This window comes from Lytechinus variegatus, chromosome 8 (genome assembly GCF_018143015.1).
Source record: "Lytechinus variegatus isolate NC3 chromosome 8, Lvar_3.0, whole genome shotgun sequence".
NCBI lineage: Eukaryota > Metazoa > Echinodermata > Echinoidea > Temnopleuroida > Toxopneustidae > Lytechinus > Lytechinus variegatus.
In genome coordinates this window covers 14,714,789-14,786,877 of record NC_054747.1, presented here as the reverse complement: position 1 = coordinate 14,786,877, position 72,089 = coordinate 14,714,789, and the positions used below count along the sequence as shown (strand labels likewise).

Below are 72,089 nucleotides of genomic sequence, written 5' to 3'. Positions count from 1 at the left end.
AAAGGAGGACGAACAACGAAGAATAAAAAGAAGAAGAAGAAGAGGAGGAAGAAGAGGAGGAAGAAAAAGACCTCCTAAAAATTCTTTATCCACCAACAGCGGAATATGTTTGGAGACCACGCCAAGGTCATCCTACCAGGCCTGCAGCCCACCGCAGACCCGCCCATGGTAGGCTGACCACGCGGGTATAGAAGTATAAACACCACTCAATTAAGACGCATGAACGCATATATCTGTGGTAAGCGAATGGATGAAAGACAGATCGCCGCAGAATGGCGTCTAAAATAACAATTCATATGATATGGGATTGTTTTAAGCATTATGACTTTACAATTTGGCCAACCCACTCAACACCGTCACATCAGCGCAGCTCAAACCATTGCAGCAAATTTGCAAGCACACACTTTTTTTTCATACTGTTTTATTCTGATTCCATGAACAAAAATATAACATTTCAATTTAACATTTCAAAACACATAAAATAATATTTTACATTTCATATTTTGACTTTTTTCACTAACTTAATACAAGCATCATGAGCATAAATCATATATAACTTAAAGGAGAAACAATGAAATCAGTTATAAAAATGGTTGAAACACCACTCCCCCCCGCCCCAAACAAAAAGTCTTCCCTTGCACATTTGTGGAGGGCGATTTATACATGGAATACAAAGAAAGAACAAACAAAGGAGACCCAAATCCAAAACAAACCAATAAACAAATAGATATACTGACACTAGGATCCCCTTAAAAAATACATATAATATGCCTAACACTTTTCCTTTCATGTATCAAATATTCAACAATGATTTAAAACTATATGAAATTACTTGGCTTGCACTCATCAAAAACAAAGCAAATAAAAAAAATAGACGAGTAAAAAAAAAAAAAAAAAAAAAAAAAAAAAAACATCCCAAAGAATCACCCATCCCAAAGGAAAAATTCATTTTCCTTTCCCCCAAATACACACATACACACGCATTTTTTTTTTCATATTGTTTTATTCTGATTCCATGAACAAAAATATATAACATTTCAATTTAACATTTCAAAACACATAATATTTTACATTTCATACTTGGACTTTTTTTTCACTAACTTAATACAAGCATAAATCATATATAACTTAAAGGAGAAACAATGAAATCACTTATAAAAATGGTTGAAACACCACTCCTCCCCCCCGCCCCAATCAAAAAGTCTTCCCTTGCACATTTGTGGAGGGCTATTTATACATGGAATACAAAGAAAGAACAAAACAAAGTAGACCCAAATCCAAAACAAACCAATTAACAAATAGATATACTGACACTAGGATCCCCTTAAAAATACATATAATATACCTAACACTTTTCCTTTCATGTATCAAAAATTCAACAATGATTTAAAACTATATGAGATTACTTGGCTTGCACTTATCAAAAACAAAGCAAATCAAAAAAAGAAATCGACAAGTAAAAAAAAAAACATCCCAAAGAATCACCCATCCCAAAGGAAAACTTCATTATCTATCCCCCCCAAAAAACACATACACACACCCTCACATACACATATACACCCTCACACACACCTACACAGTCACTTTCTCCCAAATCACACCTGGATATCGCCCTCAGTCCTGCCATTTCGGTACATTCTCTCCCATTTTAATAAATGCTTGTCTAACTTGTTCCTTTTAATAGCTATTGCTTTTTCTTCATTTCGATATTCTACGACTCTCTGAATACTCTCTTCTTGAGTAGGAACTCTACCTTCTGACCTTGATCTAAAAATGATATATTTCATTAAAAAGATTACCGTGTTACAAAATTTCACTTCAAGATCGGATCCATTAATTCCCACATGTATATCTTTCCACTCTGCATTTTGAAGCTTTATCAAACTAAGTTTTTCAATGACCCTCTGCCATAAAGCTTTAACATCATTACAAAGCCAGAATAAATGTTCATAAGATTCCGGGTTATGTTTACAGAATGAACAGATATTAGTATCTTTAAAACCAAATTTGAACAAATGTTCGTTGGTGTATATTGCACCATGAAGTAATTTATATTGAAATTCTCTTACTTTTGGTAAGATTATTGTGATTCTAGGTCTTATAAATATTCCTGAGATTTCTTTTTTTGAGACATCAAAATTATTTTGGCCACCCCATATTTGTAAAGTATAGAGATGTTGTAAATTTATTACCAAACTTTCATAAACCTTTCTAGAAGGTACATCTTTCAGTAAAATTATCTTTCCAAACATCTTCAAAGAGATATTGTACTTGTGTACGTCATTCGAGCATAAATGGTGGAAATTCCCATTATATTTTCCGCTTTTCAAAATTACATCAGTTAACTTCCAAATTTCCATGATATTTTCAGCACTCAAACCTAAATTATGAAAATAATCGATTGTTCTCACCTGCTCTTCCTCGAGAATGTGACCTACTAGATAAATATTTTTCTTAAACAAGTCTTCATCAAAAATCATTTTACCTCTCAAAATATAATCTTTATTATTGAAAAAAATTGGATTAGCTTTTCCTGCACTAAAATTCCGATTTTCCTCCATATCTTGCCAAGCCCTTAACATATCAAAATAAAACACTGGTGCTTTTAAATTTAATAATTTAACATCGTAATTACAGAGTGAAATAAACCTACCTCCCACTTTTCTAAAGCTATAGTCAAAATAACGCTTCCAGCCCATATTTCTTTCCCCATAAAGCAACCGTTTTAACCACATTACTCTTTGAGTTTTCACAAATAAATCAAAATCTATCATCCTTAAGCCGCCATTTCCGTAGTCCTGGTAACAAATGTCTCTTTTAATTCTGTCTTTTCCGTTCCATACAAATTCAAAACAAATTTTCTTGATCTCTGTTACTACCCACTTTGGAACAACTAATGATGACGAAACATAATTCAGTTTTGACAAGGCATATGTCTTAAGCAAATGTACTTTGCTAAAACGCGCGCGCGCACACACACACACACACATACACATTTTAAGCACCAGCATTTTATTCACACTGTAACTTGTTCGCCCCATCGCACCTGCACATTACACACCCACGCCAAAGCACACGTACTCCCTTGTAAGAGCCTAAACTATTCATCACACATCCCAAACAAGTTAAAGCTCACGCACACACGCACACACACACATACACACGCACCCACCATACGCACACACACATTTGTAAGGGCTCAACACAAACTATCACACATACAATCATATACGCAGGCCTACACGCATACTAAATGCACCATATATAGATCGTTATTGGGTTTGGTAAGAATGTTAATTAACACAAAACACACACACCCACACATACTGAATTTCTGCTGGTAAATAAATGTCCATTCAATAAACTTGACAATATCAACAAGCATTCTGTTAGAATCTGACCAATAATTCGATTGACTTGATCATTTATAGAGGCCGTACACGTTAGAGTAACGCATTGGCAACTTTTTTTTTAAACTGTTTAAACTCCGTTAAGAATGTACTCTTTTAATTACCACTCATAATTTAGATAATTAATCTAATAGACAATGTCTCGTGATTTTTAAGTAACCCTGGATATATTTAATATTGATATGGAGAAATTCTAAACTACAAAAATGCCAAAACGAATTTTAACACCTGATAAACATGATAGAATAGCACACAAAGGGTAATCTCAATTGGTATAAAACCAAGTTTGGAGAAAATGGTTAGCTTTGTGAAATTTCGGTGATGGAGGGAAGAAAATAATGTTAAGCGGTCAAATTCAGCTTATGAGTTTCACAAAACGATAATAAAGTCTTGACACTTGCTGTGCGTAATTTAGAATAAATGGTTTGACACATATAGATGCATGAAACATGTTTTATGACATTAGTTGAATGAATGGGTCTGCGTAATATATTTAATGCTGTTGCATGATTATTTTTAATTTTTATTAGGAGCAATTAAGGGACATAAGATAACTAGATTTGGAATGACTGAAGACAAGATGCCTTTTGGATTGCTTGTGTGTGTGTTGGGGGGGGGGGGGTGAAGCAGCAAAGAATGTTTTGCCACCAACGTGGGCCTACTTTTCGTTCTGGATTCTTTTAATTTGTTCGAGATATCAAACAAACATTATTGATAAATTCAACCCCTTTTTCATTGCTTGAAAACTAGTCTAACTAGACCAAAAAAAGAAAAAAAATATATTATAGTGACTCGACATCGATTTAGTCCTCATAAAACATTAATAAACGGGCGGTGAAAGCAAAATTAGAATCCGTGTGTGGATCATGGATGCATGGTGATTTCCACTGGTGCAGATAATGATTTTCACATTGTAACAAAATACCCTTCTTCATCCAATTCTTTTTCCGCCGACCAGGCATGTTCCGAAAATTTTCCAACTGAATCATTCTCTTTTCAATTAAGTCTTTTATGGAGTAGAATGTAATTATTCTTCTTCCCCTCATCTGATTTCATACATATTTTGATATTCGCTTTTTGCATGGTTACTGGTCACGCTTATACTGAATTCAAATGAATTAGCACTAATTAACTTGACTGATTGTTTCGTTATAATTAAATGTGACCCAGAACATGAACATAACAGTTTAATTGGCTTTGTACTACGAATCATAAGCTGATCTACCTCCCACATATAATCACAGGTTCATCATCTCCTTTTTAAAGTTTTTCAGCGGACACTTAATTCTCATTATCGTGAATAAAAACGGAATGTAAATAGAAAGAGAAAAATGTACTAAAAATGAAAATCCTAAAAGAATAATCATTACACACATTTATTTGGCAACGCAATCAAAACAGCAAAATCACTGATTAAAATCCATGTTGGTAACCTTTCATTCCTTTTTTTTTACAATTTAGCCTAATGCATCCCACAAAAAAGAAACCCGATTTTAGAGATAGATTTCAAAATCATTAACTATCACGATGAATTTGATACTTATGGTAACAATGGAATCTTTAATTCTAGACCAACAGCTTAGCAAATCATTCACGCATGACAGATAACAAACAATAAATATGAAGGCCTGATTCCACTGTCATTTCAGGGCTCAGTGGGAGAAACGTTACGAAGAATACAGACACGACAGAAGAAATGTTAATGAGCAAATCGTCGAATAAGCACGGTTATCGTATCACGAACCAATTACATTTCATTTATTTTATTTTATTTCAACACGGTAAACGAACTTCAGCCAATGGCTGTTCTTCTGAACGTCCCTGCGTACATATTAAAATCACATTACATGTATATACAATTAAGATACCTAATACGAAATAAATATAAAATAAAAATATCATCAATATTACAAAGAAAAACAAACTAACAGAACAAATAAGTTTACATCACTCTGGCATCCAATCTAAATATGTTGAAACTAGGTACTTTTAAGTCATTAGGTAGTGCGTTCCAGCTTCTGACTGGCTCCCTGTACTGTAAACTTGTTTTCTCATAATTGCTTTTAACTAAGGGTAAATTGATTTTTAGAGACGATGATCTTAGCATGAAGTTACAATCACTTAAAATAAATTGTTTACGAATACTTTCTGGTAGCATGCCATGCATGAATTATCTTGTACATTGTTTGTAAGGTGCGTAATTTCTTCTTTCTCACAATATTTTAATTTCTAATTCTTGAAATATATGTTCGGATGGGTACATCCGATCCACGTCTAATACACAACCAATCTTGTTCCATTTTCTGCTCAACATGATTTTGACATTCAAATTTCAAACCCATCTTGCTCATTAATGCGTGAAGTGTTCGTCACATATAAGGTATCGAAGGTAGAGAAATAAATGAATTGTATGATAATGTAAATGGAATATCATAATTAATTTTCCTTTGCAGAAAAAAAGATGTAGGAATCCCGTTTTCCCTTTTTCTGGAACGCACTGTTTATCTAAATTTATAAGAGTCTGTACAACGAGAGTTTCTTAGCAATAAAGCAGAGACCACTCGAGCAAAGAAAAGTTCACCTTATTTTTTGTTGGAAAAAGATCGGAGGCAAATAAACGGTTGAGATGCCGGTTTGGCTTAAAAGTTAAGCGTTTTGTTCGAATTCAGTAGAGTTCTAATTCAGGTGACAAACGAGGTAAATCATTATGCATTATTAAGCACGTATCCTTCTTAGCTTTTTTTTGCCTCATCTGTAATGAAAGGGAAACCAAAAATATTCATTCTCCAAAATTTCATCACCAAATATCAATTTCAGGATTATCTAAAATCGTTTTACGTCATAATAAATACGGAGATTCACTCTCCTAATTTTCATCACCAAATATGTATTTCAGGATTATCTAAAACCGATTTACGTCATAATATAAATCTCCTTAACCAAGATTTTTCTGTCATCTCGGCTTGATCTCTGCCTCTATTTTGGAAAACCCCAAAAAGTTAATGGCTTTTCCAGTCATTTGACAGCGACCATAGTTGATGTCACGCCTAAACGTGTTCGCAACATAATGCCAGCGTACGTAGGCTTATGGACAGCCGTTACCATAATCACATTTCTTATTCTTGTTTCTCTTTGTGTATGTATAGAAATTATACTGCTGTTCAATGCTGCTGTTATTAAAAAAAAAAATATGTGTCATTGTTTTTATGGTAATTCATTATGTTTAATTTATCGTATTCTATCTTTTGGATTAATAAATTGCTTTTGTTATCACTATTTTGTATTTCCAACTTTAATAGGCTGTTTTACCTAATTTGTAATATGATAAGTACATAGTACACATCCTTTCTTGTTTGTTAAATGTTCAATTATGTCAATGTATGTAACTTAATCGTTTTGTAAAGTGCTTAAAAACACCATGCATTAAGCGCTACATAAATACAATATATAATTATTATCATTGTTATTATCAAGATTTGAAGTTCGTTAACAACACATATGATTCCTTCATTATAAATAATTTGAATTATGTATTGTGTGTTGCTAACAAAATTTAATTCTTGATTTTACGACTTGAATCCTAGATATCAGGGTATTGGAATAAAAAGAGAAAATGAATAGTCACACCTCTGGTACTATGACATACACTTGCTTACACGGTCAGGCGTGACCCCCTCCCCCCCTAATTCCTTTTTGCAATCTATTGCGTGTGTGTGTGTGTGTATTTGAGCTTTGTCAGACGTTTATCAATCAGATATGATTATTTACATCTGGGACCGACCTTTAACGTCACCATCCGAAAGACGTGACCATTGCATGAAATTGATTGATAGTCTCACATACAGACTTAAATAAATTCGCAGCCGAATAACATTGATGATAAAAGCAGGACCCGGAAGGAGAACAGTTTTCGGAACTGAAGTGGCTACCAATTAAGGGCTATTATTATTAGTATTATCTTAAGTATTATTATTATCATTATTATTATAATCATCATCATTATATCATTATCGAAACTGCTGATTCTTTGTAACTATGAGATTTCTTTCAGAATAAATAATAAAACAATATCTTGATCAAGTTCAATATTTTTAAATTGAAATATCGGATTATGTAATAAGCTTTACACTACCCAAGACTTTGAAAGGTTGGCTCCCAAAAATATTATTTAAGAAGGTACTAAATTTATTAGAAAAAAAGGGATAACAATGAACAATTTTATAATCACCTTAAAAATCAATTGAAGGTTTAATAAGAAATAAGTTTAAAATATACTGTTATTGTTATTAAGGTTAAACAAATGAGTAAATATATTGGTTAATGTTAAAAAGGGAATCGAAATGATAATACAAAAAAATGAATAAATTTGATTCCCTGTTGGTTTTTCATCAAATACATCGCTGTGGTCGTAATATGAATAATTTCAATTGCTGATTTGCATTTAACTTCGGAGAAAAACAGCTTGCAAATCTACAAACTGAAGAAACTGCAATTGATTTCAATACGTGCAGAAAAAAAGTGAAGCGCACTGCCTGCCGATGACATCGCTGTTTTTCCATATTTTCACTACAACAAAAATAAAATATATTCTTTATTTTGTATCTCATATAGGATATTCATATCTTTATGTAGCGTCAATCATAATTGACAATATTGTGTCTTCTATGTTCTTTATGTCACTCTCCTCTTCTTCACCACTTTCTGTTTTTCTCTCTACCTCACTCAATTTTCTCTTTCTATTTGGAGGTCATACCCCCTCTCTCTCTCTTTCTTTCCATTACTCTTATTATTGTTCTCTCTCTCTTCCCCTTTGCGTATTTCTCTCTACCTCAATCTTCTATATATGAGACACACCTTTTAATTTTATCTAAGGTTTGATATAATACTGTAATTTCGTTTTTGTTCATTTGCTTTAATTGTACTTGAATGAATTTTTGTAAATTGACCCTATTCAGCATGTGCTGCTGGCCAATTTTTATGTGCTTAAATATACCAATAAATAAATGAAATAAATACAAAATATTGATTACAAAGAGAAAAACACTTAAACGGGTCTGAATCAATATGGAATGATAGACTACTTATCCGGCCATTGATGGATGACTGAAGTGGAAACGGAAAGGGCTGATGGTATTAGTCTAAATGATTTTATGACAAAGGAAACAATATCTCGCACATGTTACGTTGATTTTGTTTAAAGGTTAAGGTATTAAGCCCACACAGTTGCAAATAAAGTGATTATCTGAATCCTAATCTTAAGGAAAAAGAAATCAAAGAAACTAAAGGAAAAACTCTCTGCTATTTCAAAAAACCAGTTGCATTTGACTTACACGTAATTGTTTCAAACAAACTCATTTTTCTTTTGTTTTCACAAAGAAAATGCTTGAATGAACGAATTACGCATGCTCGGATGGCATGTACATATATATTTGTCGGTAGGTCTCACACGCAAATTTATGGCGCATGATGGCGGAAAGCTGGTGCCAAAAATCTCCCAAACTCAACCCTCAAACCTTTAATGAGAATGTAAAAATGAATTTAAAAAAAAGGCAGAAACGGTGCTACTCTCCGACATTTTCTTTAAAGTTTGCATAGTTTTAGAAAATCAGTGCACATAGAAGCAGTAAGGGGTTCATGTAGTTTGAGCTATCGCCGCTCTCAGTAAAACAAATCAGTCAAATTGACTAGACCAGTAGTCAGCTGGGTACAACTGACATGACAATCACTGATAATCACATTTTCGACATATATTCTAGTCTGAAATAACTCCGTTCTAGTAAAAATACTAGAATAACAGTTGCACACAGCTGACCGTATTCACTAGTCATTTTTGACTGATTTGTTTTTAGAGTGTACATGTATTACGAATTGTCTTGAACTCATTAGTATAGGGATGAGTTCAAAATTATCAAAAATAAATGCCATATCCATCCAAACTCAGAAAGGATTAAGGAAAAAGGTATTCCAAAGCGGATTTACATATTTTAGAAAGATTATACTCGTATGCAATGGTCGGTTTCAGTCAGATATGCATTAAAAATACAGTACGCAGGTCAATTCACCTTATATAGCCTGAACCTTTTAACTTCTCCTTTCTTTAAGTCTCCTAATGCCTTTATTGCATTTTTGTATCCACCCTTAATACTGTATTATCATGCTTCTTTTGTATTCTTGACTCACTGCACTTGGGTGTGTTCAGCATTACCTTTATTTATTTTCTAGTTAGTTGCTGATGAGCCTATTGGAGGAACAGTGGCAACCATGTTCCAACTCATTTAAGCTGAATGGGCCCCCTCCAGTCAATTGAATTTTCAAGTTCTACATCAGCTCCTGTAAAACCGACCTGGGTCCCGTTTCATAAAGGAATTGCAACTGTTGTAGCTCTGCCATAATGGCAACTACCATGGTAACAGTGCTCAGCAACCAATCAGAATCAAGGTTGCCATGGTAGCTGCCATAATGGCATAGTTACATCAGTTGCAAGTCCTTATATGAAACGGGCCCCTTGGCTACTACAGCATCAGCAGTTTCTTTCCAATTCGTCTCATGCCAGTTCGTCCAGTTGTCAATTCGACTACTCACCATTTCGTCTAATAACGAGTCAGTCCATATAGAATGTGATCTAATTGGATTAAGTAATAGTTGTGCAAAATGAATTAAAATTAAAAGGGTTATTAGGCAAACTGGTCAAGACGAAATGGTCAGAGACAAAATGGTGATTAGGCGAAGTGATGGTTGGACCAAATGGTTGTAAGACGAAATGATGATGGATGGAATGGCATTAGACTACATGAAAGTAGACCTTGTGGTGAGTGGACGAGTTGGCAGTAGACGAATTGGCAATTTACCCTCTCAGCAATGGCTCTCTTCACCAAACATTGCTTATAATATATCGCTCGGTCCTCTCTTGCATCTCTTTCTCCAATATAGTCACATGATTAAATGGGAAGAATTCAAATTATTCGACAGACTTCGACACACACGTACGCACAAGCTAGACTAGAACTATCGAGCGACTCAAGCAGGTATTTATATTTATCTTACAGTTAAATTCATTTAAATTACTTAACGTTCATTACTTTGAATGATTTATTTGATATCTTTTATTTGTATTTTTCACATTTTGTATGCTCCTATAGGGTTAAAGGGATGGTCCAGGCTGGACATATTTCTATCTCAATAAATAGAGTAAAATTCACAAAGCAAAATGCTAAAAATTTGCACAAAAAATCGGATTACAACGAAGTTATTGAATTTCAAAGATTTGAATTATTCCGGTGAAATAATTATAGGCATGTCTTTATGAATATTCATTAGGGGGGGGTGATTATGTCATATCCCCACTTGTTATTTTGTATTTCATTATGTGAATTAAGGTTTATCAAAAAACTTTTTACCAAGAACTAAAACAATTGGATTGACAACCAATTAAGTGCATTAGTTATTTATTGCCGCAAATTATTTCATCATAATATTATCCGAATTTAGATGAAATTTTCAGCATTTTCCTCTATTTATCTAGATATAAATATTTTCAGCCCGGACCATCCCTTTAAGTTATGATCATGAGGATTGCCATTTCTTTAATTTCTTACTGTGTTCAGTGGTATTGTAGTTTCGTTGATGAGGTCGCTTTAGAAAGCTTTGCCTGACAGAGCCAGTGCGGGTGTGTGTGGGTCTATCTCTTTTTCTAACTCTCAATCACAACTTCCACTCCGAAAATCAACTTTAGAATTTGACCTCTTTGATGGAGAGTTTGTGCGTTCACTACGCGGCCGCTTTCTATAACGCACCAATTTCTTTAAAAATTTAAGTCAAATCACAATGGATAGCCGAGAGGCTTTTGTCCAAATAATTGGTGGACTGAGAAAGCAGCGTCGTCTCGTGGCTCTGATGGACAAGAACATATTTGCAATTATTCGTCCGGTGAAAATCTTCGCGTGATCTGCTGTCCCGGTCCATCAACTTTCGACAAAAGCCTCTCAGCTATGCATTGTGATTTGACTTGCATTTTCAAAGGAATTGGTACGTTGGAGAGAGTGGCTACGTCATGATCGACTCTCTAACCAGATTACCGCAGAAACATATTTTCTGCGCTTGCGCACAAGAAGAACTTCTTTAATACTTGTGCATGCGCATACTAGTAATATTGGCCATTTAATATGTTTGTCTCAGAATATACGTCGTGAATCTAAAAGCCTTTTCGTTACTTCAGTACAACTCTCCTTCCTTCACTTTATGTAAACTATCCTTCAACAACTCTCCTCGCCTTTCTTAGTCCCACCCTTCACTTTTCTTGTCTACTTGTTCATTCCTCTTTCACACTCTTCTCAAATTTTCACCAACCCAATGAACATTATATACAACACCGACGTTGGGCTTTACGAGATAAACATTTTAGTAAACGGCATCACCAGAGAAGTGATAATTTTATTACTTTTTATTCTAAAACACATGACACATAAAATACTTGACATTCAATTTAAATTACAATCATTAGAATACAGATGCAGTTCTTGCAGATTAAGTGCACCGTTGATACTTTTTTTTTGTTAAAAAATTCTCTTAAACTGAAATGTTCAAATGAAGTTGTTTTTTTTTCGTGAACTATATTATATGACTTGTACGAGGTGACAACTTTTCTCAAATTTAAACAAGCAGAAAAAACGACAAAACAAATAAACACAGATAACAAACTCACAACACCCAGTAACGGGCGTCAACACATAATTACAAGAACGGTAAGCATGTATATACAAAAATATGTATTAAAGAAAATTTAATACGATCAGCTTTTAAGGTACAATAGATATCCATGAATTATTATTTTTTAATCATACAATACTTCGTATCAATAGAAAATGTAATTAAAATTAAGTCATAAACCTGCTAAAACAGACATAAAGGGCTGTTTAGATATCCTCCTTTTACAGAGGATCAGTTTAGATTAATTTCATTTTCACTTTTTATGTTTAGGTTATTACCCGAATAAATTGAGTATATATATATATATATATATATATATATATATATATATATATACATATATATTTATATAAAATATGTAATCCAAGCTGTGGGGAATTCAAATTAATGCAGTGGCTCGAGTCCTGGTCACGTCTTCCGGATGGTGACGTTAAAGGTCGGTCCCAGACGTAAATAATCATATCTGATTGATACACGTCTGACAAAAACTCAAATACACACACATATATATATGTATATATATATATACGAATGATGTCAGTTGATAGTGAACTCTTTTCTGAGTTTAAAATGACTAATTATGCCCAGTGATTGTTTGACCAGGAATAGAGTGATTTCAGCTGATGTCTCACCATTTAAATTTGACAATATGAATCAGCAGAAAATAAGTATAGTCGTTATCTCTTTATATCAAAATCACATAGATAATGATCGGGAATAGAATTGTCATTGATTGTCTCATAATATTTGATTTTGTATTAAGACTGAATAGCCATCTTAATTCATTTAATTTATTCACACTATATTTTCTATTTTAAGATCAAAGGGCCTGTGTATACCTGCTGAGTAACTGTTCTCACCCGGAAACCACCTTTTTTTAAAACTCAATATTACATTTTCTATTTTCTTTCTAATTACATAACAATGAATAAGAACAGTTTGTCACTCTTGATATCTAATGATAATGACATAAACAAGATTGTCCCGTAGATATTCTTTTGCATTTCAATTCTTAACATGATTATTTGTAAGAAAATTCAATAAACCTTTCCTTGTCGTAACAAGATACAGAACAGTTGTCACGAAGCTGACCTACTTTTCTGATCGCAGTTTCAACTGATATACATGAATATTACTCACTACCTTGATTGATCAAAGGAAACGGTTGACAGAGATTTTTTTATTCACATTGCATGGGTAAAATATATATGATACTCAGATTTCTTTCGATGCTATACCAACATCATAAAATTCATTCTTCAAAGGGCAAAAGTTTGTTTTCTTGTGTCTCGGGTTGAATGTTGTCTTAATTACCGAACCATTAACAGTACTTTATCATAAGGTATGTAAGGAGTGTGAAACATGCATTTCGGGGATGGTTACTTATTCATCCATACAACTATTGTTGAAACAGTTCATGTATCTGAAGAGAAATGGCGATAAATCATACCCCTGAGGGACCATGCGGCTACATGGTTCAGATGTGAATCCGGCGGAGAACCTGTGGGATGACACTGAAAAGCCTTTAGAGCCTACGTACATGTAAGACCAATTAATCACTAGATATTCTCTTTTTGCTCTAATCTCCCGTGCAGTGAAAGATCAAACCCTGCAACTGAGATGAATTTTGGATCATCTCCCATCGAAAAATGCGCGTATATTGAGTGGACACATTATAAAACACTCCATAAATTGATTGATTATTTATGAAATGAACTGTTCTCCCTTTTTCTAAAAAAAAGTAGTATGATGAATATACGCGCATTGTCAGATTTTGTCTAACAAATACATCGTTATTAACCCGATTAGATTACGTGACTCAACCCTCCTTTGCGTAGGTGGGATATATAACTTAACATAAACCTTTTATTAATCAATCTGTTGAGAATTTCTGTGAAAACACAAGTTAGGACTTCATCAATATTTTTGCTTTTTACACATCTTTACGCATGTAGTGACAAATTCATTCCTTGAAATGTGTGTGCGCTGTAATCTTAGTAATTACGGCTGCCAAGCTACAGCTGGGGTAATGATATCCAAGTCCTTTGGAAGCGCATAGAGACATTATTCATAATGTGATATACGCTATACAAGAACTTTATATATATTATTATTAAACAAAAAATGCTCGCATGTCACATAGTAAACTTCTTTTCTCATAAGATTTTATCTTTGCATCGCAATGCGTTCACACTAAATGTAAAGAGATACGTACATGGTATAGTAGATGACATGATATTCCGTCTATGTAGTAATTTATATATTGAATGGAATGTCTAATTCGTCATTCTGATTACAGGCCTAACATGCCTAATAACACTGAATTCTAGCAGTCATGGCCGACACATTGATATCCGGTTTCATAATTTGTTCTGAGGTTAATCTATGATTCTTGAACATATCTTTTAGCGGAATGGCTGCGTCTCATGACTGCGCTCCGAAAATATGATAGAATAATATTTTAAATGTTGTTTTAATGCAATAATATGGAAACTTTAAAGTTCAATTATGCTTTAAGAGAAATCGAGGTATCTAATCTGCCATATCGACTTATGATTATTTGCTTAGAAGACCGAGATGGCCATATAAAGGTATCCTCCAAAGTTTAGCACTAAAGGGCAAACATGTAATGATGGCGTATCAGAGTGTGCACTGCAAAAATTGCGGTGTTAATGTTACACTAGTCCGGAATCAATATATGACCACATCAGAGAAGTGTTAAAACAACACCGCTTTGGTTTTGGACTAATTCCAGATATGCGTTTGTACAGCACCAATTAGTATTAAAATTTTTAGATTTAATTTCAAACCGGTGTTGTTTCAACACTTCTCTTGAGTGGTCAAATATAAATTCCGGACTGGTGTTAAATTAACACCGCAGCTTTTGCGATGTATAGGCGTATCTTCAGGTCACCATGCTAACATGTGAGCTTTGGGTGGCGACCCGGTGAGCTAAAATATAATTGCACGACCATATCGACTCATAAAGCCAAGAAGTCGTTATGATTTGACACGATAATTATCATGTCCTCAAGCACAATAGTGTAACAATACTTGTCTATGTGCAAAACATGACTATGTTAGCGTTTGATGCGTGAAGAATATGGTTGCTAAGTAATTTCTGATGGCAAAGTACCAAAACAAAAAAAAATTTCCGAAATAATCATAGACCCATCAGGAAACAGAAATGTTAATGATTCACGGAACTCATCACACCCTTTGTTTGGTGGAATATCCGCCATACACAATCCATGGAATATCTTAAGTAGCAAAGCAAGAAGCTGCAAAAATGATGATCGAAAAAATCAAAGACGAGGAAATCAAAGACTTTACTCAGACAGGACGAAGCATCCCATGGCGTCTGGTACCTGTATTCGGAGGTAAATAAAAGAAAAACCGGTATTAGATAAATGGTAATAGAATAATGTATGTGTGTATATATAAACCCCTCAAAAAAGTTTGGAAATCTGTGCTCACTCATCACCACGAAAAAAAGAACAGTGATTTCAATATTGTGTCATTTTGCAACTTTTGATTTTTGACCTTGCCCCACATTTCAAGGCACTGCACCTCCAAGTAAACCATATTCATATCATGTCGGGTATCATTTTAAAGAGAAAAGTTCTATTCATTGCTATTAATTAAACATTTGTATCTACTAAAACCAAGGAGGAATTTTCGATCAAAATCTGATTTCCAAACTTTTTTGAGGAGTTTATATATATATATATTTATTCATTTTTTGAAATTAATATATATGAATGTATTTGTATATATATTTCTTTAAATTTCTTTCGTTACGGAGTTTTTATTTCATCTTGAGTTTATTGTATTTGACTGACTCTGATATCAACTTTGTATATTTGTGTGTATATATATATATATATATATATATATATGTGTGTGTGTATATATATATATATATATGTGTGTGTGTGTGTGTGAGGGTGTGTTTGTATCAGGGTGTGTGTGTTTAGACACACTTAAATACATACGATAACGTGATACGTCCTATTCTTAGTGTGTGACACATTTGAATACATACGCTAACGTGATATGTCCTAATCTAATAACAAATACATTAACCATATCAACACTTAAGCCATGCAAAATAGATTCTCAGATTATTGAAAATCAACCTCTGACATTTTGAGGAAAATTCTTTAAACTTACAAAATAACAAATTATAACAACATTTACTATACTAATATTTGCATATGGATTTTAAAGAATACTTGATATACACTCTGTACGAGGATTGCTTATTACAATAACTACTACTAGTGTGATCATATAAATAAAAATAATTACACTGCAAACACGCCGGTGTTAATTCAACACCAGAAAAACACCAGCAAATTTTGACCAATACCAGTCATGATTTGGTCAAACACCAGACACGTGTTTATACAACACCAATTAGCATCAAAACAGCATTGGTTTGAATCCTATCTGGTGTTGTTTCAATACTTCTCTGGTGTAAACATAGATTCTGGGCTGGTGTTAAATTAACACTGGAATTTTCACACTGTACAAGGAATGGGAATAATGAAACAAAGACCGATAAGTATAGGGCAATACAACATTTCAAATAAAATTTTATGCAAAGGAACCGAATAAAAAGGTAATCAACTTTACAAAAAACAAACAAAAAATGCAAAGAAAAAAAGACATCGAGCTTAATCATTTTTAAAATTCAGCCTTCTAACCCTCACAATAATGCCATTTTTTTGGTAAAGAATTCCAAATTGCATGGCTAAGAAAATAGAAAAGGTAAGAAGATAAAAAAAAAGAGGAAGAAATGAAAAAGGGAAAAAGATGAAACGGTAATGTGCAACTGTTTCAAAACAATCATGACAACTGAAGAATGCTTTTTTTCATTTGTGTTGCGCTTCTCCGATCTCCTGTCCGTCAGTCCATCTAAAACTTTGTTTTTGTGCGATTTTTGTATATTGCGGGCATAGTTTTTTGTTATTTTTAGATGGTATAGGATATTCTAATACTGGCCAATTTTCAATGTGTCTCAATCGACGAGACTTATTATGGGTACATATTAGAATAACATACTAGAATTGTAAACATTATCCAAACAAAAATAGACAACACAAACCATGTGAACGTAATTGTGAATAACGGCTCTGTGCATTTCCGCTGAAAAGGACCTTAGCCAAAAAAAATAGCAAAAACAAAAAGAACACGACGTTTACATATATCAGATCGTAGAACTGATCAGTTCCCCATAAAATTGATTCTTACTTTAGATCAAAATTAATACTCGATGCAATCAACTGTAAAAAACGCCCCTTACGATTAGTCGCCAAACTTTGTTTTATTGGGTCCAGTTGCACTTGTTCCACTTCATAATCTTGGGTTTGTTTAAAAACCAGTTAATTGTCATCATATCATGATCATAGATCTAGATCTGGTACATTGTGAAATTATGAAATCTAAGCTGAAAGATAAAAAAAAACACCACCAAACATTGTTTACAAAACAGAAAAAACAAACATATAAATTGATAGTAGCGTACAATGCCTGGTTTGCATAAAACCACTTAGCCTTTACGAGGAATCAACAAGTCCCTGCTTTATGAACTGGGTTCTAAAAGAGACTGATCAAACCTTACACCCCTTTCACAAATCCAATTACGCGGCTAAAAGCAGCATAATTTCGGTCGTAAAATCGGAGGAGGACCAGAGTTATCCGCATTATTTTGATGCTGCAATTATCCGCATAATAACGGCATCGGGACCAGATTTTACTTTATGAACGCATTTCAAAAGTAATGCGGATAATTGCCATGGTGCGGTCACAAGGTCACCCTTTTCCAACGCAACCCTATCGGAGGGTGCGTGTGCAGTTGCCATGACGATTATCCGCCTTTTTCAGGACGGGCGCTCGTAAAAATAGTGCGGATTATTTTCGGAGTTTGTGAACGCAATTTGTATTGAATTATCCGCATTACTCTTAGGCGGCTAATTGGAGGATGGGTTTATGAAAGGGGTATATTACAAGGGCACTGCACAAATCCACTCAGTCAAAATGAACGATATTTTTACAGGCTAGCTTCGATAATCTTTTACTAAGCACGTGTCTATAATGAAAAGATTGGTCCAATCACAGAGAGGTTCTGGCCCATCACATCAATTGGTTTCTGAATCCACAAAATGGCAAGAGAAACAACGAGGAAAATGAGATGCGATTAAACAATTTTCCCTGATTATTACACACGTCCTTCACGGGCACGTTTACGTGAATGGCTCAATTAAAATGAAGGTACAGGAAGTTCCTAAAAATTCTAAATGATTCGAGCAATCACACAGATGCCCCTGAGGATGTCATGGTAAGCGAGGAGGGGGGGGGGGGGGTGATCAAAGTTGCCCGTATTCTGAACTCGGGTTGAAATTAAACCCGGTTTAAAGTTTGTGGTTTAGCTATGGAGAGCTAGTTGGAGCACAAATCCCTAGAAGTACACATTCAAATTGTCTGTGAATGATAAACGGAGAATTCTAAGTATTTTCCTCTTCATTATGAAAGCATCAATAAACAAAATAGTAAACATAAGCGATATACAATATAAGCGGATTTTTTTTTTACTTTTGGCTCCCCATAATTTTGGCACAGAGTTATACTGTGGTCTAAGTTAAACCTGACTTAAGAATAAGCCGGTGTGTATAGACATGAGTGGGTGCTTGAAATAAACATCGATATGTGCCTAGTAAAGATTATCGAAGCTAGCCTGTGTCAAAATATTGTTTTATAATGACGGAGTGGAATTTTTGTGCAGTGACCTTGTAAAATTTGAGTAGTTTCGTTTGGAACCCAGTTGATATTATGATGTTCACTCTTCTTACATTCCACATCACCGTTTTCGTCGATAGTATGTCCATTTTAAATAATGATCCTCTACGTCACTGGCGACTTCTCATGCAAGAAATAGGGAAAAGGGCATGCGATATAGAGAAAAAGAGGGGGATGAAAGGTAAAAATATATTACATCATAATACACAGCAAAAACGTTGTTAAAGATTTTATACAACGCTGTTTACTATATGAACCTTACAGTATTTGTTTAACCGTTTAAACAATCATGTTTAATTTATTGAAAATTAGATATTGAAAATTAAACTTTGTTGCTTAAGATTTAAACAGTTGTTTAAACTGTGTAAACAATTGATGTAAGGTTCATGTAGTAAACAGCGTTGCATATTTTTTTTTACTGTGTATAGAAAGTATAGAATAGATCATGCTTTCATGATTAAGCATCGAGGTATGAAGATATTAACAGCTCATCCTTTTAAAGATTTGTCCTTCTCGAGGATTATCTTTGAGCGACGTATTCATGTTTTATTGTAATATTCGCGTATTCAAAGAATTATATAAATATCCTAGTCATTGATTATTGTTTTAATGGAATAACGGATATAGGAAAGGGTTGAGAATGAAACATAAATAAATATTGTAAAGGACACTTTACAAAACATTCTAACGGATGTCAGCAAAGCTAACATGAAATATAAGAATTATATAGCTTTTTAAAAGTAATGACAGAAAGAATGAGTCTACTTTGAATGATGAGCATTGGATGACGAAGTTACTCTTATAATTCACTAAACATAATCTTTTCTTCTCTTAAGCTTAACAATCAATTCATCAAACACGTAATGTTCTGCGGTTGGTACCTGTCAATATTAATGTACAGAGATGTTTATTTTTTCGTTGTATTTCTCTTATTCATTTTGTTACTTATCATTTTGTACTACAAGCAAAAATAAATCATTGTGATATTTCATGGAATTAGAAATCAGTTGTCCTGTTCCGCCTTGCGTAATTTGATGAGGAAGACATTTACGTGTTCTCAATGATTAATCCACAGTAAAGGGAGATAAAAATAATAACGGAATAGTTTCCCATAGTCTTTAATATTTTTCCTGAATGATAACAAATGATGTATATCGGTACTTTGCCTATAATATTCAATAAGTCAACCGTGACATTATCAAGTCTTATATCTCATTTCGAAAATATTCTTCCGATCCGGAGGATTAGTTTATCATGATTAATGGGATGATACTAAATCATTCGCCACATGCATCAACCCTTTTATTTTCAAGAATATAACTGTATCATAGAATGACTATGAGATTAAAACAAGTGGGAGGCAAGAATTACACAAATACATTCTCCGATCATTTATTATTTTGTTTTGCCTGATACAAAGGATTAGATCGAAATATCAAGGAAATTGGAGAAATAATCAATCCAAGTTTGAAATTAAGAGATGGATTGGTAAAAATACCCATGTAAAGCCTAAGAAAGAGAAAAAAAATCTAAATGATTTTCATGATGGCAGAATCCCTTACTGTCAACGTGTAATGTCAAGGGAATATAGAAAACAGAAACATGGGAATAGAGACAATGATCATAGGCGGCGGAAGCGAGGGGGGGGGGGGGGGGCGGGGTCCTGTTCACCCTTAATATTTTGTTGATAGCCCCTTTTTTTTTATTTGCCAAATTTTGTTTCCTGCGTCCCCCTAGATTAATGTGGATCCCCCTAAAGATTTTTTGTTCCCTCCTAAAATTATGGTTGATAACCTTCTTTTGGGGGGGCTTGTCAATTTTTTTTTACCTGTGTCCATCCCAAACTTTAAGGTGGACCCCCAACCTAATTTTGTTTTTTGCTTCCGCCGCCAATGACAATGATATCAGAGAGAACATCAGGAAACCATTCCTGTCATTACCAGGGGGGGGGGGGGATTTCACAAAGAGTTAAGTATTGCACTTAAGAGTCGTACTTAAAAGCCTATAGTTATAAAATGCATGGCCACATTGATCTGGGTCCTGTCTTAAAAAAGAGTTACTATTGATCCGATCAATCACAGCTATGGAAAGCAAGTCACGTCAAAATCGACAATGCATGTTTGCTTGAAATATTTTCTACACATAATGCTAAGTCATGCATTCATCGATTTCTCGAAAATTCAGTGCGCCTTATGCCATGGTCACATTTGCTCTACGGCGGCCGTACGGCGAGTCGAAAACAGCCGTTTCAACATTTTTTGTCCAACTACGTATAGGTAGTTTGAATCAAAATTGACAAAACGGCTGTTTTCGACTCGCCGTACGGCCGCCGTAGAACAAATGTGACCACGGTATAACTTTGCTTTCAGAGGACATTGTGCATATTTCTTGGAGAAGAGAAATTATGACATTGTCGGATTTTTCCATATAGTTTCGATCCGATCAATCGGAAATCAAGTTTTGCATTATTATGCTGAAACAGTTCTATGTATCTAAGTCTTTATGGATATATATTGAGCAACCGTGATGTCATATCCCCACCTTTAAAAAAAATTAATTGTAGGGAATTGTGTTTATTCAAATCCTGTCCTCCTATGAAAAAAATGATTGGCAACCGATGAACTGCATAGAATATCAATTTCTGCAACTTATAAGGGAGACATATCATACTTGTATAAACATATGAAATAATTATGATTTCAAGTATTAACATAACAAAAAGGAAAGCGGGGATGTGACATTATCAGCCCACCTAATAAATATTCACGACGATGTGCATAAAACTGCTTTCACAAAATATTGATAAACTTTGAAATTCAACAATTTTGCTATTTGTAATCATATTTTGATGAAATTTTTAAAATTTTGCTTTGTGAATGCAATTATTTTCGGCCTGGACGACCAATTTAACAGTGTGGATCATATATTCGCGTAGTCAACCATACTGCGAATACTTCTATTGTGGTAATGTCCACAGTGTAGAGTTATACAGATAAATGTGAGGATTCCGTGTGGTCACTTCTTCACACAGTCCACTATGAGAATGTCCAAGACTATATTGGTGTTGATTCAGCTGACTCATAGCCGTTCGATAAGATCTAAGTCTGTTATGGAGGCTTCAAATGGGACTACAAATCTTGGACTTGTAATTTTTCAGAGTATTGCCACAATTTTTTCTTCTATGTTTTTTTTATTAATAAAAAAGAGAACTTTGAAAAAATCGCTCAAAACGCGATTCGAAACTGCGTCAGTGACCTCGACTACAGCGAACTCATAATCACTGGCGTAAATTCTTGCATCATACCTATTGTTCAGCGGAGAATGATCCCCTGAACAATAGGTGTGACACAAGAATTTACGCCAGTGCTCATAATAGCGCATCGTTTTATCTATATCGCGCCACACCAGGCGAGCTTTTCGAGTCGGTGTAAAGTACGCTGTATTCTGCCATGAATATTCACGAGGCGTCGTCTGACTAAATAAAACCTATTTGGTACTAAGTCTGCCGAATCTACGCCAATAAAGTCTTTACACTGTGAAAACATTGTGTGACGCTGTGTTCTCTTCGGCAGTGTAATGCAAGTTCAGTCTGAACTTTCGCTATTTGTCAAAATGAAGCCCGTAAAAAAGTGGGTATTGTTCTCATTCATTTACACACAATATCCATACTCACCTCTACAGTAATAGAAATAGTGCTTGCTGTATTTTGGTTTCGTTCTATCGCAAAAACATTTCGTCCGTAGGCCAGGGTGAAAACAAGCTACACAGGAAGAAAGAAAGAAACAACAACATGGCATAATATCAAAGATGGTGGAAATATGTAATTGCTAGTTAGCGCCCTCTACGCATTATTTTGATGACAGGCTAAACATTAATGGAACCCATTGCATGAGGACGTAAGAGCAACTAAACCACACCTTGACGTACTTCCCGCAGTATTTTTCTCTTTCTATTCTAGCCGTAATGTTTACTTGGTACGTATAATTTTGTCAAACAATACTGCCATTGATAATAACCATCGTAAAAAAGTAACAACCAATTTAAAAACGTATTGGCCAATCAGATTCGTTGTTGTATTTATAAACTGTGTACCCGGGGGGCCACTTACTTTGACGAGTGGATACCATGCGAGACCAAGAAAAAAACACGTAAAAAGGATGTCCTTTTCACGATAGGGCGCGTTGCGTACGTAACGTGATAAGGGTGTCAAAAACACAAAAATAATGAAAAAAGGGTATCTATTTTGCTAGGAAAATTACGTGTTTAGGGTCGAATTTGCGGGGATGATAAAACAAAATTAAAATGTTTGATAAAGGATGTCATTTTTGCCCCAACACCACGTTTTAGCGCGAGGTGTATATAGGTGGGGTTGCACTAAATCAAATAAAGTAAACCCGACGACCGAAGGACCCGTAACTAAACATTCCTGTACTTGTTTAGGGGTTCATTTCAGGGAATATTTGCCAAGAGTATCGTTTTGTTTCCAATACTTGTTAAGGGTAGAGCTTCACACACTAATACTTGTTAAGGGGTGCATTTTCAGGAAATTACGTGTTTAGGGTGCTTTTCGAGACCCCATGGTCGCGCATGGTATCCACTCGTGAATGGATGTGGCCCCGGGACTGTGTACCATTGTTGCACCGGCGAAACAGTCTCCATTGGACCGACGGTACATGTATGTCATAGAAAATCATGTAAAAGCTTTGGCCGGTCTGGAATCGGTTACGTTGGCGTGACTACGTACCGACCTCACTTACCAATGAACTTTTGGGTGCCGACCCCTCTTTTGAAAGGGAGATCCTCCCACTCTCCGTCGAATTCTTGGTCCAGGTCTGTGCCGTCTCGTTTAAAATACTGGTCTTCCGCGTCAAGGCCTAGTAATCTCTGGAGGTCATAGGTCGCTTCCGCTACGATCGATAACGTCACAATGGCCAACGCGCAGATGCAAAGTCCGCTCTGTACTTTCATGGTGTATGTCTTGTGTGTGCAGATCTGAGAGAAATAGAAATGAAAAGAAGCAACGAAAACAAAAAACTTTGAAGTTTCATCGACTTGACATGATTGCTAGACATTTTTTTTTCTTGCCATGTCGATATGACTTTGAAGTTGACATTGCGAGATACATGTATGTTTATCTTGCCAAGATGACGCGTAAAATTTTATATCACGCCATAATAATATGTCGTCATGGCGTATATTATGTAAGGGTAACATATCTCGCTATGACAACATATGAACTTGTGCAAGTCAAGTTGGCAAGATTATTCTCCAAATGTCAACATATAGCTTCTTATGAATCGACTTGGCAAGATCAATGGCCGACGGACACAAAACGTATACATATCGGATACAGCGGACAAGCAAAAATTTGGGGGCGGCTCCATCCATTTTCATCCGCTCCAGACAATGGACAAAATAGGCGAACAATGAAATCACAGTGGACGGATGCTCGATGGATATAGAGCGTATGAACCACGTATGTAAAGAGTACCCAACGGATACATAACATTTTCCAACAGTTCTCATTGAAATAGATATATGGCACTAGAAGTTTTAGTCTTAAATGCAGTAATTGAATACACTTATTGCGTAACTGGGCGTTGTGGCGTGCGCCTGTAATCCAAGCTGTGGGAAGTTACAAATTAATGCAGAGGTTCGAGGTTCAAGCCCTGGTCACGTCTTTTCGGTGGTGACGTTAAAGGTCGGTCCCAGACATAAATAGTCATATCTGATTGATACACGTCTGACAAAACTCAAATACATACACACACTTATTGTGCGTTTTTGTTATGATTTCTGACTCATTACTCAAAATAAATCAAAAGGATCGCGTATGCTCAATGTCTAAACTGGAAATAAATGTGAAACTTTGGTAAGTTGATGTAAAAACTGATTTTGCTTCGGCCCCCCCCCCAAAAAAAGTGAGTTCGTTCTAAACGGACAGAATTTATGATTCTATACAATAAACAAATAATGATTTCGTATTGGGGAAATCATTAAAAAAGTGTAGTTGCAATTTTCAAGATCATTGACCTTTTGTAGGATTTTGGTGACGCTTTCCATGGAGTTCCATGAGGCTGTGACTCTCGCCTGTTCATCAGATGGTCGTGGGTTCGAATCATTTTTGCAAATTCGATTGTCGCCTTTTAAAAGTGATCCATATCACGCGAGTCGGGTTCATATCTTGGAAATTTTCCAGTGATTCTGTCAATTTCCGTTGTCATAATGCTTCTATCTTAGCCAAAATTATACTTTTTAATGGCGTAATGATCCAAATATTTTGAGGATGCACAAATGGCGTTTGGGGGAAAAAAATTATTAGAAAATTACTTTCTTTTCTTCCCGTCTTTTCACTTTGTCCTTCTTTGTTTAGGGTCATATATATATCGGAATAAAAGCTGAAAAGCGCTGCTAGAATCATGTCTGTTTCAACTTTTTTTTTTGTTTTTTTTACTTCCGGTTTAAAGTCTGGTATCTTCATTACAGCCTCCTTTCGTTGTTTCTATTTTCAATCCTATAGTCCTTTTCGCTTCACGGGCTGCTGGTCGCTTCAAGCGAGCATGATGAGGGGGAAAGCAGGCAGGCAGGACCCCGTGAAATAATTATTCACGATGTTGTTATGATATTTCGACGGGGTATACTATCTTTTCCATTTGTAACGTAGAAGAGCCGGAAATCGGAGACACAATCGCAATCATGGCAGCAACAAAACTGGTTGCTGCCAGATCAGTGGCGTACCTAGGATTTTCAAAGGGGGGGGGGGATTCGTCCACCAATTGACCGGGGATCCGGGTCGCCCGAGCCACTAACCCGTCTCTGTGGCTAAAGCTGGGGGTCCGGATTCGATTCCAGGCAGAGACATTTTTTCGGCATCACCAATTTTTCCAAAGGGTAAAGATAGCTTTTTGGAACCTTGATTTAAGCTACGCCTACCATTGTTATCTTCATCCATTTCTTTTACACTATACATATGTATAATACTGGATTATAATGTATAACAAATATCAGATTATTCCGAGTGCGAAATAGAACTGCACGAGGGATAATTTTATACTTAGAGTTCATATAATCCAGTGATATTGTAAGATAGAACGTTCAGTATTTATTATAGTAATGGGAGGATGAATGTCAATCATATATATACATATATGTTTGTCTAACCAGGTGAGGTAAATGGGTACCGGTAGGAAGTAATTCCTTGAAAAGCTGTGTGCGCTATGAACGCCTAGCTTAGCCGGGTAATATAGGAGCGCCTTGAGCACCTAACAAGGTGGATATGTGCGCAATATAAATACCCTATATTGTTATATATCATATATGTATAAATATCATCATATGAAATTCATCATGATTTAAAAAACGCCGTAACAACAAACAAAAATCCACGTTTCGTGTGCCATGCGTGAGGGGAATAGCAGAATGTCTCGCATTTCGTTACAAAAGTCAAAAAATAATAATTGATGTGTTTTCCTCTCTTTACTGTGGAAAAAAAAACGACAACAAGTCTGAAAGCTGAAGAAGGGCTGCTTATAAAAAAATACATAATAAACATTGGCTGCCCTCCTTGAATGAAAACGAAACAAAGGTAAAGTAAAATAACCTTTCTCCAAGCACCGCGGGGTGTACCTAACTATTTATAACTATATGAAATCTGTATAAATTGTGCAAGCGAAATCTCAACAAAACGTCATCAAAATATGCGATAACATCCCCTATGGAGACGCAGAGTGCAATATTAATGTAGATCTGTGTATTCATGGGTTTTTTGTTTGCCTAACCACGAGTTGATACTTCATAATATATCTACCCCTTGCCGAAAACAACAGGATAGAAATCCGTTAAGAATAATCTTGGATATACATAACGCATTCTCCCACTCACGGATCAAACCAAAGGATCCTTTGATGCCAACGATGTAGGACCATCGATTTAGATGTTATGGATATCGACTCGCAGTATTAACACTAATGGGTCAATTTCCGTATCAAGAAAGATTTCATAAAATGTTTAATCGGTTTTAAACACTTTGAATAGGTCACGTTAAGCAGGAAACAATACCGGTGACAGGGAATTTATCAAGCCTTGTTGAACCAGATATATTTCCACTACGTTCATACTAGTTCTTAAAGATTACAACAGAAACAAATGGGCGGTGGTTTGGATTTATGAATGAAATTTGCTTCTTGTGCGTTGGGTTCCTTCAATTCATCAAGAATGAAACCCCTTCTGAATATTGTAAATTGTCAATTCGTCAACTGCCAACTCGTCCATTCACCACATGGCCTACTTTCATTTAGTCTAATGCCATTCCGTCCATCAACATTTCGTCTAACAAGTGGTCCATTGACTATTTGGCCCAGTTATCACTTCGTCTAATCACCATTTCGTCTCATAACCAGTTGGTCTAATATCCATTTCATTTTCACTCACTATGCTCAATTTAAGACTACGTCCAATTAGACAAAATGGTGACATGGACTAACTGGCAATTGGACCAACTGGTTATCAGACGGAATGGCAGTAGACTAAATGAAAGTTGACCATGTGGTGGGTGGACGAGCATATGAAAGACGAGTTGGTAATTGGACGAATCGGCATTAGACGAATTAGAAATAATCCCTAAACATAAGGGTACTTGAAGAAATTAGTGTATTGTTGGAAAGTTGGGTCGGATAGGGGCAACTTGACCTAAGGTTCTTTGTCATCAGGTGTTCGTATCGATTATTTGAAATTCAATATCCCTTTCTTGTTAGAGCGAAGTGACAAAACGACTGAAAGACGGAGAGAGAAAAAAGGTCCCGATGCTACAAGACAGAGAGTTCTCTTTGGCCGATAATTGAATTAAATCGCGCTGATGATGTTGTGTGTTTGACCGCTATATCGAATTAGTATCGACGGGGTTGAAGAGGAGCATTGGTCGAGGAAAGAAAAGAAATAGAGGGGGAGAAACAGAGAAAGAAGGGGGTAGGGATGATAGAGAGGCAGTCGGTGAAAGAAAAAAGGATAACAGTGCGAGAGAAAAATAGTAGGTGTGTGTGTGCAGGCGCGCCGGAACACTTTCAGTTTTGGGGGGGCAAAATCCCGAAGGGGGCACAATATTTTTGACAGCGTGAGATACCGAAGCGATCGAGCGGTAGAGGGCGTGGGACCCCCCCCCCCCCACGGTAAGGACTTTGTGTAAAATGGAGTTTAAAAGTTATGTTTCAAAGAGAATTCAAAAATAAATTTCTTGAGAATTAAACATAGAATTCACTACGAAAGACTATGCTCAGAGTTTATGAGAACCTATGAAATCTACGCGCAAAACGATCGCTTAATTCGGAATGTGGTTTTCGTGTCTGATCAATTAAATTACGTAATACGCTTATATTGACTAAAAATACCAGAAATTACATTTTTCATGCAATATCCTTTCAGAAATATTTATTTATGTACATTTACATACACGGACGACGCGAGAAGAAGAAGAAGCAGAAGAAGCGTAACAACAGAAACAAAATACATTCTAATGAATGTCTTTTTAAATTCAAAATGGCGGCTGTTCTGACGTGGCAGACGACGATAAGCGCTTAAATACCCATTCTATTTAAATCATTTCTGACCTCAGCATTGGAGAGAGTCCCTGATTATACATACATAGGCAAAACGTTTCATATTTTGTAACTGGAGGAAAAAGAATTATGACCTGCTCAATTATTGTCTAACAATTTAAAACTTTTCTGAAAATTTAAAACATTACTCGATTTATGTGTTTCCTTTGACATGTTTTGTATGGCTGGGAAGCACTTTTGGATGACCCCTTCAAAATCTTCTTTTTTCTTTACATATTTTCTGGGGAAAATGTGACCATAACTAGGAAATGATGAATATCAAATTCCTGGAAATATTAATTGGTAAATAATCATGAACTAACAAACTACGGCGGTTCATAATGTACATTATGTAACATTATTTAGAAGAAAACAATTACATTCCAACAGCGGATGTGGTTGACGGTACACCATGTGGAGTTTTCGAAAAAAAAAAGTGGATAGAGGAAGAAGTGAAATTGATAGGAGGAAGTAGACAGTGAAAGTCGAGTAAAGTTTTGTTCAAATGAGCGTAGTCCTGATAAAGACAGTAAACCAGAAAAGGTTGAAGAAGAGGCTTGATTAGTTGATAGATGAGTACTCCTGCTCTGCACTCCATTCGCCATATCAAGCTAGCATCTTCTCATTTATCCAATAAGCAACTACTCAATCCTCTATAACTCTTTAAACTTTTCGGTTTTACAGCTATTTTCAGATTCCATATGTTGCTCGAGTAACTAGCGTTCACGCGCGTTGGTGATATCGGGGGGGGGGGGCGTTTCATGAAAGGACTTGTCGGACGTTTTATCCGAAAAGTCCCATTTCATCCGACAGTTACCATAGTAACAGTACCTCTCAGCCAATCAACATCAGAGAAAGATGTCAGATCTGACAACTTGTCGGATGAAACACTTCCCAGGTCCGGGAGCGTTTCATGAAAGGACTTGTAGGACGTTTTATCCGACAGTTACTATGGTAACAATGCTTCTCAACCAATCAGAATACAGGAAAGTTGTCAGATCTTACAACTTGTCGGACGAAAATATTTATGAAACACCACCCCGGTCTGAGCGTTTCTGGGCGACCGCGCGTTTGTTAGCCGACACAGCCAGCATGCAAATTTGCGATTCGGTTTTAGTCTGAAATGTATTCATTAATACTAATAGGCCCCCATTCCACAGAACGGAGACCATTGAAAGATTGGTGAGGTCTTACAGCGGTCTTCAAGATCAATGAAATTTGTCGTCTCTGTGGAATGGCTCAGAAAGACCCTCAAAGAACTCTGAAAGACTGTTGGATATTTCTTGTCGTACTGGTCTCAGACTAGTCCTCTCGAGATCTTTCAATGGTCTTTCAGAGATTTTTTATGCAATAAGTGATCTTTCAGAATTCTTTCCATGGACTTTGCCTGGTCTTTCAATGGTCTTTCAATGATCTCTCATGAGTCTTACAGTCAGTGATCTCCGCAAAAATCTTGAGAGACTGCTGAAAGACCACTGAAAGACAATTTTCCTGTAAGACCGTTGTAAGACTGTTTTGAACCGTTTCAAGAAGTTTTGGAGCCCATGAAGACCACGAAGACCACTGAAAGATTGGTCAGGACTCGCGTAAGACCTCAAAGACCATTGTAGGTTCATTGAGAGACCTCTGAAAGATCAACCAAAATTCATGGTCTTTCAAAGGTCTTTTAGCGGTCTTGTTTATCACACTGTAATAAGATGGAAAAGGGGCTTATCAAAGGTATGTTTCACAGAGGGACATGTTCGTCAAAAGACGCAAGGCTTACTATAATGTGTAATTGCCCCGTCAGGGGCGAAATTTTTTTCATTTTTGACAAAAGAAATGACAATTCTTAGGCAGAAAAGTGCCTTCATCGTTTACTTTTGTCCTTAAATAATATAATTTTTCTACTTTTAGGGGGGAAAATTGGGGGGGGGGCAAAATCTCGTTTTGCCCCCCCAAAATTTTCTTTGGGGGGGGGCAAGTGCCCCCCCTGCCCCCCCGCTTCCGGCGCCCTTGTGTGTGTGTGCGAGAGGGTTTGAGGGCGGGTGTGTGCGTGTGTGTATGTGCGAACGCGTGCACGGGGAAAGAAATACATAGAAAATATATGAATAAGCCGGAGAAAAGTAGAAAATCGAACAGAGGGGGGGGGGGGGGGATGGGGGTGGATAGTAAGCATTAGAGAGAGGAAGAGCCGGAGACAGATAACCTGATGATTTAAAGAAAGGGAGAGAGAGAGAAAGGGAATGGACAAGGATAAAATCATGAAAATCAAGCGATGTTACGAACGTGCTTATAAGCTAAGGGGGAATGACATTCCAAGTACAGATGAATAAGGCTTCGTTTCTATTGAATTCAGAAATTCAACTTCCACATGCATGGTTTGTCAGAAAGATTAGCCCATCGGAACTGATTTCTATTGGTCTCCATTTTGAATTTGATTGGTCTGGTGGTTATGACTTTGGCCTTCCAATCTGAGGGGCGTGGGTTCGATCCCTATACACGGCGTGTTTTCCTTCAGCAAGAAATTTACCCACATTGTGCTGCATTCAGCCAAGGTGGTGTGAAAGGGTACCCGGTAGGAAGAAATTCCTTGAATACTTATGAGTGCCTATGTGCCGAGCTAAAGACGGGTTGATAAAATAGCAGGGCCCGCTGGGAGATCAGTTTTCGGAACTGAAGTGGTTACCTTGGGTAAATGTACCATTATTCTTATCATCATTATTATCATTATTATAAGAATTCCATATAAGAATATTGAATACGAGATTTGAATAAAAGATCTTTTCAGTGGCAAATTGTAATATCATCTCATGCGAATGAGAGTTTATAAAGGTTTACAATGATATTATTGAATTCTCCACTTTCTTGTGCTTGGTATTCATTTTTTTACAGGGATATGCGGTAACATTTTTTTTTGAAAGCTCATATCCATGACTACTGCTACATCGATCATTTGAGTGCTCATCAAAAACTTCTGAACTGCCCTGAAGCCCGCCCACATCGACCCACATGTATTATCATCTATTATGTTTGACGTCCACTTGTAGAATGATTAACTTACTATTAATCCCCAAGACACTTGCCATCGAGAAACATGAAGTGGCAATTTAGGAAAAACAACCAACATGATGTAAGTATATATACACACAAGGAAAATGCAATTTTAAAGAGTGATGCGGTAAGAGGGTAACGAGGCGGTGAAAATAAATTAGTTTTGTGACTGACAGTCAACTTAAGCTTTGTAAAGTATACTTTTGACGTAGGCTGGCGATTTTGATGTTTTTGTAAATAGGTAAATATTTGTTTGATTTTTTTTTGTCAGAATCGCCTCGATTGAAATGAATTTATAGAAAGGATTTTGTCCTTTTCGTTGTGGCTATTATCTTTTAAGTGACACTAATGAAGGTCATTGTTGACATCGCATCACAATGTTTACTTTGTGCGTTATTTTAAATGCAAAAGCTAACTACGGTGCTGCGTAAGAAAACTAAAATTGGTCTCATGTAGATCGTTTCTGCGCATGCCCGCTCCTTCATTTCGGAGTGAGCATGCGCAGATTTGAGAATCCGCCACCCTCTCTCCCCTCGTCAGTGTTTCCACTTTGAAGGAAATTACCCCAATTTCGGGTAATCCGGATCATTTTCAGGTAATGAAAAAATTCCAGGTAATTCCGGGTAATCCGAATATTACAATAAAGAAAATTAAACTTTTCCACTTTTAATATTCATGCTATATTTAAAGAATGTTTACCTAGATATGTAGCTCAAAATGTTCTGCTCGCGCTCCGCGCTCTCATTTCCTATTTCCCTTTTTTGAAAGAAGGCGTGAAAAAAAGATCTTGAATTCCTTGATTTTGGTCACTTGGACCAAATTTCGGCTCGCTGAATTATCTTTTTTGTTCAATTTGTTTGTTGTTCAAAAATCAAACTTGAAAATTTCAGAAAATGTCTATGAATTTCGGGAAATTTAGGATTGTTTTGGATCTGTGGAAACACTGCCCCTAGTCCTGTTTCTAAGCTGCTCTGTAATATGTTCTAGAGGGGCCATTAGAAACCTGAGAAAGGGAAATAATACTTCTTGATCTACCTCAAATTTAGTTGTTTCAGAGAGGACAATCGATCCTTTTAAGATAGCTGATATACTGTAAAAATAGATTGTAAAATAGATCCCCTATCATGAAACTTATTTTAAATATTTTATCATGAAACTTATTTAAAAAATTGGGTTTTTTTTAAATTGAGGTTGTCAAATCTATTTTGTTATTATTTTCAAAGCTAGTTTGTTTTCAAATTAGACTTGGATTAACAATTCGATGGTGTGGAACGTTATGGGTTATGGGTGATATTGTTTCAGATATATGTACCACTATCCTCCCAATATGAAGCTATAGCCTGTGATAAGTGGTCCAGACCTGACTTAAATGATGAACTTGCCAGATTACCAATTAATTACGACAATTATCAATAGTAGCGCTGAGGAGCGTTGTGGCCCAGTGGATTTGTCTTCGGACTTTGAAACAAAGGGTCGGGGTTCAAATACCATCCATGGCGTGGTTTCGTTCATCAAAAAATTCATCCACATTGTGCTCCACTCGACCCAGGCGAGGAAAATGGGTACCGATAGTAGAAATTAATTCATTGAAATGCTTGTGTGTGTGCTGTAAGTAATTACAACCACCAAGCAAGGGTCATAATATCCCAATAATAATAATAATAGGCATTTATATAGCGCCATCTATCTAGAAATATTCTATTCCGAGGCGCACAAGAAAAGAAAGAATGAGAAAGTTTGGATGATTGTCAAAGTGCCAATAACTAATACTGTTAGACATGTTAGAAAAGATAAGATTTGAGCTTAGATTTGAAGGTCTCCAGTGATTGTATAATTCTTAAATTTAACGGCAAATTATTCCAGAGAGAAGGTGCTGAGGCTGAGAAAACTCGTGCACCTTATGCTACACGTGTCTTGGGAGTCTTAAGAAGTTGCTGGTGTGATGATCTCAGGCTTTTGGAAGCACATGAAGACGTTACAACCATAATATATTATGCGCTATACAAGAACCGTAAATTATCTTTGTTATCATTATTGTTGTTGTTGTTGTTATTATCATTATTATTATTAATCGTAAGGGAACATGTCATTCAGGCAAAGTCGGCAAACTGGAACGATTAGGTTACGTATGATAACGTCAAAAGTAGCGAATTATTCCAAGTAGAGCTATTTGTATGAATGTACAATATAAAGAATTTATTAACCTTGGATACCCAATGACGTCAGTATACACTGCCGTACTGATAGAAATATCTAATGAGTCGTAAGAAAGGGACGTAAAATTGGAAATATGAGAACAAAGGTCTGGAGGAAGAGAGATTCAGAGAGACAGAAATAGAGAGAGAAAGAGAGAGAGAGAAAGAGGGGGAGGGGTTAGCGGGTAAGGGCTAAAGAGAAATTCTAGTAGTTGCAGTAAACACTGATTTCATGAGAAAGTCTGTAAAACCAGGCTTAATTGTCAGTATATCATCGAGGATCTAGATCTGGTACCGTTACATAAACTGAACTTTGTGAAATCTTGAAATCTACGCTGAAAAATGTTCACACTGAAGATCACCAACACAGATAGGCACACGTGGGACAGTATTATTATTGCTGGAATAAAGACCCGACGGAAGTGACCGAATCCGCGCTCATTTTGCTTATTTCTCAGCAATTACACAATTTCTTCCAGAATCCTTTGGCACATATTTTTTATTCATACAAACAGACACTTGGGTGGTCATTATATTAGATTCTGTAAAAATTCATTTTGAGATCATTACCAATACTGGAATTTATCTTTAAGAGGGAGTATAATTATCAAGGTTTTCTCATCACCCTACATTACCCTGCATCGCCCAAGTATTTTTATGGAGCTTCACATAAAATATATGAATATATAGTAAAGATGACGTGTTTTCTAGGCATACATCAATAGTTATCCATTTGGAATATTTCAACCTAATTTCATTAGCTGGTCTAAAATGGTGTACTGCACGTGACAAATTATGCGATATTTATAGTCCTATGTCACGATCATCATATCTTCATTCTACAAAAAGTCGAGAAAAGATAGGAAAATTATTCTTACAATATTATTATCATTCAGTGTTTGCCTAAAGTGTTTCCAGCCTGACAAAATATTACAAACATGCCCTATATAATCATGTTTTGACCAAGACCCCGGCGAATCATAGGACTTTTTTTATAATTAAGCTCTTAATTTGTGTTTGAAACAAAATCTTTAAAAAAATATACTTTGTATTGATGTGCTGTGTAAAGATTTGTCCAAGATTTACATGGAACGGATACAATAAAGGTTAAAGTACATTCCTAATGCAAGGAAATCGCTCAAAGTTGTATTATATACATTTCTGAACTGCATAATGCAAGGGAAGAAAATTATGTGCCTTGAAAAACTCAATATCCCTTTCAACGAACCAATTGCTCTGAGACTAGGTGCTTTGCTCATTCATGATGCCAATCAACTATGGTTTTGCGTCCATAAAATAAACTACCTACATTTCCTGATAGAATAGATATAAATGCATTGTTGTTCGTTTTGTAAGGGCCGGTTGATGTTTTTAAGCGGAGACAATTTGATTGGGCGATAAGCAAGCAACACTATTCAGGAAATACAGCGATGTCATTTTCTTGAAGTATAAATCGACGATTACCGTAAAAATGCCATTCAAAGCAGTGATTTCGTGCTTTTAAATCGTATTATAATCCGTTGAAAAGGGCCATCATATTCCACTACAGAATTGAAATAGATAACACTACTGTTTCGATGCTTTGTTTCCGATACGGAGAAAATCTTCTTGAATTTCCTATCAAGATCATCGTTGACGTCATTAAGTAGTCACGGAGTTTTGCCACAATAACAGCTTTTAGTATTGATAAATGTCTTGGGCCATTCACCAATATGAAGTAGACCATTTAAATGAAATGTTAACAAAGACGATGTTGTAAGAATAATAAACATCCTTTCAAGGGGAATAAAAAGACAATGATAAGAAGAGATATACGGTGGATACGTTTTTGGTAAGTTAACGAACAGGTAAAAATAATGTTGCATTGAAAATAGGCTTTAGATAAATATTTAACGCCCCTCTTCCTGCATAAATGTATATGTATATATATATATATTATTATATATATATATATATATATATATATATATATATATATATATATATATATATATATATATATATATATATGTAAAGCTTTACATGTACAACAGCTTTTGGCAACTCTTTTTTATTTAAATATTGTAAAGAAATGGATGAAAGAATCTATCTATCTGACGGTCAGTCGGATCTGGCTCACCCTAACCATTAACCCGTCTCTGTGGTCTAGTGGTTAAGGCACCGGCGTTCAAAGCTGGGGGCCCGGGTTCGATTCCCGGCGGAGACATTTTTTCGGCATCACCAATTTTTCCAAAGGGTAGATAGCTCTGGGAAACTTGATTTAAGCTACGCCTACCATTGTTCTCTTCATCCATTTCTTTACAATATATATATATATATATATATGTATATATATATATATATTACTCCCCCCTCACCCTGTTGCTATCACTTATACCTTGAATTTATCAACCCAGCATTAATTTTTATATCGACAGAACCTCAACATGTACATATTTATATTTTTAATAACAAATTGATTTATGTATGAACCTATGTTAACAAGAAAAATATGTGATCAAATGGAAGAAAATAATTTTTATTTTAAATTTGAATTGAATTTAATATATGAATATTTTCCACCTAACGTTTCCCTTTGACTTGAAGTTAGTATGATAATATGAACCATGGACAATTGTTGTTGCATCTATATTTGGCCTACACTGATACATTTGTTGAGTATTCGTCTTTTCTTTGCCCTTTCATTTGTTTTGTTTATTATATTTTTGTCTATAGGCGTATCCCGCCACAAGCCTCGGCTTTTAAGGTAAACGCTTTCTTTATACCTAACATTTACATATTTATATTCTTCATAACAATTGGATTTTTTCTATGAATAAATGTTTATGAAAAATGTTTTTGGAACAAAATAATGCTTATTTGAATTAAAAAAAAAATGAATTAAATAAGTGTCCTTACCTGACAAAACTTACGTCACAATTATTATGTTCTAAACACGTATTATCGTCTAATTTCTTTAAGTGTTACACGTATTCAATATAATTTGCCCATTGGATCCATTATCGTAAAATTGCCTGGGCGTTCCGCCACGATGGTAGTTTTTTCCCCATGGTATTTTTTCCTATTACCCCCCGAATACTCCCCATTAGCTTTCTATTAATGAAGATTTAATGAACCAGTGGTATTACTAAGAAAGCATTCGTTTTGATTGATAGGCTGGATGTCTCGGTCACACCGGGACATCGTGCGACTCCGATATCAACCGATTTTTTTATTCGATGTGCATGAGGCAAAATAGATAAATGGAGGGAGAGAAAGAGAGAGAGAGAGAGAGAAAATGAAAGAAAGAGAGAGAGAAAGAGAGGGAAAGAGAGACAGACAGAAGAGAGGAAGGGGAGGCAGGGGGCCCCATTATATAACTTCATCTATATCCAAATTCGGCGCCACGGGTAGGGGCATAATTATGGGCGATCATCCCCTCCGATTTTTCAATTATCCACAAAAAAGGAAAGGGGGGCATTAAGGAAAGGTAAAAGAAATAAAGCATTACACCAAAATTTGGGCTGTTTGATTCTATCATACCCCTATTATTTATCTGAGAGAAAAAATATCTTCACCCCTTCACTCTTCAAGCCCCACCCCCGCCCCTCCCTCCCCCCTCCCCATCAGGATATCATGACACCGGAGTGACTGTGGTTTTTACTACAAGTGGATTGAGTGGTGTGATGTACTGGGATATCATTCAGCAACCGTTATCTACTGAAGCGCAGGAGTCCATATTAAACATATTTTATTTAGTCGTTCATTTCACATCAACTACAAGCACTTTCCCGAAAGGTTGATCACTTCAATATAAAAGTCTAACATTTCAAAATGCCCTCTAAAATATACTGCATAAACCCACGACAAGTATGGAATATTCAAGCGATAACAATATTAACGAATACAATCTCACCTTTAAAAATTATTGTCTTTCGTAAAACGTCCCCCAAAGCTACTTTTTTTTCCAAAAATTTAGTTGGTCTGTGTCCGCCAACACCATGAACATAGCGTTAACCCGCGGTGGCACCGGGGTAACTATTTTGCTATCTCGAAGGGCCTGTTATCCGAGATGTTTGGCCTATTAACGCCAAAAGAACTAACCAATATACGGCCATCATTTAAGTAATTTGAATGGTTAAGTTATTTCCTGATTAAGGATTTAGGGTGGGCAAAGTGGAGATTTGTTTGCATATCCCAGGGGCATACTGAATGTAGTGACCGGATTATAATTCCCCTCGATGTAATTAGGAAATGGTTATCCTTGTAAAGGGAAGTGATGTCTGAATTGCCTGTCAAAATATTTCAGGAGAGGCAATCTTGACAGCCCGTCCCGTCGAGTCATTCTGCTATCCATCTCTTCGCAGTCTCAGGAAGGGTCACTTAACATGCTTAAATAAAAAGAAATGAGCTACACGCCTACATGGTATTTTAGGAAGATATTTACACAAGATACATGTATTTAAGGAAGAATCTGACTAAAATAGTCTCATGAAGAGGATTGATCTGCAAAAGAGATCTTTAATACAGGATATTAGAAATATTAGTGAGAAAATATTGAACCAATGTCTGTCCGTAATTCCACTTAATAAAATGTTTTAATATCTCTGTGCATCATACACGGTATATGAGACCTTCAGCCAGTGGATAAAAATTAAAATTGCTTCCCTTTTCGGTGTTTCCAAGATGTATCAGCAAACAGCAGTTTCTAGGTGCATTATACAATGTCTTCTTTTATCAGTGTGAGACAGTTTCCAGAATGTTCACACAAGGCCGTGAACTTGTTTGTCAATCTCTATTAGACCTAATACGAAGTATTCGTAAAGTTATAAAAATTGTATTTAAACGCCCACTTTTAAGCAACGAATGACAGATTGATTGACTATAGTGCTTTCCTTTCTCCCTCAACAGCCGGAGGACATTGCAGTACTGATAAATGTTAAAAAGGGTCAATTTCATTGACGGGAAGAGGAGGGAGGGGTGACAAAGGGCTGCTCATTCTAATATTCATGAAACTACGTCATTGGCACGCCTGACTTAATAAAAGAAGATGTTAAGAGATAATCTCAGAATTGTATAAAAAAGGCGTTCCTGCTTTTTTAGCAATCAGCCAAAAAAAAAAGCACCACCACCTAAACCAAATCGAGAGAAGACAGTTCCATACCACCACAGGAGCTGATCCAGGAGGGGAGGGGGGTGGGGTGCGGGCACACCCTCGAAAATTTTAATTCAAGAAAAAATACGTTTATTTGGAACGATTACAATTTCTTTTTTTTTTGCTTGTAAGATTTTTCGGAAGACCAAGAATCCTTCATTTTAGGCGTCGACCTTTTATTTTTTGAGGTTTTTGCTTTTACTTCTCAGATTTTTTGGGACAGACATCATCCCCTTTGAAAGGTCGGGGATCCACTGCTACTACAATAATTGCCATGCGGTACCCATAATATACAACATTACATAGTACGATAGAAAAGCTGACAATTTTCACGTCATCATACATCGAAAAAAAATTACTTAATCAAAATCGCCGTAGAGTACGAAAGCTTAGGGCATTTTAAATTTCTTGGAGTTTTAGATCTATTATAGATCCTAATCTTAATAGACTGCAACAACAACAACAACAGCAACAACAAAAACAACAACAACTACTACTACTACTATTACTACTACGGAAGACCTACCTACTACTAGTACTAATACTACTACTATTACTACAAATTCAGAAACACCTTTCATTGTAATCATTACTCCGCGGATACTTCTACTTCTTTAACATTCACTATAACTATTTTTTTTTCGTAAAACACGAATGAATTCCATATCCACTTTAGATCAATGCTTCTATGTAAGTACTACTCGTATTGTTAAATTTACTTCTATTACAACAAAGACATCATCTTCTACTACTACTACTACTATATTACTGCTGCTGCTACTGTACTACTTCTGCAAATACTGTTATTAATATTACCACTACTATTGCTAACACTGCTGCTACTATTACTACTACTACTACTACTACTACTACTACTACTAGAATCATGTTCTAATGTCCCCATTAGTCCGGAAAATCCTACTTCTCCAACAATCACTACTAAATCTATGTCTACCTCTATCACTACTCTACTACTACTACTACTACTACTACTACTACTACTACTACCTCTACTACTACTACTACTACTACTACTACTACTTCTACTACCACTACTACTACTACTACTTCTAATAAAAATGAAGCATTTATATAGCGCTAAAACAAATGTTTTGGCGCTGCATACTATTACCCCAGCTTTAGCACGGCTACCCTGATCGGACGCACAAGCATTCAGGGATTCCTTCCTACCGGGTAACCATTTACTACACCTGAGTGGAAAGTGGCAAATGTAGATAAACGCCTTGTCAAAGGACGCGAGTGCTGCTGTGGGATTCGAACCCCGGACATTCAGGTTCAAAGTCCGGTGACATATCCACTGAGTCGCAACTGCTTTTACTTATACTATTTCTATCACTACTTCTTTAACATACTCTCATACTACTCCTACTACTAACTACACATCTAATGTAGATAACACTGCTTCCACATCACTGATCCTGATATTATGTATATATTTACTTCGATTACAACAACAGTGGTAACTAATAGAGGGCATACTGAGGGCACCACTTTTGTTACTTCTTTACTTTAGGCTACCATTTCTACTGCTATTCCTATACTGCATCTTCTGCTACTATTACTTCTTCTACTGCCACCACTGCTATATTCTATCCCTACATTTTCTTCTGCTTCTACCACAAATGCTCATGCTTATTCTTCTACTTCTATTACCACTTGTACTATTACTACTTATAGCAACACCTTCGGTTATTGTTATTTCTAAAGTACCACCTGATACTACTACTATTTTATATAAATAATAATATCATGCAGGGGCGGATCCAGAATTTTCCAAAATAAGAAAGGGGGCACATTTTCGCAAGGAAAATTGGACAAACAAAGAAAACCCTAAAAAAGGGTTTTCACAAAAAATGAAGGTCATTTTTCCCAAATACAATGTGACAAACAAGCAAGCAAGCGAACAAGCAAAAAAAAGGTCCTCACTTGTGTATAAACGACATATTCCCATAAAAACAATTTGAGTTGGGATTCTAAAAAGGAGAGGAGGGGGGGGGGCAAAGTCACACGTGTGTATGAACGACATATTTCCATTAACAATATTGACTATAATGACTCTCAAGGGGTGGGGCAAGGGTGGATGTGCCCCCACCCCCTTGATCCGCCACTGATTTCACATCTACTGTAGATAACACTCCTAAATGCATACCAGCACCTATTATTACATTTACTTCTACTATAGCAATAAGAACAACTAAGCGTTGTGGCGTGCGCCTGTACTCCAAGGTACATGGGCAGGTTACGAGCTGATACAGGGGTTCGAGGTTCAAGCCCTGGTCACGTCTATCGTATGGTGACGTTAAAGGTCAGTCCCACACGTAAATAATCATATCTGATTGATACATGTCTGTAAAACTCACACACACATACACACAAATCAGGCAAGTTCTATGATATGTATCTATGATTTCTCTATTAATGTTGGTTGTAGCCACCTTCTGCTCCTCCTTCTCCTACTATTACAATAATGACATGTACTAATCCTACTACTACTACTGCTGCTGCTGCTGCTGCTACTACTGCTACTACTATTATTACTACTACTAGTACTTCTACTACTACTACTACTACTACTACTTCTACTACACTACAACAATGACAACAGCAGAAGCAACTTCTAGTACTAAGGATACACTCTAAAAACATTTTACACAACATTGGGTTGAAAGGGAACAGCCATGCTTGCTCGGTATACTTCGTTAATCACATATTGGGCAAAATGCATGTTTTAAGGGTAAATTTCAGCGAAACATTTACAAAAAAATTACAAAATATTTGGTATCTTTTTGCCCGACCAACATTCACGTTCCCACTTTACCTACTATTGGGTAAACCTTTTCTCTAGAGTGTAGCCAGTGTTTAGCTCTGACTATGATTTCAACCCCCCCCCCCTTCCACCTTGATGCTGTTTGTATTTATTTGTAAACAAAAGCTCTACATATCTTACGACCCAGTGTTTTTTGTGTATAATGAAACTAAGTTTATTTAGGGTCTTGCCTTTTGTACAAGCTTGGCTTTTTTCGGCAAGACCCTCCGTTTTACTTTCAAATACAAATGTCATATTAGGTTTTTTTTTATTTGTTAAATCATGTTCCTTAAGTCTAAGATTATGTTATATATATTTATTATGTTTTGCACTATTTTCGACCTTATCATGTTATATTTATCATTCTTATGTTGTGAAACGGAAATCAATAAAATAAAATAAAATCATATATTCAGACGTCGAGTTTCAATGAATCAGCGGGGCGTTATTTTCTGGTAATACCCTTTTTAAACAGTACATGTATATCGAAATCCGATGATTTTCATCGACAAATCATTCATAAAATATCCGTGAATTCAAGTATAAACATAGACATTTCATTAATACAAATCGTTTTATTGATTATTAAAAAAAATTGTTTATTTCATACAAATATTCATTGCTTTGTCAGCAATTTCCCCCATGATCTTAGATTTTGAATTAGAAATGGAAAAGAGGGAGTGTAAGTAATCTATTTTCTCATTTTCTTTGTTTTCAAGAATGACTTTCGTAATTGTAATCATTTTAAATTCATTGACATATTTGAGAATGATAATTAATGGAGTCAAACAATCATTTTATGAATATCAATCTTCTGCATGCATCACACACATAAAAAACAATCTCTACCATTATCAATTTAAATTTGTCATGATAATGCGTCCCTGAAATGTAAACAGATTCGTCATTATCTGACCTAATGGAGCTACATGTAACTGATATAAAGATGAATAGTCGGAAGGCACCAGTTACTTTCATACTTTTTCATATCCCTCTTCTCCAGTGAAGCTATTCGTAGCAAAAGTACCCTGGAAAGCCGAGTACACCTGCCGAAACGCCCATGACAAAGTTTTGCCCCTATTACAACTCTTAATTCCCCACCAGTAATCATCACCTCATTCTCTTACCTTGTATTGACAATCCTTCTTGCCTCTCCTCGAAAAGTGAAACAAAATAAAACCCCAAAATACTAAAACTAAAAAAAAAGATGGAAATCCCCGCGCAGATGTCCAGTTCTGGTAAGCTTACTTCGTCCTCTTTCGGGTCTTAAATATGATTTAGTTATTTTGGTATAGACTGGAAAAGTTTTGTTTGAGGTACACCGCCACCCGCCGTACTTCGAGTCACATCTGTCCTCAAGTCGAGTGAGAGACGGTTTTATATTACCCCCTCGAAACGCATCAGCGCCTATTCACTCTGGAGTTGCGGGGACGGATTCATAACAAAATCTAACGAGATCGGGAAGGCGAGAAATAATCGAGAGCTTGCACGGGGGAGAGGAGGATGTGATTCGAAAATGAAACAATTCTTTAGTTTTTGATTGAATGAGTTTGAATGTAAGTATTATGTTGACAAAGTTAGGATGTGGATAAATGAGGGAAATGTAGATATCTATCGATCACTTTCTTACATAAAGCCCATACAAAGCCGCATAATCACCCTATAAATTACCGACACACACACACCCACCCAATGAACTGACACAACATACATGTATTCATTCACACAAAGAACACCCACACACTGAACACACTCGCCCACTTACATACACCCTCGGACACGCCGCTTCCGGCCAAACACACACAATCACATAAGCCAACAAATGTGCGTGAACACATCAACATGTGCAACATGCCAACATGGAGACACACTTTTTTCAACACACACACCCATACAAAGTCAACAACACACCCACACTCTGGCATACGAACCCGCCTAACTCTATAACACACAATACATACACTCCAACACCCTATATTTGAGAAACAGAAAATTCCTTTCTTCATGGAAATACGTCCTTTATAAAACATTGTTTTAAAAAATTTTCAACGATTTCTTCATTGTGTAATAAGAACGCAACGACTTCTAACGGATGCTCACAATATGTAAAACGATAAATACCACATGTCGTGAACAGGCATATTTATAATGCTTTAAGTCGAACTGAACTTTTTTTATAAATCGCCTCCATAACGATTAAAAGAAACAGATTATCATGGACTTCTATAAGTTTGGCTATACATTAAATAAACTAAATTAAAAAATTAATTAATGAGAAGAATTACGAGTACACATCTGATGGTAATCTCTTTACCGCTCTTACATCTCTGAAATCATACTATGATTGATTGGAACACTTTCCGGAACTATTCCTTAAACCACCGGGAGGAAAAAAAAGCTTCATATTTCTATTTGTTTATTTATTAGAACATATTTATTCAGGTACAAAAGATCAGCGTAAAAAAATGTTTTCCATCAATGACCTGATGAAAATATAAAGAACAACATAAATCATCATATCATATCATACATGAAAATAAAGTCAAAATCTAGGTCAAAGATAAGAATGCTTGGTAACATAAATAAATATTTTTACTTAAATGCATGATAATATGAATCAAACTGAGTTATCAAAAAGGGAACGGTTACTAATTATAAAACTACTAATTGTAAAATTTATTCACTGATAAAAAACCCACCGAAATGATAGCAATGAATTAATAATGGCATTATAGTTAAATCGAGTGAAACAATGACAATCAGTTATAAATGTATGTCTTAAACTATAAATATCAAAGGGTTAAGATCATTACAAACAATAGCAATTCATTGTTGTCATACCTTCGTGCGTGATTGCATCATTTATGATTATGTATATTCTGGTGAAGCATGAGTCATATTTACGATGAAAACGCAACCGAAACGTCATAGCATGATCAGTAATCAGGAACACCATTGGTCTGACCTTATTGCATGACTGGCGAATGTATTATATAACGATTGCTACAAAAATCTCTATCTACATTTCGTCGCACGCACCACGAACCGTCCTCTCTGCGCACTTCGATGCGAAAGTTAAGCGCACTGTATCTATTCCACGAACCGTCCTCTCTGTTACGTTACCCACTGTGGCGTACATAATTAACTTCAAGAAAATATAAAGATACGGGATGAAACTTTGGAACCTGAACTTTTTAACGAAGACACTGGTAAATAATTTGCTCTCCTAGTAGGTGCACTTATTGCTGGTTAAAAAAAAACTTTTCTTTAAGTGCGTTTTCTGCAATAGTAACTTTCGCATAGAAGTGCGCAGAGAGGACGGTTCGTGGTGCGTGCGATTTTGATTTCTATCTGTTTGGTTATATATTTTCTCATCCTAAAAGCGTATTACGAACAGCAAATCAAGAGGGCGTATTACCCACTTTATCTAAAACTTCATTTACCATTCTTAAGAATGAAAAAAAAAATCTTAGATGATTATAATGAATGTATGACCCTTTTACCGGATTACATCACCATCCGAAGTTAATACACCATTTTATTAACATCTTGGTATTTGTGGGAGAATTAATTGTGATCTTCGCTATCTTAAAAACAGCATTAAATCGTCCTTAAAGGACAAGTCCACCCCAACAAAAAATTGATTTGAATAAAAAGAGAAAAAATCAACAAGCAAAACACTGAAAATTTCATCAAAATCGGATGCAAAATAAGAAAGTTATGGCATTTTAAAGTTTTGCTTCATTTTACAAAACAGTTATATGCACATCTCGGTCGGTATGAAAATGAGGAACTGATGACATCACTCACTCACTATTTCTTTTGTATTTTATTACCGGGTATATGAAATATTTTTTATTTTCTCGTCATCGTCATGTGATGATCGTCAGGTTTCATGAATCCCTAAACACGTGGAATTCCATTCTTTTCACATTTTGTGCTTCAGGCAAGGAGGTCCTAATCGTCAAATTTGTAAAAATTGAAATATTGTATAATTCAAACAATAAAAACAAACGAAATAGTGAGTGAGTGACATAATAGACTCTCTCATTTGGAGAGAACTGGCTCGTTTATATAACTATTTTGTTAAAAATAAGCGAAACTTTGAAATGTCATAATTTTCTTATTTTACATCCGATTTTGATGAAATTTTCAGCATTGTGCTTGTCTGATTTTTCTCTATTGATTCAAGTCAACATTTGTCTGAGGTGGACTTGACCTTTAACAAAAAGTAACGAAAATTGATATCTTTATCTTTAATAACCCATTAGACAGAATATCAGAATATGAGTACTATCATCTATTTTGGTTTCAGGGAGATGATGCAACATCATATTTTTTTCTAAACTGAGTCAGCCTCAATTTGAATTAATTAGTATTTTTCAGTCATTTCATTTTTCAGTGAAATTCATTTGAAAACTAACTACGTTTTGTAAAAGGTTATATATTATGTAAGATTAATGTGTCAAGATGGGGGAGTATTCGAACGCAAAAATGTATTAGGAACAGAATTGATATTATTTTGCGCTTGCAATAAAACGGCTTTCATCGTATTCGTAATTTCCATGAACACGGCGTAAGCCAAAGCGATTGTCGATGACGCCCTAGTTGATCCCCTGAGCTCAATAAATGTTTGTAATAGAGCTGTTTGAAATTGGACTGTTTTCATTAAAAAGTCAAACATGATTGTTGCCAAGTGGTTCCTGATTTGATGCGTAATCAGATGGGATCAATATTTCGAGTCGGCTTGAAAGGCCTACGGCAAAAATGTACAATATTAAAACAAAATAAGATGTCATAATGTCAAATATCATGTATGTACTGGCATACTTTTGTCTTGTTGCTGTCGTCCTTTCCTCTTCTCCCCCTCTTCTTTTCAATTTCCCTCTTTGTTTCTTTCTATCTTTTTAAATATTTCTCCTCCTTGGTTTGTGCCTGTTTCATATATAATTTTCATCATCTTATTTCTTCTTGTTCTCTTATTCTATACTGTTGGTACACTGTAAAAAATGAAGTGCTACTTTAGCACTTACAGTCCTTGTTTAGTGACTGCAGTACGAGTGCTGATTTTCTAGTTTAAATTTGACCTCAAATATCAGCACTCGTAGTGCAGTCATTATGCAAGCACTGTAAGTGCTAAATCACATGTAGCACTTCATTTTTTACAGTGTACAAGACATGTTTGCTATTCCATTTATTCTTAAATTTTTTTCCTTAATAATTTTTCTTTTTATTTATGCTCGCCTTCATCTACTCGTCATCTTTTCGTCTTTATTCATTTTTTTATTCGTTCGTTTTTATCCTCTTCTTCTTATCTAAAACTAAAACGATTATTCTTCCTTTTCATGTTCCTTTCATTCATGATGTTGTTGTTTTTCTTGTTCCTGTTCTTCCTTTTCTTTTTGTTGCTTCTGTTCTTTTTGTTGATGTTGTTGTTCTTCTTCTTTCTCCTCTTCTTCTTTTCGTCTTCTCCTTCTTCTTCTTCTTCTTCTTCTCCCCCTTTCTCCTACTCCACTTATTCTTTTTATCATCATCTCTTCTTACCCTATTCTTCTTCTCCTTCTTCTTCTTTTTCTTCTTCTTCTCCCCTTCCTACGACTCCCCTTCTACTTTTTATCATCATCTCTTTTTACCCTATTCTTCTTCTCCCCCTTCCTCCTACTCCACTTATTCTTTTTATCATAATCTCTTCTTCCGCTCTTCTTCTTTTCTTCTTCTTCTTTTTCTTCCTCTCCTTCTCCCCTTCCTACGACTCCCCTTCTTCTTTTATCATCATCTCTTCTTCCCCCTCTTCTTATTTTCCTTCACATTACTTTACTTTCCTCGCTCCTGGAGAGCATTTCATGAGAGAAGTTTTATTTGACAAGTGTTTTATCCGACAGTTACCATAGTAACAGTGCCTCACAGCCAATGAAAATCAAGAAAACTTGTTAGATCTGACAACTTGTCGCACGATAATGTTCATGAAATGCTCCGACCCGTAAACAGGCAAGTACACCATCAAATGCCATAACTATGTTTTGTGATATTTCTACGGTTCTTAAAGAAGAAGTTCTCGAAGCAGTTACCCACTCGAACCCTTCCGCCCAAGGTATTCCCATAGTTTAGGCATGTGTGAATTGCAATACTACAAACAACTGAAAAGAAAATTACAAGCGAAATACATTTTGACGTAGATAAAATCAAATAAAATTTACTGGAAAAGATTAATGCATATCAAACCCACTGTATACAAATCATTTTCTAGATTTCTCAAATCAATGTATGATTGGAAGAGAGAGAGAGAGAGAGAGAGTGAGTGAGAGGGGGGGGGGGGGGCGAAACTAGACAGCACTGACTGTCGGATGCAGAATTTATTTCCGGTTAAAAGATGATAATCGGATATCCGTTCCCTTTTCTTTGATTATAGAATCATGCATGAATAAATTTCATTAATTACAGATTCTACTTGGTGGAATAGGCCTACCGACTTGCAGGAATGTAATCAAGTTTTAATTGCATAAATTGTCAAATCATGGAGAGATAGATTGTGTCGAAACGCAAGACTCCTGAAACATTTATTTTTACTTCCACTGTTTTTGGCATTTGGTCGTTTGTAAATTGCTTTTAAGTCCATAATTAGAACATAGTTTGATATTTTCTTTCGGAAGGGTTGGGGTGTGCATATTGAAGCAATGTTGTTTCGTTTATTACATTAACATAATGGTTTATCTCATTTGATCTGTTATACTAGGCAAGGATTTTCCGGTTGAAATTTGGATAAATGATTAACATCTGATGACATGAATGTATTAAAGATCGGTACGTGAGCTATTTATGCAAAGCGGATTGGATGTAGACGGCAGATTAGATGAAAGGAAAAAGGAGAAGATAAGAACAAAAGGAATTCATGAAAGTCTAAATAAAGAATATGCAGGAATGTTTCTGTATACATTAATGAAGAAAGAGAGGGAAGCGTTCGAACAAAATGATACAAGGAGAGAGAGAGAGGGGGGGGGGGGGGGAGAAAGAACAACCTCATGTGGCTTTTGAATCTCTATAAATACAAAGGGTCAATCTAAATTGGGGTGACTGCAACGTATCATAGGCCCTAAGTGATAGGAATATGACATCAGAAATGAAGAAATCGATGGTGTAGAACAACAGATGCTGTGCGAGGTCATGACAGCTAAATAAGGATGCAACAAGATTTGATTAATTGCTATCGTTGCGATCCCTGGCGTACGCGAAAGCATGTCAGGCTACAGTCTCACCAACGAAACAGACTACACACCGAACGATGGTATCACGTTGGAAGTAACGTAATAGCTTTGGTTGGTTCGGAGCCACTTTTGCTGGTGTGAGTGTAACTAGGGGAGAAGCGAGGGGGTTGGAGTGCTCGTGGTTGCAGTCTTGAGTTACTCGTGCGCTCATCGTAAACGGGTGGGCGTGGCATGACAGTATCAGGTTTCCTTTTCTGGGCCGTTTATCACACATGTACATGGTAACCTTGATTTAATATGACTACTACATGTATCAATGATATGTTTATAGATGCATTTATAACATTTGTTTAATAGTCCTTATAACATAAAAATGTGTCATGTCTCAGCGTGTGTGTGTGTGAAGTTATACTCGTACTACAGCTTTGGCAACTCTTTTTATTTAATCATTGTGCGGCAGAAATGGATGAAGAGAACAAAAGTAGGCGTAGCTTAAATCAAGGTTCCCAAGAGCTATCTACCCTTTCGGAAAAATTGGTGAAGTTAGGTTACCCGACAAAGGAAGTTTTAATTGGTATGGTGCCGAAAATCTGTCTATCTGACGGTCAAACGGATCGGGGTCGCCCTAGCCACTAACCGGTCTCTGTGGTCTAGTGGCTAAGGCACCGGCGTTCAAAGCTTGGGCCCCCGGGTTCGATTCCCGGCAGAGATATTTTTTCGGCATCACCAATTTTTCCAAAAGGGTAGATAGCTCTGGGGAACCTTGATTTAAGCTACGCCTACCTTTGTTCTCTTCATCCATTTCTGTCACACAATATTTAAATAAAAAGAGTTGCCAAAACTGTAGTAGATGTATAACTTCACACATTTGCATACTTTATTCTATACGTGTACTGTATCAAAGCAATAGCTTTGATCCAGCTGAGGCATGGCGGCTTGTCATTGTTAAAAACTCAACTTCACCCGACAAAGGAAATTTTAATTGGTATGGTGTCGAAAATCTGTCTATCTGACGGTCAATCGGATCGGGATCGCCCTAGCCACTAAAACGTCTCTGTGGTCTAGTAGTTAAAGGGGAATCCAACCCAAATAAAAACTTGCTTTTATGAGGAAGGAAAAATCAGACAAGTTGATAGGTGAAAGTTTGACCAATATTGGACAAACAACAAGAAAGAGGGCGCTTCTCGTCACGGACTGACTTTATTACATTTCCTGCTGAAAATATTCATCTTTTTATCGTCTTTCGTCAACTTCGATACCAGATTTTAATATGTGAACTTTAGATTTAACAACCATCTCTCAGGAGTACATCTATATTTCTATTCTGCTTTGGATTTAGTCATTATATTCAAGATCTGCCTCGTTTCTTGCCACGTAGCCAGTACTGCATTTCTTCTCTACGGTCCCACACCTTCACTCTGTTGATGCAGTTGTGACTTGTGAGTAGATCTACTATATCGTACTGTACGCAAACTCTATTAATTTTCGAACAACGTTGTCCTTTGATCTTGTCTTCTATCTTTACTGTTCAATCCATTTTCTCTTATCAACAACTCTTATACTAATCTTCAATGGCTGACGCAACTAGAGGAAAAGAGAAAGTATCTGCAATAATAAAGGACATTGTAAATGACCCTAGATTCCTAGGTGTCATTGAATCTCAATTGGCTAAACATATGTCTGAGATGAGGGAGACCCTTGAAAAGCAGGAAGGAAGCATCTTGGAACTGGAATCTACACTGAAGAGTAAGGATAAGGAAATTCAACATCTTCGATCCCAAGTAGAGAAACAAAACAACAACATTGAGCGTCTGCAACATCGTCTCAACCACCAGGAGCAATATGAAAGGAGAAACTGTTTACGTTTCTTTGGAATCCAGGAAATCGCAGGGGAAAATACGGACGACTTAGTCATTCAAGTAGCATCGCACATTGGAGTTGATTTATCTAAAGCTGATCTTGAAAGAAGTCATCGGGTGGGTAAACCGAGAAACAACAAGCCCCGTGCAATAATTGTGAAATTCATCTCGTATCGGAAGCGTGCAGAAGTTATGCGTGTACGTCGTAAACTTGCCGGCTCAGGGAAATCAATCATGGAGGACCTCACTGCACCAAATGCAGAACTTCTCAACTATGCCCTAAGTAGCAACACTGTCAAAGCAGCTTGGTCGCTTGATGGTAGACTCTTCGCCATAGGGAAAGCTCCAGGATGCCAGAAGATACTCATAAAGTCCAAAACAGACGTTGATAAAATATAGTTTGAATGAAATGAAGTACTCCTACTACTACTACTGTCTCACAAACTTTTAGCCGTTTTTAACCTTTTGTACATTTTTAAATCTCCTTGTTCTGTGTTGATTGTAACTGTGCAGCACTCATAGATTGTCCTTTTTGTAAAGACTCAACTTTCAGTGATGTAGAATTATGCAATTGTACGTTTTCAAGATGTGTACATTCTGTATTCCCTTTTAGTAGTATTGATGATAACGAATTTAAACTATTCTTCAATGATACTAAAGCCTTATTAAACCATCAACATATCAATGATTTGAATAACTTAAAAAATAGCTTTTCCAATGATTTTGATGAGTTTGATGTGCAATATGACCTTGATTTTAACTGTAAATACTACCTCGAAAGTGAATTTGAAGACTTTTGTAGGGATAAGTGCTCTGATAACCATTTTAGTATGTTACACTTTAACTCACGCAGTCTCTCCAAAAACTTTCAGGCTATTTCTGACTTTATAAGTACATTACCTTTGAGATTCACTATTTATGGTTTCTCTGAGACTTGGATCAATAATAGCACTCCCATTTTGTTTAATATCACAGGTTATAATTTTATTAATAAAGACCGTAAACATGGAAGAGGTGGTGGTGTGGCCTTGATGGTTGATGATAAGTTAGATATTACTATCAGAGACGATATACTTGCCAATGAAGATGATTATGAATCCCTTTTTATTGAAGTTAATTTGAAAAAGAGAAAAATATATTGGTCGGTATTATTTATAGAAAACCACAATCTAGTATTACTCATTTTAACGACATATTTCAGAACTGCTTAGAAAAAATTGATAGTGAAAATAAACCTTGTTATATCATGGGAGATTTTAATATCGATCTTATCAAATCAACCAGTGTGGGTTCAAACCATTTTCTTAATGTCTTATATGCCAATAATTTTCTTCCTTTAATTGACAAACCTTCTAGAATTTCAAACATCTCATATACTCTTATAGACAATATATTTACCAATAACCTAAATTGCGATATATCATCTGGCTTATTTTATAATGACATTTCAGACCATTTACCAGTTTTTCAGATTACCAAAGAATATAGCCTCAATACTAAAAATGATGGTTGTGTGAAACGACTCATTAATAAAAATACTATAAACGAATTTCAAGAAAAGCTATTAAATATTGATTGGAATGTATTATTTGATTATGACAATGCCAACAAAGCATATGATATTTTCTTAAACAAATTTCTTTTATTGTATAATGCAACTTTTAAAAATGTAAAGTCAAGACCTAAAAACAGCTAAAAAACCATGGATTGATTCATCACTACTTAAAATGATTAGAAAAAAACATAGACTTTATAAAGATTATTGTAAAAATAGATCTGTAAATAATAAAAAGAAACATGTTATACTCAGGAACAAATTAAATCAATTACTAAAAGAAGCTAGGAGGAAATTTTATGTTAACAAATTTGATGAATGCAACGGAAATATTAAAAAAACATGGAATGCTATTAGAGAGTTACTTGGTCAAAAGAAAAAGAAGTTACCAGATTATATAATAAATGGTAATGATTCAATCCATGGTGATGAGAATATTGCCAATTGTTTTAATGATTTTTTTGTGAAAATTGGTTTACTTTCAAATAATTCTACAAACTTTGGTGGTTTAAATATTTTTACAAAGTTTCTTCCGGAACCATGTGATAAATCATTATTTCTTCACCCTGTTTCAGATAGCGAAATATTTGATGTTGTAAAGAACTTAAATTCAACTTCCTCTTGTGGAATCGATGGTATTAGTCCTATTGTCATAAAGAAAATTATATACTTGATATTAAAACCATTGTGTTATATTTTTAATTTGTCTTTGTCTTCAGGCATTGTTCCTTCTAATTTAAAGATTGCTCGAGTTACGCCCATATGTAAAAAAGATGATGTACATAATGTCTCCAATTATCGTCCAATATCTGTTTTGCCATTTTTCTCTAAAATTCTTGAAAAAATAGTTTACTCCAGACTGTATGATTTCCTATGTAAAAATAATATCTTGAACCAGTCTAAATTTGGATTTTTGAAGAATTCCTCCACTGACTTTGCCGTTATAAAATTACATGATTACATTATTGATGCCTTAGATAAAAAATTAACTACAATTGGTATATTCCTTGATCTTAGTAAAGCTTTCGGCTGTATAGATTTTCAAATATTATTGTATAAATTGCAATGTTATGGTGTAAGAGGTACCTCTTTACTTTGGTTCAAACATTATTTGTATGATAGATCCCAATATGTATCGTATAATGAAACCCTGTCTGACTCTCGTTCAATTTCATGTGGCGTTCCTCAAGGGTCCATTCTGGGCCCACTGTTATTTTTAATTTTTATCAATGATTTACCATATTGCACAGACAAACTCAAGTTTATTTTGTTTGCTGATGACACCAACATTTTAATCTCCAGTGATTCATTTTCTTCATTAAATACTTTACTTAATACTGAACTGAAGAAAGTCTCACTTTGGTTCTCTTCAAATAAACTTTTATTGAATACAGAAAAATCTAATTATGTATATTTTCATATCAACTCAAAAAATTCACCACAGCAATCTTTGGATAATTTTCAAATCAAAATGAATGATAAAATTATTGAACGTGTCCATCATACAAAGTTTTTAGGTGTTTTAATAGATGAAAAATTATCATGGAGTATTCATATTTCTACTATTACAAATAAGGTAGCAAAAAATGTTGGTGTTATCAGCAAACTCCGTCATATTCTCCCTCAACGAGTTCTTTTGACTTTATATAATACATTAATCTTATCTTACCTAAGTTATTGCAATATTGTATGGGCTAATACTTATCATTCAAAACTACAACCATTGTATCTTCTCCAAAAGAAAGTAGTCAGAATATGCACTCATTCTCATTACTTGGCACATACAAAAGATCTTTTTGTTCAACTGAATGTACTTAATATATTTAATCTAAATGATTACCAATGTGCAATACTTATATTTAAAAATGAAAATAATATTCTTCCTAGCACAGTTTCATGTATGGTAAATAAAAATTGTAATATACATACTTATAACACAAGAACTAGGGAAAATTATCATTTATACCCAGTTGCAAAAAATTATACACTTCAATCTTTTCGACATCGTGCCCCAAAAGTTTGGAATCGTCTTTCAATTGAAATTCGATCTTGTAAAACACTTAACGTATTTAAAAGGAAGCTTAAGAAATATTTGCTGACATCTTGAATATTTTAGATATGCTGCTTTGTATAGGGTTGTGTGGTATCTGTCCTATTCTTCTGTTAATTTAATTTCAATATAGTTTTATATCTGGTTTTATTTCAATATTGACAATAATTTATTTCCCCCTACTAGGGTAGCCTGCTCGACAAGCCATCTGGCTTTTTTTGGCTTTCCCCTAATTCCTGTAAATTGCAATATGTTAACATTATTCGTATATACCATGTACATCAAATTATTGTTTAATCCTTGTTTCTATTGTGTGTAGATATATGTATTTTCTTAATGTTATTTTTATATGGAATTTGAAATAAAATGAACTGAACTGAACTGAAGTTATGAATTTTTAAAAGTTGTAAATATTGGTAATCACTATACCCATGGAGACTTCAAATTGGCCGCATATGGGATGTCATAGTGATGTAAGGCAAGGACTACTCTTCCATGTACTCCAATACATATTATGGCTAAAATGTAATTTTTCCCAAAAGTTTTATTTAAAATCATATTTTTCTTTCATGAGGACATAAAACAATATCCTACCTGGGTTATATTTAGATTACTGCCCCAGGGGAATGAGTACTTAGGAGAAAACCACAAATCCCTGATAATAAAGTACATAGCCTATGGGAAAGTTGTCCTTGCCCCTTGTCATAATTTATTTACCCAGTTACCAATTTGAAATCTACATAGTATTAGTGATCTCAAGTTTAAAGAAGCTATAACTTTCTTATTGCTTGTCCGATTTCTTTCAAACTTTCACCATTCTGTTTAATTTATTTTTCTCCTTCCAAACACAACATTTTATGGCCAAGGCTGGATTCCCCTTTAAGGCACCGGCGTTCAAAGCTGGGGGCCCGGATTCGATTCCCGGCAGAGACATTTTTCGGCATCACCAATTTTTCCAAAAGGGTAGATAGCTCTATATAGGGAAACTTGATTTAAGCTACGCCTAACTTTGTTCTCTTTCTGTCACACACACACTCTATATATATATATATATATATAAAATATATAACCGAAGTGGAGCAGAATGTAGTGGAATTGAGAAAGTATCTTTTAGGGTAATCCTGACTGAACCTCATTGTTATAAGGTGTAGTTATACTTTAGGGAATCTAACACTTTTGTTCAGTCTCTAGCAAGCGAAGGAAGCATGGGAATTCGGCAGAATTGTCAAGGCATTATACCAGAATTGCAAATATAGTTTATGAAACCAAATATAGTTACTACGAAGAAGATTCTTAAAATCGAAGGATTGCTCAAAGAAACTTTTTTAAAGCAATTTGTCTGTGCTACCTCCGTTCTCTAAGTTGACTTGGCATTCAATTTCACGATAGCTGACAACGCAACTGTATAATTTCCTTACATAGGCCTATATTTTGCATATGTACATAAAAACAATTAGCGTTTTGGATGCGTTTTTATGCATTAAAAACAATCAACACTTTTGATGTATTTTTATCCACACATTACCATTAATTGATAAACTTTGCCCTTTCACATTTCCAAAGATATAAGAATGGGGATAAGCTGCGCTATCTCGATGTGGGTTAATGTTATCTGAGGGATATGAATGAGATTTAAAGCCCGTGCAGTTGATCTATTGCTCAGGTGTCGGCAGGGATGGTGCCAGATCAGTAGAGGGGCCTGGGGGTGGGGCAAGAAAACCAAGAGTGGGGCCATTTTTTACACAGGGACTGAATATATTATTTCTTGTAAATTGTAACTGAATTTTTAAAGGATAAATCACCACCAAACCACTCTATCATTTTGATACTATTTTCCTTTGCTTTTGTTCCTCTTCCCCCTTTTTTACTACTTCATAAAGCATGGAGGCGGTCACCCTTCCCCTAGTAGCTTCAAACCCTGGCTATTGCACCCCCCCCTCTCTCTCTTCCTACCTTTGCCTCTCTGTTCCTCCCTCATTATCACAATTATTGTAACCATATTGTTACTATTTTCATTATTATTACTATTAAAATTTACTCTTGTTTGTGTCACTCTTTTGTTGTTACCTTTGATATTTTGTATAGCCTCCTTTGAAACTGCCTTCCGTCTCTCCTTTATACTATAGTTTTTTAATATACGTATTGAAACTAAGTTACGGGGGCTTGCCTCCCATACAAGCTATTCTTTTTTTTGCTAGCCCCTCCGTTCTGTTTTATATAGTTATTAGTCAAAGTTACTTTTATAGTTCGCATTAGTTCTCATTGTTTATACCTTTTAATTCTTAGAAGGTATATTATTTATACCTTCTAATATTCCGATTGATGTTGTACTCTAAATTTGACTATGTATTGTTACTTTGGTTTTGTTGTGCTTTATGAACGGAAAATGAATAAATCTAAATCTACACCTAATGGAACATGATTTAGAATAAACATCCAACACGACTCAGCATTGTGCTAAACCTATGTTTACTAGGCCTACGTCTTTTATGTACTGACAATATTTACTTGGTCTTATCCCTCAGTCGCCGGCCAGAATACGCCAATTTTCGAAACGTCATGGAATCACATTTTTCGTGGCAAAAATTCGGAGTATCTGAAAGCAGATAAGATATAGACAGGAAATGCGGAAATTATGCAAATCTTTATTTGCGACCGATGACAATTAAATGTCATTCTAAATGATTCCAAAAGATCACGACGAATACAATGCGGAAATGAGCAGCACGTCGTTTCAATAAAAGAAAATAAAAAAACCCTGTAATATTATTAAAAGAAAAAAATATTATTCATTGAATGCATTTTTCATTTCCAAATCGATGCGTTGTCATGATTTAGGTTAAGTATTCACATACTATTTCCTAATACCAAGAGCATCACTTATTGGGTGTGCCCATACTCTTAAAGTTTTAAAGTGATTTAGACCATAACATATCATCAGTATTAAGTGCGGAGGGGGCGTTTATTTAAAGGGCACATAAGTCTATGTACAGTATTCACCACATCATCGCTTCGCTCTCTCGCTTTCAAATGTTATTGAACATTTCAATTTCTTTTACACAGGCCCTTGTTACGATACTGCAACAAATAACAAGTAAAACTTGAGTGTTGAAATTGAATTTCCTTTTCTTTTATTGCAGGAAATTGATTATACATTAAGCAATAATATATAAAACATAAATAAATATTGATCTTACGTCTCTTGAGATTGTGATAATAATCCAAAGGTACATGTAGTATCCAAATAAAAGTCCAAGTTGGCTGGCGAAAATTCTTTAAGTTCCCAATGATGGCGATGATGAAACTGATGTTGAAGCACGATGAATAACAAGAGTCACTGTAATGAGTTGAAATGTCCGTGAAGACGATGTTGATGATGATTAACAGTCAATTTCAGCAATCCATGGGTTGAAAAGCGTTCATTAAAACAGGTTGATGATCTCGATGAGAACTGAGAATTCCTCTCTCAAAATAACTGCAAACAGTTCATTGATGGCGGGTAAATAATTCCACAGAAGATAAATATTCCAGGTGGAAATAAACTCTGCTCTGACATAAAGTCTGGCGTGAAACTCTGAGTTCTGATCTGATATGATCTGATGAAGTGATCTGGTATGATATGATATATCCAAATTTCAACTATTCTAGAACATTCTAGTATTCACTATTCTAGAGGCTTCTAGTATTCACTATTATGGAAGGTTCTAGTATTGTTTACATTTGTCATTAAGAACATTCTGCCCATTTCTAGAGCTGTCTACATTTGAAACACTCTTGAATGACCTCATTGAAATAGACAATGTCAACAAAATAGCTAAGCCTATTGTTCATTTACACTACCAATACAAGTATATTGTAAAGCAATCTCTATAAAAAAATCCTTGGCCTTCAAATAGGCAGAGGCCTGCTTAACAAAAACTTTTACAAAGACATTCTGGAATGTTCTTTATCTATAAATATCCTTAAAGAGAAAATAACTAAATAAATGAATGTAATTGCTTTTACAATTCTTCTTATATATAACACCCTTTAAAAAAAGTTTCATACGAATCATGGCAAGTTTGATAAATAGGGCATACGAATCATGAGCATTATCCCATATTGCTGTATTCTGAGCAGTGAAATCTAGTAATATAGTCCCACTATAATGAACTCTAGTTCACTACTCAAGACATTCATATTGCAATGATTATATAACCTGGGGGCCAAAATGGTCTTTTTCCTATCAAACGTTGTAAGCTCTCCAAGCAAATAATTATTTTTATTTCCTGTTTAACCAAGAGTTATTTATTTTAAAGACCAGTTATTTATTTTAAAGACCAGTTATTTATGACACACAAGCAAGGACGAACCACACAAATGTTGATCACTTCGATCCTCCTCAAAACGGGAAGATCTTTGTATTTTTGGTTAAATCTAAGGAAAATGTGGTTTGCAGTGACATATCGCGAGTCCGAAAAATGCGTTGCATAACGGAAATCTTGGTTTGATTTATTGTTTTCTCCTGCATCCATAACATTCGTATAATACATTTTTCATAACATAATAGTGATAATATGTTAGCATTTTTGGCATGAATCATAAATAAAGTGTACTAAAAAAATAATTCCAGACAAAAATCATTAACTACCAAATTATTATATGATATTCACAATTTCCAGGAGAAGGATTGTCATCATAAGCAGATTGCTTGAAAAAAAAGACAATCCCAAACTAAAACTAATTGAATTAATTAATACATTTATAAAGCAGAGTTTCTTTTAAGTTCCCTCTGTCCTTTTTTTTAAGAATAACAATCACATCGCTTTAACACCTCTCTGGCAGCACTTGGATTGGTGAATTTTTTCCTTTTCTTTTAATCCCCATCATACAACAGCTGATAGTTGGTTAATTTAATTAGTATTTCGTGACGGAACAGGATGCTATAAACGGTCGCCATTCATGAAACTTCGCGCATGATCAGGTGACCGCGACCACGTTACTGATCTCTGTGCTATTTTTACAACAGGAAGGAAGTATTCGAGATCTTTGAAACGACGTAGCAAAATATTCGCAGCTTTCTCAACAACATTCGGATTTTAGTGGCTGTTTAATTCGTTATCATTATCAACTAGATAATTGGCACCTCATACATGCTACACATTATTCCCACTATTTTTTCATAAAACCAATATGAAGATTACACTGCAAAAAAATCCGGTGTTGCGTTCCCAACAGCCCGGAACATAATGCCCACACCAGAGAAGTATTGAAACAACACCAGTTTGGAATCAATCCGATGCTGTTTTAACACCAATTGGCCATGGTGTTGTATATAAATACCTATCTGGTGTTAGACCAAAACCAACTGGTGTTGTTTAAGACTTCTCTGGTGTGGAGATGTATAGATTCCGGGCTGGTGGTAATTCAGCATCGGAGTTTTCGCAGTGTACATGTAGGAAACAAAGCCCTGGTAATATTGCCGTAATCACGTGTTTTAGACCTGGGCCTCGTTTTACAAAGCGTTGCAATTGATCCAATTAATCGCAACTATGGAAAGCCAGCAACGTCAACATCTAAAATTCATGTTTGTTCAAAATATTTTCTAAAAATGATGTATATTCAGACATTCACTTTTATTCTGGACAAATCAGTACGCTTCTCTTTGTTTTCAGAAGACATTGAGCCGATTTTCTGTAGAAAAAATATGACATTGTTTGATTTCCATATCACTGTGATTGATTGGATCAATCGTAACTTTTTGCAAGACGGGGCCCTGGTAAGCTTTTGGCCGTGATGGCGGCGAAAGCAACTCGTCGTTTATATCATCTGTTCGAAGTGACGGAACGTCAATGGGGGTCTATTAATAGCCAGGTGCCGATCAACCAGTCTGCGAACCCGCGTCATTGCAAGGCTAGCGATATCACCACAATATATAAATGGTCCAAATAATAGATGAACCTGATTAAATTAAGTAATAAGGTAATTCTCTTAGGGCTAAATAGGCGAGAGAGAGAGAAGTAGCGAGCACTCCTAATCTACATTGATGAAAATCTAGCACAAAAATAGATCACAACATTGAATACGATTAGGCCTTAAAATTTCGATTTATGATAATACTGATTAATGTTGTCAAAACGAAGTCATGTGTACCTATTAGCGTTTGTATTACATATTTTTGAATAGCGATATTCATTCTATCCACATATTGGTTGATTTCCATTAGTTGCAATCTCTATATTTAAGTCGAGAGAATAATTGGAATTATTTAAATTAGATGAAATACTATATTTGGTTTTTATTTATCGAAAATCGAGAAATTCGGTCTTTTTTTGTTGTTGCGACTGACTGACAATAATGTTTTTTTTTAGCAATATTCAATTGCAAAAGCACCTTTAATATAAAACCTTTATTTTCATTGCCTATACACTGATAGGTAGTCAAAGATAAGGAAAGGTTAGGTCGAGGGCGTGGGGGGGCGACCCAACAGGAAACTCGGTGATATCATTCTTATCTTTAATCATGCCTTTTGAATCTATTCTTTCTTCTCTCTTTTGCTTCTTTATGCCCCATGAACAAAATATAGTATTTCTGAGAAGGGGGGGGGGATGTGCCTTTTTCTCCTTGAAATCGACCCACTAGAAATGCTCGATTGGTCCTTAGCTGCTAATTGGATTGTATTTGTATTATGTTATAACTAGTCAATCATAAGTGCTCTAATTATTACACATTGTGAAGGCGGGTGAGCTCCTAAGAGACTTCTGATGAACCCTTTTAACTCTTACTCCTCCTCATTTCCTTGTCATTCAACTCTTTTTGTGCCACATCCGTAAATCAATCACTTCTTGTATAAACTTTCATTTGTCCATTTAAAAGTTGACACCCCCTTATTTTACCAATTGTCCGAATACTCTTCTCCAACCTTTCCCCATTACTATTTTTTCTGCGTGTATATCGAATAAGTACGGTGGTAAGACCCATCCCTGTCTGCCTCGTCCCCCAAACCGAGAATGAAGAGTGTTTCAATTAGGTAATCAAAGTTTCACCCTAATTTTGGACAGTATTGATAACGAAAGCTTTGAATATACATGTATGTTAAGAATACATATTTTGATCACATTGTTCAACTCAGCGTTGGAATCACTAGTTTCAAAAATATTTGTGGTTTGAAAAGTTGTCAGATCTGACTACTTTATGTGACTTTTATTGATTGGGACGCACTCCTCTCTGACTGGTCTGACTGACGATAACACATTCTACAAGTGAATTCATTAAACATTAATATGGAAAACATGGATTAGAAACCACATTTCTATTCAATCCTTATTAACCTCGTTTGTTCTTGTATCGATTTCACCCGGCTGTTCAGGTGTTAAAGGTGTAGACATCTTACTTCGGTGTCCACTGTGTCATACCGATTCTAATTATGTATAGCCTACTTTTTACACAAGAGCCGCATTTCATATTATAATTGTTATATTATAATGGCAAAATGTCTTAAAAGCATGGAATTAACGGCAGACATTTGTAGGTAAACTCCTTATAAAAAACATATTTTTGAAAACGAAATGCACACACTTCTGCCATTTTTTATTTCAAGCATTTGTGTTTAAACACGATATTAATTTATCACATATGGATGTCGAATGTAAAAAGTTTAAAAATACATATACAGCATATAACAGCAAAGCATTACCTAAAATATTTAGTAAGTAAATGTATTTTCCCCAAAAGAGGAATTACTTTGTTATTTGACATTCACCCTATGGCCATGATGGGTAGCACAATAAAAAGTTCCTCTTTGTGTATAGCGATTTTGAGTATATAGGATAACGCATTGCGACCTTTGTGGGTGCATAAATCCATCTTACATTGGCAGGGGGGGGTCTATTAACAAAAAATCATGCCTGCATCGCTGTCAGGTACACGTACATGTATGTTACCTGGCCCCTCTGTAAAATGTGCGGATATAAATTCATTTGGGATTCAAATTGATCACTTTGTTCTTAGTCTATGATATACATGTAATTACTAGCCGTACTGAACAATTGGAAAGTTTGGGATTTGTCAAAGAGGGCCTATTTCTGTTTATGCGTTTGCGCATCGTTCATTGAAAAAAATCATCAGAAAAAAATACTGTTTTTGTTATATCAAGTTTCGTATGTAACTGATTTAAATGGGATGACACACCTGAACGTATTAGCCAAGATATGGCCACGTATTGGACGTGTGGCCAGTCGTTCCCTCCTTTAAAAGGATTACCTGATATTAGGCATTCCATTCTTGGTGCCAAGAAATGCATTCTTAATGATAAAATTCAAAATTCGTTATACGAAGAATCATTAGTGTTGTTTATATTAAAAACGGCTTGTCATAGCCTCCGACCCCTACTGAAAAGAACACATTGTCGCACAGTGTTGTGCTCACAGTGAATTTTGAGCATTTCAACCGTGCGAATCACATGATCACAAAATTGCCCGTGCGAACACGCTCAGAACAGTCACATTGTCTGGGTGTCCACAGTGTGAAAAAAAATTCACACCGTTGAATTTGAGCATAGTCCACTATGTGATCACAATGTGTGCGACGCTGTGTTCTTTCCAGCTTGGAACGTCGATATACGGTGTGGCTGCCCCCTTAGAGGGGAATTCAGTTTCTCATTTCGAACGATTAGTCTGACTTCACGAAGCAGAGACCCGTGAAACGCAAATCCTCTATTTTTAGTTGCGAACTCCAAGTCATTTCCGCGTAGATCCGAATCTGTCCTGCAGGAGGCTACGGGCGAGACTCATTCAATGTCATTTGTGGTTTTATGGCTTTCGCTGCTTCATCAAACACGCCACATCCCCCTGGATTACCTGTACATCAATGACGTCAGAGGTCCTCATTGAACTCATCGATAAAGCTGACGTTTAATACGGGTCATGTGATTGAAGTGTGAACAATGACTGGCCTGCCGTGGTTTTGATGAACACCGAAATTGCCCTCAGGCCGTTTATGTTGGATAAAGTTTGAGAAACACGAACCCCAAAAGACATCGACATTATCGTCATTTTACAAAATAATGTTCTGTTTTTTTTCCCAACCTGAACCCAATCTCGCCTTTCACCATCCACCAATGCTATAGTCACACCGGCGCAATCGACTAACGGCACGGCGATGTTGATCGAGTCGAACATTCATACTCCACCAGTGAAAAATTTGCAAAAAATTGATACTTGCGACGATCAATTGCAAGTGATATTTTTTGCAGTTTTGGACGGCGATCTCCTGGCAAGGTGGGGGGGGGGGGGTTCCACTAACATTTTTGATGATTGTCTCCCCTTACCCCCAAGGGACCAAAATTCTTACGAAATTGCCAAGCCAAGCATGCATGCAAAACTCCCATAATTATCGCTCATGTCTGGGTCTCCCAAATGTGACGTCAGAGGTTTCCCCAGGCTTACATCAGTGTAGTAAAATCACGCGAAATCGTCATTACGCAAACAAGTAATAAAATGAGGTCACCACAGTGAATCGATAACAGCGAGAGCGCTGCACATTGCCAGCGGTTCACGGAGATTTGCACGCAAAACCTATGAGAAACGAGCGAGAGCGAACGATTCCACGAGCTCTTCCCCCTTCTTTCCCTTCCCGGCGATTTGTCCCAAAACAAAAGGATTTCTGCAAAGTACGATACTTTGTTTTTCAACTTTATTAGCATTCGATCTATCCGCGCCGATTTTTTTTTTACCGTGGCATTTTGTTATAAATTACCAAAAGAACCTGTACATCAGTTTTGCCGAGCTGAATAAAACGACTGATAGGCGTTTATGACAGCCGTCATTCACGTAAACTTTTGTATCCGATATGTAAACTTTCATTCTACACGTAGTGTACTGATCAATATGCACACAACGTCGTACTTGAAGGTTCGTTATAGTATTAATATTCATAGGTGATAGCAACGGGGAACATAAGATTGACATGTACAATAAAAACCAGGAAAAACTATTTAAAAATGATGAGTCCTTGATGCAGTTCACCGACACAGTGAAGGATCAGAATCGTCAATTACAAAACAGATGAACATGATGAAATTATAAAACTTACATGACTTGTCCAATATCGCATGAATCATTAACATCCCTTATTTTTCCTTTGGCTTATGACTGTTAAGTGCAGAAAAGGGGGAAACGGTGAATAATTTGGTACTGGCTGTATTGTCCCGTGGTCAGTTAGCGTGCATGTTTGTAGGCCTACATTCACAATGATCACGTCGATGGTCAGAGAACAATTTCCCTCATTCATCTCAATCCTCTCTTATCATGCTTATCATTACATGTATCATGTGTATACCAGGGAGATGGGGTTTAGTGTGTACATTAACGTGTGCATACAAGGAAAGATAGCCGAGGTATAGGCCTTAGTTTGTGTGTAAGTTCATTGGGCATGTTGGGTCGTCTCTTCGGTCAAGAGCGTGTGTGCATCATTGCACGGTGCAAGATAGTGTGTCAAATACGCGCGAAACGACTAATAACAGGCTACAAAAATCACTCGACCATGCTGCCGCTATGCGAATTCGGTGTGCGAAGATTACGTAACTTTCACCGAAATTAACGCTACACCGTAATGACGATTTCTCGTTATTTTACTACACTGTAGATCACCAAAGCTTCCTGACACACGTATGTTGAAAACAATACTGCACTAAAAAAAAAACCGAAGGGCTAATTTAGCTCTTAAAGATCGTGTATTGTGACTCCACTTTTGATGCTGATTTGTCTAGTTCAAATTTGAACGAGAAAGTAGCTCTTCGTTTTTTAGAGTGCATACGTGCGCAACCCGAGCCATACAACCACCCACACCCACACCTTTCAAAACACACCTTGCCAACATTTGCCTTCCAAAAAACCACAAATTCAATTTCGGCTCACGAATAAACAAGGTAGATGTTACATTCGTTTTGTCGAGCATAAGTTACACAGAAAGGTCTCCTTGCAAGTTTGGTGTACCCCGACAACGAATCAATAAGAAATGACCCATGACTCTTTTCAACATGCTTAGATATTAAAGGTGGCATGCTTTGAATGCACGAAAATCAGTTTACCTGTCTCACACCAAACCCACACCAACACACCTTTTTCACCACGCACACACCCACACACGCACCCAAATACATCCGCTTATCAAATGGGAGAATGAGACTGTTCGTAACCGTGAACGTTGACAATCTTTCTTTTCCTCCTGTATCAACATAAGTATTAAAAATACAATGTTTATCCGTTTCATCCAAGACAAATTAAAATCAACACCGTATCATTCCATTCATCATTCCGCTATAACAATTTATGGACCATTCCAGCTCATGATTGAGTCACAGCAACGCACTGAACCGAATCCGAACCGAATGGTAGTATGTCACTGAAAATAACGTAATATCTTTGCTCGTTCTGGATCTTGTTTCACCGATGTGAATGTTACGACCACTGTGCTATTACTGTTACAAGGAAGCAAGGGAAATATCCACCGGTTTGAGTTATTGAATACACTTTATTACACACACACATATCTATATATATATATATATATATATATATATATATATATATATATATATATATATATATATATATATATATATATATATATATATATATATATATATATATATATATATATATATTATATATATATATATATATATATATATATATATCTTTGTTAAAAAAGAAAATAACCCTTTAATTACATTCAGAGATTAAGCTTAATACATGTAATATGACAAGATCATGCATTGCCAAGACTAGTGATGTTATTCTTACTGGATTCAGTACAAACTATGGAAAATGTCGAAAAAATATTCCAAATGTTGAAAGCGCCGCACCACTTGCATCCAATGGAAGCTTTCTCAGAACCAGCCAGTAGATGGCTTGCAGTTACTTAATAGGGTCGCGTGGTCTAGTGGTTAGAGCATAGAACTCATAACCGTGAGGTTGTGAGTTTGAATCCCACTTCTGCCATTGTCTCCGATTTGACAAAAAGACCGGAGAGTAATTTCTGTTGTCTAGATGGTCAGCCACTTTGACTAATTAACTTTAACGTAAAATGTTGGTAATTGGTTATATACAAGCTTGGCATTTTACCAGCAAGAACCTGTCCTGCCGAGCTCCTACGATAGTTACAATAACAGAGGAGGAGCCGTGGTGTAGTGGTCCTGACTCTCACCTTGTAAACAGAGGGTCGTGTGTTCGAATCCAACCGCGGTTCTTGCGTCATTTGGCAAGGGGTTTATCCACACTTTGCCACTCTCGACCCAGGTGCTAAATGGGTACCCAGTAGCTTGCCAAGTACTATGTGTGCTTCACTGGCGACTAACTGGTATTCTCCCCAGGGAGTGGAGGATGTGTGCGGGAATTAATAATTGAATCCGCTGACAGGGGTAATACCACATCTATAAAGCGCTTAGACACGTCGTTCTGATGTATTAAGCGCTATATAAAAGCGGATTAATTTACTAATTTTATCATTATTATCAGAACCAGAAGAATTTGTTCCATCATCTATTTCTTTTGTGTCAACAGGTTGAAGAAGAGTCATGGATACAATTCTTATCTTGTAGTCGCGGTTCACCAAGAGCCATTTCTCTGTAACTTATGCTGACCATAACGAATGTTACCTTGTTTATTCGGAAGACGAAAATTGAATTTGTGGTTTTGTAGGAAGGCAAATGTCTTCTCGGCCTTAACAAGCTATCCGTTCATGACGTCATCCCATGTAACGAGTTGAGCTTGAAAGGGCTGGTGGTGAGAATAAATTAACCCTTCGTTCATACTCGTACAGAAATGGCCCTGTATACACCATGATAAATTATACAATTCAGTCCAAAATGTTTGCGATGACCAACTAGATATTTTATGGTGTTTCCTATAAAGAAATAGGCGAATGTTACTTATTGAGGACAAATGAAAAGAGGTGTTTATTCAAAATCTTGTTCCACATCCACACAACAAATATTGCACTTAAAAAATAAAAATGATTGCAATTAAATCCAAAATGTAAACAGAATTTAACAGATTTCCACGTTATTTTTCTTTTGTTTTTCTTATAATGGTTAAGTTAGGTTTTGTTTTATAGTCGCTTATTATTTGCTTATTTTTCCTGTACTTAACCAATTCATTCTGACGATTTCCAACCTAGTGCAAATGATTTTTTTTTTAAATATAATTTTCTAACAATTCGACAACGGATAGTCAATATCTGATTGAGATTGAACATGGATTGCGCCATCTAGAGTTGGAATACCTGCCTTTCTGGTTCTCCATAGTGATAGCCCCAAAGTCATGCCGATGAAACTGACTCTATATAGCCCAGCAACACAAAGATTAGCGACTAATCGCTCTTTTGAAAGAAATATTCTGATCGGTTCCTAGTCATTTATCTGAACAAATGCACATGCAACGATGATTTTCACAAGCCATGTCATTTAACGATTAAACGCTAGCTATAGCCTTTGTGCTACGGGGCCCTGAACGACAGCTATAAACGCTATTTCTAATAGTACTGGTCGATTTGTGTATACCATGGGAGTAAAAAAAACATTGACACCTCACAAGTCCCCAATCACAGAAAAAAAAACATTTACTGAACACATAATTATGGGAAAGATTTCTTTGCCTCTTGTCATAATTTACTACGCAGTCGCCAATTTGAAATCTACAGTCTTAGGGATCTCAATTTTAAAGCAGCCATAACTTTCTTATTGCTTGCCTGATTTTTTTTTCAAACTTTCCCCATTCTGTTTCATTAATTGTTCTCCTTCCAAACACAAGATTTTATGAACAAGGCTGGATTCCCATTTAATCGAATTGATCCCAGTCTAAAAGCAGATTTTTCTGTTAACAAATCTGTTATATTTATACTCTTTTATGACAAATGATTTTGTATAATTTGGTTGAAAAATAATATGTTGTGAAAGTGAAATAAACGTAAAGGTCAAGTCCACCCCAGAAAAATGTTGACTTGACTGAATAGAGGAAAATCAAGCTAGCATAACGCTGAAAATTTCATCAAAATCGGATGTAAAATAATAAAGGTATGACATTTTAATGTTTCGCCTATTTTTCACAAAACAGTGGTATGCACAACTCAGTGACTCGCAAATAAGACAGTTGATGATGTTCCTCACTCACTATTTATTTTGTTTGTTGTGGTTTGAATTATATTATGTTACATTTTATACATATTTGAAAATAACGATTAACTTGACTGAACCATATAGTATTAAACAATGCTCATCTCACATGTTGAGGGAGGATTTTTTTTCACTTAACAATGAAGAGAAATTAGAATATTCTTATTTCATGAAAATAAATTACAACAGAAATAGTGAGTGGATGACGTCATCAGGAGCGTGGAGCGTTGTGACCCAGTGGATTAGTCTTCTGACTTTGAAACAGAGGGTCATGGGTTCGAATCCAAACCATGGCGTAATTTCCTTCAGCAAGAAACTGATCCACAATGTGCTGTACTCAACCCAGGTGAGGTAAATGGGTACCGGTAGGAAGTAGTTCCTTAAAAAGCTGTGTGCGCTATGAACGCCTAGCTTAGCCGGGTAATATAGGAGCGCCTTGAGCACCTAACAAGGTGGATATGTGCGCAAAATAAATACCCTATATTATTATTATAATTATTATTATTGTCATCAACCTTATCATTTTCACACTGACCAGGATGACAAAAAATATTTAATGTGCATATAACCGTTTCGTGTAATTAAGCGAAACTTTAGAATGTCATATCTTTTTTTTTATTTTATATTCAATTTTGATGAAATCTTAAGATTTGTGCTTGTTTGATCTTTCTCTTTTTATTCAAATTAACTTGTTGTTGGGGTGGACTTGTTTATTTGATTGATTGATTGATTGATTAGTTGTCTAATGGGGTAATGTTGGAAACGGGCTCTTATACTGTTATAGAAACAATTTATGTCAGGTTGTGAATATAAATATATAAACATATAAAATATTTCCATGATACAATTTTGATAATTGGACGCCAGTCAGACGGCAGGTCCCAAGAAAGTGGCTTTTTTCAACCAAGTGATATTCATGACTTGAGATATTTTGCATATTTAATGAGCTTGATGCGAACCAAAACACCTCTTTTCATTCGGTCATTGCTGCTCTAATAAATTGAGCATCGAATTTAATGATTTTGGTGTCATTGTAAAGAAAAAGAATCATTCCTTTATGTCATGTGTTTGAATTTATTCAAAAATTTTGTAATTATATAGGTTAAAATTTTGATCTAAAATATGCTACAAAATAATAGTTTTCACCTGACAAAAGCTACTATTTTCACACTTTATTTTTTTTTAACCCAAATGATTATTGGATCATGATAAAGCTGAATATGTATGCTTTAAAATGGTATAGGTTTCGAAATATCAATTGGTTTAATCATATCAAGATCACACTTTTCCTTGGCCAAGTACATAAAGCAGCTTGAAAACAAGAATACTGCACACTGATTGGTCAAAGAGACCACACACTGGCAGATTCCAACGGTGCCGGTGCCTGGGTTCACGGTAAGGTCACTCTTCCATGAGGTAATCCCCTCAAATTCCCCGCGCCTGTTGTTCTGTGAACCTTATTCAGCCAATCAGAACTCTGGATTTTATGCAAGTACAACATTTCAGAAATCTCGTCTTGTACCTTGGCGGGAAAAGTGTGACCTGATTAAAAGGTGCCACATATCAAGAGTGGCATTGTGAGAAAGTACAGAAGTTAAGTTTATGGTGATATTTATATCACTGAGGCTCAAAATAAAAAGTTTTGCACAAGTTGCAAAAAAAACAGAGCTACAACCAAACCATTGTTAGATTATCGTTAATCACACAGCTAGCATGGTCAGGCTTCTTGAAACTTTTTCATTTTCCATTGAACCAAATAGGTCACACTCTATTTCCAGGCGTCTTGGTCACGCACCTCTAGGCCCTAAAACCATTTTTTTTACAACAAACTGAACAAGGGCGACATTCGTATCCCTGAGGGAGAGAGGGATGGCTCAGAGGTTAAATCGCAGTAGAGCAGCCCTGTGAGTTGACCACACGGAAATCTTTATCTAGGACTAACCAATCACTAAGCAACCTTTGTATTATTGTATCTCCTTTACCTTCGAAGAAGACATCCTTGAAAACGTAAACAAAACAAGAAGGGACTGAGATTGCTGAAGTATTAATGACAAATTTAAGGCAACGTTGTTCTTAATAATGCAGCTTAATTGCTGCAGCAATTCGGTCTGTAATTGTCATGGCGCTCACGTAATCTGCCAACGAAATGTGCACTTCATTTTAAAAACACATTTATCTTTTTGAACTTCATGTTTTTATCTCCTGTTCTTCATCACAGTGGCGTATAGATAGGTGACTCGCCTTTGGGCTATGCCCCCAAAAGTTTTACGAAAAAGAAAAAAAAGGAAAGTAGTGGAAAAGGAAAGGAAAGATACACGAGGTAATTCTCTGAATATTATTTTTTTTTATAATAATAATGATATTGTACTTATATAGCGCATTGGTGATGTCTTATTATCATTATTATAATTATTTGATTAGGGTCGGCCTGTGCATGGGAGGCGAAAAGCGACCTGAATCACTGTGACCAACAGGTCTCCCCTCCCTATATATTGTGTCAAAAAGTATCACCATTGAAATTTTGGGTTAAAGGACGACAGCAGAAAGTTTTGCTCACAGGCTTCTCTCGCTCCAAACTTGTTACAAATTTTGGGCAATACTCTCATGCCTTGCTCTTCCAATTGTTTGGCTCATCAGGTCAATGCTTCCTCGTACCCGCATATCTTCCTGCATCCCTCATGCAAAATCAATACTCGTTTCATTCGACCCCATTTTCCCTTCCTTTTCATCTTTCTTCATTGTTCTTAAAGGGATGCTCCAGGCTGAAAATATGTATATTTTTATAAATGCTGAAAAGTTCATCAAAATCGGATAACAAATAACGAAGTTATTGAATTTTATCAATATTTTGTGAAAACATAGTTATTTGCACAGTGTCTGATGATGTCACATCCTCCACTTTCATTTTTTAAAATTTTTATTACATGAAATCAAAATTGTTTCATACATGCGTTAATGATGTGTCTCAATTATGATGAAATAAATTAAAGCAATAAAAAGCTAATGCCAATCCAATTGTTTAAGTTCTTGGTTTATTGAATAAACATTTTTTCATATAATAAAATACCCCCCCCCCCAAAAAAAAAAAAGAAGAAAAAAAAAACGAGTGGGGATATTCATGAAGACTTGCCAAGATCTGTTACACAGGAAATTTGCAAATCTTTAAAAGTCAATAACTTCGTTATTTGTTATCCGATTTTGATCAAATTATCAGCATTTTAATTTGTGAATTCTTATTAAGATTTAAATATTTCCAATCTGGAAAATCCTTTTAGTCTTTGTTCCGTCCTATTTTTCTTTCTCTCTCTATCACATTATTTTGTTATGGTCCTGTTCTGAACAAACAATTGTTACTCAACAGGCATTTCGATAAGGATTGAAAATGAAATAGAATAAATTGAATAACCATTTGCATTTTTTTTTTCAAATTTTATTTCAACACTAACCATGCTATCAGTCATTGCAAAACAATTTACATTAAAAATTAAAGTTTATGACAAGAGCAAGATATAAATTATCAAACACAACAAATGTACAACATTATAGCACACATGAACTTTTACACCAAATATTTT

At 35.7% G+C, this 72,089-nt stretch overlaps 1 protein-coding gene across 1 annotated transcript; it reads right to left on the bottom strand.

Annotated features, from left to right (window-relative positions):
- Nucleotides 1-14,562: 14,562 nt before the first annotated feature.
- Nucleotides 14,563-43,073, bottom strand: LOC121420725. Its single transcript, XM_041615378.1, has 4 exons — nt 42,824-43,073; nt 23,675-23,909; nt 22,591-22,677; nt 14,563-15,484 (listed from the first exon to the last, which is right to left on the bottom strand). Exons 2-4 carry the CDS (start codon nt 23,883-23,885, stop codon nt 15,450-15,452), a joined length of 333 nt encoding a protein of 110 aa, XP_041471312.1. The 5' UTR covers nt 23,886-23,909; nt 42,824-43,073; the 3' UTR covers nt 14,563-15,449.
- Between the last annotated feature and the right edge of the window lie 29,016 nt (nt 43,074-72,089).

What these genes read in the sequence shown, in the direction of transcription:
- LOC121420725 (XM_041615378.1), bottom strand. Translation starts at nt 23,885, where the DNA reads ATGAAAGTACAGAGCGGACTTTGCATCTGCGCGTTGGCCATTGTGACG. An exon ending in CGGCACCCAAAAGTTCATTG is followed by an intron (nt 22,678 to 23,674) that starts GTAAGTGAGGTC and finishes CTTCCTGTGTAG; the next exon opens with CTTGTTTTCACCCTGGCCTA. An exon ending in CTATTTCTATTACTGTAGAG is followed by an intron (nt 15,485 to 22,590) that starts GTGAGTATGGAT and finishes CTCCGAATACAG; the next exon opens with GTACCAGACGCCATGGGATG.